This window comes from Andrographis paniculata, unplaced genomic scaffold, assembly GCF_009805555.1.
Source record: "Andrographis paniculata isolate CXL003 unplaced genomic scaffold, ASM980555v1 Contig74END, whole genome shotgun sequence".
Taxonomy (NCBI): Eukaryota; Viridiplantae; Streptophyta; class Magnoliopsida; order Lamiales; family Acanthaceae; genus Andrographis; species Andrographis paniculata.
Genome location: NW_026137611.1, coordinates 2296278 through 2357740, shown reverse-complemented (window position 1 = coordinate 2357740; position 61463 = coordinate 2296278). Strand labels below are relative to the sequence as shown.

Sequence of the window (61463 nt, the reverse complement as noted above, 5' to 3'; positions counted from 1 at the left end):
AAATCATACCATCTTTTTCTTTTTACTATTTTTATTTTTATTTATTATAAAAGACAATAAGTACACATAATATTAAAATTCGTACTAAATCAAATAAGTTTATTATTAAATTATGGATGGAGTAAGATATATATATATAACACGAAGAAAACTCAACGAATAAAACTAAACTAAAGAAACAAAGGGAATTAAATGCAAATAAAGGATAACGAACATAAGGAAGAACAGAAAAAGAAAGAAAGCAAAAAAAAAAAAAAAAGTCTAGTAGTTTGATTTTTATTTTGACTTAATTTATTTGTTTTAACTGTCAAATAGAATAATTCTTGAGTTACTAGATTAGTTATATATTCATGTTCATAATCAAATAATTTTAATTCAATCTGAATTCAAACAATTTTGACTGTGTATTATACTAGTCTGATTGTTCGTATTTTTCAATAGTATGTTGATATACATATTATAAGGTATATGTCAAGCAATTGATCCTTCCAGGATTGGTGACACTCCTCCTCATTTTCAAAAGCTGATGAAGAACATAAAGGTGATATAGCCATGAAGAAGAAGATAGCTCCAACAAGCTAATGTATTTCCGTTTCTTTTGTGTCTATCTTTTATGGGCTTTAATGTATTCTTTTTATTTAAATTAATAGCTCATAAGCCCAATAATTAGTTGGTTGTATTTGTTGTTCTGTTCTATTTTTTTGTATATATATTCAGTTGTATCATCTTCTTCAGTGTGAATCAATACGATATTTTTCCCTAGTCTCTACATAGTATCAGAGCTAGCTTCCAATATTACTAGTTTTCTTATTACTTGAATTCATTTCTTCCTCTTGTGAACAACAAGATCACTACCTAGGGGACTTCACTACTTGGTACTCTAAGCTCTAGTTCAGCTAAAACTGTTGCATCATCGATGGCTCATCTAGAGCTCCACCCTTCTGATCAACCAGGTATGAGTCTGATCACTATGCAACTGACCGATAACAACTGCTTACTTTGGAGCAAAGGCATTATGCGAGCCTTAACTGCTAAGGGTAGGGAAGGATTCATCACTGGTGAAACTCCCAAACTTATTGATGGAGCATCAACCATCATTTGGAGGAAGACTGATAATATAATCCTTCAATGGATTCTCAACTCAATCACCCCTCATTTTTTTGATGCATTTGGTTATGTTAATACTAGCCGTGAGCTGTGGGATATGTTGAAAGAGAGGTACGGCCAGTGTAATGGGCCTCTCATCTACCAACTTCGTAAGGAGATTTCTGATTTATCTCAATGAGGGTTGAGCATGGCCAACTACTTTACAAAAATGAAGAAGTTAAAAGATGAACTTAGATGCTTGGCTCCTATACCTGAGGACAAGAGTCAAGTGGAAGAATATCTCAATAGGCAAAATATCATTGATTACTTGATGGGCTTAAGTGATTCCTATGATTATGTTAGAAGCCAAATCCTGATGATGGACCCTCTTTCATCTCTTAACAAGTTGTATGCTATGCTTTCAAGTGTGGAGAAGCAACAAGAGATACATGGTTTGGATCATGACGCACAACCTACTATGCTAATGAATTCCCACAAGGCTACTTTCAAAGGCACTGACAAAACGAAGATTGACAAAAGAACTCTGGTTTTTTAGCATTGCAACAAAATAGGGCACAACAAGGAAACTTGTTTTAAACTTCATGGAATACCCGAGTGGTACAAGCCTATGCAAGACAAGAAGAAAGCTAAAGTAGGTTACCAAGGTGCAAGGCAAATATTTGCTTTGCAGATCAGATGAAAAAGGCTTTTCTACTTTCAATCCAGTCTAGACACCTAATTCCCTTTCTGAACTTATTCAGAGGGAAATATAGAAAGTCCTTGAGAATGGTAGAACTCCTTTTGATCACTTGAACATGCTTGAAATTGAGCATTCTGGTAAGGAATTTGTTAACCTTTACACCTTCTATGATGACTGCATGTGGATATTAGGCTGAGGTGCCACTTTTCATGTGAGCAATGACCTTTCTCATTTTAAGCACCTAAAAATCTTGAAGGAACTGGCTAAGCTCCACTTTCCTAATGGGACAATGTAGATTGCTAGTCACACAGGAACTATTGAATTTTTAAATCAGTTGTTCACTCTTTATGATGCTTACTACATACCAGGCTTTAAGTATTGTTTGATCTCTGTGCATAAGATGTGTCTTGACTCTAGCTTATGTGTGAATTTTATGGCTGATTCATGCTCTATTCAGGACCCGATAAGCAGATGTGAGATTGGAAAAGAAAAGCTAAAGGGGTATCTTTACTACCTAAGTCTGAATCTCCCACAGAAGGTTATGGTTGCTGGTGATGAAGTTCCTTGGCACTCTAGGCTTGAACATTCATCCAATAAAGTGTTAACACACTTGTCTAAACCTATTTTAGTTGATATTCCTTGTGATGCCTTCCACTATGGAAAACAAAGGAAACTTTCATTGAATAATAGTCCTTCTCACACTAATTCTTTCTTTGATCTAATTCACATTGATATATGGGGTCCCTACAGCTTGCCATCATCAAATGGTAATAAATATTTTTTGACAATTGTTGATGATCACAACATAAGCATTTGGACTTATTTATTGAGATTAAAATTATAGGTTATCCTTGTATTCTATGTTTTTATTAAAATGGTGAAGCTCAATATGGAACCAAGATCAAAATTGCCAGAACAGATAATGGATCTGAGTTCTTGAGTCATACCTTCCAAAATTTATTCATGAAAATGGAATCTCCCACCAAAGGATATGTGTTTATCAACCGCAACATAATGGAAGAGTTGAGCGGAAACATCAGCACATCTTGGCAATGATGAGATCTTTGTTGTTTCATGCACACTTACCAGATAACATGTGGGGAGAGGCTCTTCTTACAGAAACTTACATCATCAACTTACTCCCCACTTCTGTGATAAACTGGAAATCACCTTACCAGGTACAGCATGGTTCTAATCCCAACCTTGAACACTTACGGGTGTTTGGATGCTTGTGTTATGCTTCCAATACAAATCCTTCAATGACAAAATTAGGAAAAAAAAGGGTTGGTAAGGGAATTTTTGTAAGATATGAATCTGGTACAAAAGGTTACAAGGTGCTTAACCTTGAAACAAAGAAGATACTAATCAGTAGAGATGTCATCTTTTATGAACATCTGTTTCCAGGCTTGATTCAGAACTCTACCTCTCATCCTAATTCATATCAGAGAGAGCTTTTGCCAATGTCAAAAGTGCTACTTGAAGAAGATCAAAGCAGAAATACTTCTTTGCCAAAATCTGCAATTCCAGCTTTTATTTCAAGTACTGAGGAGGGGGCAACAGATGGTGATGATTATCTTTCTATGCCAGAATTTGCAATTCCAACTTCCACTCCAAGTACTGGGGGGGCAACATATGGTGATGCTGACCTTCCTACTGAATGTTTAAGCTCATCCAATGATATCATCTCAAAAGATGTTGCAAATGATGGTAAAAACATCTCTGTTACTCTTGATGAGCTGCTAAGTAGAGCTCACAGAACAATTAAAATGTCACGCTGGATGAAATATTATGTTTGTGCTTGTGCCACCATTGAAGATGGAGTAGAAGAGCCTCTTACTTATTCAGAAGCAGTAAAGAAAAGAGAATTGATAGAAGCTATTAATGAAGAAATTAAGGCTTTGGAAACTAATGACACTTGGGAACTATCCTATCTACCCAAAGGAATGAAGGCAATAGGAAGCAAATGGGTTTACAGGATAATGCGGAACAAAGATGGATTCATAAGTAGATTCAAAGTTAGATTGGTTGCAAAGGGTTATCTACAAGTGCGTGGAGATCGATTATGATGAGTGTTTTGCACCCGTGATCAAGAGTGTGACAGTAAGACTTGTGCTTTCAATAGATGCTTCAAAATGTTGGAATATCCAACAGGTGGATATTAATAATGCTTTTCTACATGGCACATTAGAAGAAGAATTGTATCTTAAACCACCGACGGGTTATCACATTAAACCAGAGCATGTATGTAAACTAAAGAAATCCCTTTATGGACTCAAACAAGAACCTCGTGTGTGGTATAAAACTCTTACTGAGAAAGTGGTTCAATTTGGATTCAACCAATCAACTCATGATCATTGCCTCTTCATAAAGCATGTTGGGGGAGGTCTTTTGATTTTGATAGTCTATGTCGATGACATTCTTTTGACAGGCTCATCTACCGGTCTAATTCATGAAGCCAAGATGTTCTTGCATGATGCTTTCACTATCAAAGGCTTGGGAAAGGCAAGTTACTTTTTTGGGATAGAACTTACACAACTAAAGAATGGACTAGCTCTCTCACAAAGGCAATACATATTTGACATATTTGAGGATATGAAGATGTTGGATACAAAATCAGTTTTCATTCCTTTACCGGCAGACTTAAAGTTATCTGCTCTTGATGATGATAAACTTTCATATCCTTCTCCATATAGAAGGCTCATTGGCAGATTATTGTACTCGAATTTTTTCAGGCCTGATATTGCTTTCGCAACTCAACAGTTAAGCCAATTCATGGACAGGCCCTCATCCTCACATTGGAAAGCAACCCTCCATCTGCTTCGATATCTCAGAGGGACTATGAATTATAGACTCATATTTGATTCCAGCTCAGCATTGCAACTAGAAGCATTCTGTGATGCTGATTGGATCACCTGCCCTGACTCCCGGAAGTCTATAACCGGTTATTGTATATATATTTGGTCTAATCTCATCTCATGGAAAGCTAAGAAACAAGCAACCGTGAGCACTTCCTCTACTGAAGCCGAATACAGAAGTATGTGCACTACAATGTGTGAATTGCTTTGGATCTCTTACCTACTTGATGCTTTGAAGGTGCCTATTCTATTGCCTATCCCGCTTCATTGTGACAATCAGTCTGCACTTCATATTGCAAGAAATCTAGTCTTTCATGAGAGAACGAAGCACATCGAAATAGCATGCCATCTGGTACGACATTACTATCTGCATGGATTCATCTCTTTGGTTCACATGAGGATCAAGCTTCAAACTGCGGATACTTTCATTAAGCTCCATGTGGACCGGCTTTTAAAAATATTCGGACCGGACTTTGTATGAACACACTGGGTCCGAGGGGAGGGTGTCAAGCAATTGATCCTCCCAGGATTGGTGACAGCTCCTCCTCACTTTCAAAAGCTGATGAAGAACGTAAAGGTGATATAGCCACGAAGAAGAAGATAGGTCCAGCAGGCTATTGTATTTCCCTTTCTTTTGGGCCTATCCTTTATGGGCCATAGTGTATTCCTTTTATTTAAATTAATAGCTCAGAAGTCCAATAATTAGTAGGTTGTATTCGTTGTTTTGTTCTATTTTTATGTATATATATATTTAGTTGTATCATCTTCTTCAGTGTGAATCAATACAATATTTTTCCCTAATCTCTACAGTATAAAGACTATATATATATAATCACATTCTAATATTTTATTATAGAACAAAATTGGAAGTCAGCAGGTTATTTTGAAAATTTGTCACTCGATTATGTCATATATAATCACATTAGAATATTCTATTATAGAACAAAATTGGAAGTCAACGGGTTATTTTGAAAATTTGTCACTGGATTATGTCATATTTTATGATTTTATTTATTTTGTGTGATAAGATTATAATGCATATTATTATTTTAATAGATTATATAATCACATGATAAAATAATTTAATATTTATTTTAATTGATTATTGTCTAATTTTGTTTAAAATATTTTTAATTCTATAATAAAATTAATAATAAGTTGGCTATACAATGACCAAAATAATCTTTTTAAATTAATATTACCTTCGTGTTACTTAATTTCATCTATAATAAAGGGAGTAAAAATTCTTAATTATTCAATTAATTACTTTAATTTATTTTAGACTATACCGTTGAATTCAGGATCATCCTGAATCAATTATAGCCATAGGATTTGAAAATGGATAAACGGTCAAGATTATGTGTAGGAGTGGATAAGTAATTAACCTTATATGATAAATAAGACCATCATAAATCTATGCATAAATCAAGATGTAAATATAGATGTAATATTCCTTTATTATTGGGGTTATCATAATCCAAATTTCGATCATTTACACACCAAAAAATACAAAAAAAAAAAAAATTATATGCTATCCGCCGACATGGATCAACCCGATAAAATATACTAGTGAACTTGGATGAAAATGATGGGCATACCCGTGGGTATCAACACTTTGTGGTCGAAGATAAAATTCAAGAAAGTCATGAATGCAATAAGTTTTTATTATTAGTATTTGATTTATCACGAAAGTAACGTAGGGCGGATTTATTTTACATCATATTTGTATTCATTGAACATCATATTATACATACAAATACAACATAAACTTATTGGTTATCCAGCAAGTCGGTGGTCGTATTAGATGATATTGAATCATAGTTGTTGATGTATTTTTTCAACAAACAAAAAGTAAAATCCGAAAATAAGAAATTATCTTCGAACTTGATTAATTAGTGTTTGGGATTAGGAATCTGTAAACACTGAAAAGTACATACATAAAACTGGAAATTTAAAAACTACAGACTGGAAATTTAAAGTGGTAATCCCCGAATCTGACTTTGCTTTTGTTAAAGTTGATTGAAGATGATCTGTCAGTTGTTGACCCAAATCCTTAAATATTCCTCAGAAGAGACGTTTCGGAACCGCCGCCAGCAACCGCCGTCAACCGCCCACAACGAAACGTTTTGAAACGTCATTTGGTCGGTTACGGCAACCGTCTCGCCAACCGCATAACCCATCCGACCAAATCAGAGACTAACTGGTCGCTAGACCAAACGACTCCTTGGTCGCCTCATCAAGCGACCACCCTCTGGTCTTTCCAAACGATTCAATGGTCGCCCCAACCAAGCGACTGAACTACTGTTCACTTAATTAGGCGACTGATTAACAGACCTTCGCTTGGTCCAGACTCCGCATTGGCCGACTCAACCGATGGCGGACCAACCGACTGTGAACCAACTGACTACAAACCATCCGACTTATTGATCCGACCTGCTGACTATCCGACCTGCGGACCTTCCGACCTGCGGGCAGTCTGACCTGTAGACCGACCGACCGGACCAACCGACCGAGGACCAACCGACCTTCCTATTCGACCACAGACCTTCCGACCTGCCGATCCGACCGAGGACCAACCGACCTGAGCGCAAATTTTTCTCCTTTTCCACCCGACTTCGTGTCTAACTTCCTTCAATATCCTACTATCCTTATTTTTATTATTATTATTATTATTTTTGTACGTAACAATAGTCAAAATCAATAGAAGATACGGATATTCAATAGTATGTTACGAAGTTTTAATTCAACATTATTTATCAAATTCAATAGTTATGAGCATAATTTGTGGAAAGAAAACCAAAAAAAAAAAATCAAAATTATTTTATTGGTCAATTTTAGATTTTATTGTGTATGAAAATAAATATTACATATATAATGTCTTAAAAATAAATGTCATATTTAAAAAAACGGTGTGATTAATAATTTTCAAAATAATTTTATTAATTGATTTAGATTTGATGCATGAATGTATATTGTGAAGCAAAAAATCAACTTACTCAAAACAGTAAATATTTCATTTCATATGTAGAGAATACTGCATCATATTCTCATTTATTGAACAACACCGAAAAAAATATATTCTGAGTTTAGTTTATTATAAAACATCACATTAGTACTATGATGATATCAAACTTGACAATACTATATATCATTACGTTTTTTTATCGGTAAACTATTACTTAGAAACTTAAAATCACGATTATCGGTGGTTTTAGAAATCTAAATCTAAATCGATTTTATTATATTAGGTAACAGACACCACATCATATCAAAATTTATAAGTATTGATTTATTGAAAAAATTCAATTTTATTTCCCTTATATTAGAGATAATATCCAAAAAAGAATTGGAGAGTTGCTACGGCCTTTAAATCAAACCAAATCCAACTATTTCATCCATTATTTTAACATTAGATAATCGTATATAATAAATATCCCTTTATACGTTGGGTAAAAGAACATTTAGTATTTACCTATACAATGTTTACGTTTAATTGACATCATAACTTTGTAGTACATATCAATTCATGATTATGTGTATCATAATTTATAACGTTGTGTATCATTTGCTTCTCCATGCAATGATTACGCACATAGTCGGGGATTTTCTGAGTGAAAAAAAATGCAAAAAGAAATTCAAAAACGGATCCCCAACAAGTGCAATACATCCACTTTTTTTGCAATAAAGAGGGGTATAAAAAAGGAAGTACGATTGATCCACTAATAAACATCACTGTTTAGAGGATATTTAAGCTTCATTTATACATCCGTGTTGAGGAGATACGAGATGCATATTGGATGTAGCAAGAGTAATATATTATGTTTATATACATCTTAAATATTTGTAATATACATTATGCACAAAGTAATACAAAAAAATTATTTGTTAACATACCATTCATATAGCATACATGTATATGTTCGCTATCATCTAGCATATTTTAATACATTATATTAGTATAAGCAAAAAATTATCAAGTATATCAATATAAATTCAAATTGCACATGAAAATGATATCTTAATCATATGATTCTAAGAGATCCACCATATCTATTTAAGATATTCATCATACATAGAAACATTTCTTGGAAAACAACCATTGTCACATCTAACATTCATGTAGCATACGCATGTGCGATCGACATTATCTAGCATAATTTGATACATCATATTAATATAAGAAAAAATCATCAAGTATACGAATAAAAATTTAAGTTGTACATGAGAATGATATCTCCATCATATAATTTTAAAGCATCCATCATATTTATTTGATATATGCATCATATATAGGGACATTTGCAAAAAAAATAACAATTGTCTCATCTAACATAGCCCATCATTTAGCCCTGATGAGTATAACAAGTATACATAATGCAAAAATGAACACGACAAGTTTAATCATTAATATACTATTCACATAGCATACATATTTTTGATAGACACCATCTACACTATTTCTACACACCATAATCATATAAGATAAGAATCAAACAACAATATTGATATAAATTCAAGTTATGCATAAAAATGGTAATTCCATCTATCAAAAACCAACGCAGACAGTTTTTCATCAAGCATCTAAACACAAAACACCTACGGTCGACATCCCAATAACATATTAACTTTAAAATTGAATATACACACATAGGCATCGGATTATAAAAAAAAAAAAAAAAAAAAAAAAAAAAAAAAAACCCTAAAGCATATTCTTTTAATGAAATCCTTAGGGAGTCGCCGCTAGGCTGAAATAGCTTGTCGTTATTGAAATCGGCAACCTTCCTTGGGACTTGTATGTACATAGTTTTATTTGGCTTGGGCTTCACCGAGAGCTCTGGAAATAAATTCTTTATCTTGTCCATTGACGGCGGCGGTGGCTGTGTGGTCGAGGAGGAGATTGGAACGACTGCGGAGGGATGGTTGGGAATCGCAAAGGACGGTTTCAGTCCGATGGAATTAGGGCTCGGGTTATTTTGGTGGACGATGGGAGGCAAACGACGGCGGTGGTATGTGGGTGATTGCGGGAGGGGACGACGACGGCGGCGTGGCTAGGAGATTCGCAACGGGGGTGATTTCGCACGGGGGGTACACGTAGGGCTGGGTGAATTTTTGGGGAATGGAGGTTATTTCATCTAGTAAATAGTTGTATATTATTAGTTATGGAAAAGAAATTATTTAAGGAATATTCTAAAATTAATACATAATAAAAAAAAGAAATCAGTGTGAGATTATGATGTTAATTTTCAAAAATAATTTCGTTAAATTAGGTTAAATTTGATTTGTGATTAGGTTTGAAATTTTTAAAAATATAGAAGTCAAACTTACTCAATATAGTGAATATTTCACTTGTTGAAAATATTACATTATATTACAAATTTGTGAGCATCAAAATAATATAGTACATATTACCTCTATTTTACATGATGTCTATTTTACATTAAACATCATGCTAGCGATATTATGACATCATGTGTGAAATGTATGTACATAATTACTTTTTCAAATGTTTTATATTTGGAAAGAACGTAATTGCATATGCTTCTAATTTATGTAGGTAAATATTTTCAATTATAACGCAACTAATTAACATATTTAACTATTTCTTAATTAATTGACATTTAATTAGTTTCTTCCAATATTTCTAAAGTAGCCTCAATGAATAACATCATAGAAATTTTGATCGGACAACTGAAACAGGTTCAGGATGGTCCTGGATCTTATATAGGGTCAGGAGTATAATAGCAACCCAAACTATAATAACATATAATAAACAGTAATTAGGTTGTATAAAATAATATTATTCACTACAATTAGGGAGCATAACTGCGGTAAGTTGGATAGAAATGGGGGGTTGGGGCTCCAATCCAATCCCAAATTCCCCTTTATTTTTGCAGTTTGGTACAGTGGTATTTTGTGTATTTTTGTCATTTTGGAGTGTATTGTGTGAATTTATTTTTTTAAAAAATGATATATAATTTAATATTTTAAAAGTTTATATGTAATTTTATTTTTAAAAAAAGTGATATATGATTTTATCTTTTAAAATTTTATATGTAATTTTATTTTTCAAAAAAGTGATATATAATTTTATGTTTTAGAAAGTAATATGTAATTTTATTTTTAAAATAATGTGTAATTTTATTCTTTTAAAAAATGTAAGTTTGTTCTTTTTTATTTTTTCTCCCACACATTTTTTTCAAAAATATTAATATATTACACACATTTATTATTTTTGTATTTTCTATCCAATTTCTTATACTCACATAAAAAATACCCCTTTAAACTATTTTCACAAAACAAACACACCCACTACTATAATTTTAGTTTTTGGAAAGTGATATAATTTTATTTTTTTAAAACTAATATGTAATTGTATTTTGTAAAAAGTGATGTGTAATTTTTTTTTATTTTGAAAATAATTACTTTATAAATTATAAAATATACTTCATCCGTTCAAAAACTAATGTATGTAAATTTACTCTTTTTTTTATTGCCCCCTTTCTTTCTTTTTTTTTTTTATACACAAAATTTACTCTTTTACTCTTTATTTATTTACTCTTTCATTTTTTATAGACAAGATAAAGAGCAAATTTGTAAATCATAACAAAAAACTAGTTGCCTAAAATGTATGTAAATTATCAATTAGGACAATAAAAAATGGTAGAAAATGGACTGGGAGAGTATATTTTTAGATGATAATATAAAAATAAATTAAATTTGTGGTGTAATTTATAAATATGGAAAGTTATATAAAATAGGAATATATAGAAAATATATTTTTTAGAGTAAAAATTGAAGTTTATATTTGAAATAAAAATTACTGTAATCAATAACATTTTTACTGTAACCGCGTTGTTATTTTCATTCCCGCATTTTATTTTCATTCCTTTGGTTTCAATGATTATTAGATTCAACACACTATTGAATACATCCCAAGCCAATTGGATTCTAAAGTAGGCCAAGAATCTAAATTAATTTAGTAGATAAAATTGTCAATTTGTCACTAATATTAATAATTATGACATTAATTTTATCATTAATTAACTTAAATTAAGCAATACAAATATTAAAGATATATAAGTATACAAATTATTTCTCATTCGGTATGAGAATCATTTCACACAAATAAAATTAGTTTTTCTCTCGAAATCACTCAATCAAGTATAATAACGTTCAAAAATTGAAATTGTGCAACGCTATAAATCGACTTGAAGAAAAACCAACATAGTTCAAAATGTGGAGAATAAGAATTACATTCAGAAAACTTTGAATCCTGTAAGTTTTTGTTTCCAATATAAATATTTTGGCATTTTTCTACCGCATCATATATTTATTCAATAAACAACATTTTACTAAGCATAACAAAGCATTTCCATAATAGATGTTGAGTATATCATTACTTGTATTTTTTGAGAACAAAGATATTGTTTTTCAATCATGACTATCTTTAAAATACATAATACATTGCAAGATTTCATTCTTATATTTGTTTCTCATCCTTAAATACTTCTTAATTGTCAGGTTTAAAACATAAAAAATTGGATGGACATCATTTTTAGAAAGCTTTTATATATTTTTTAAATTTTAATAAAATTTGCCTACTAAATTAAATTTACAAAAATCATAAAATTCTATTTTGATATTTTAAGAAAATTATAATTTAGTAATAAGCTATATTGTGTAACAAACCGTGTAATTTACTCGTGTAGATTATTATGACTGGGCGACTGCAAATTTTTCAAAATCCTAATGATATATACAAATCTTATTGTCAATATGCTCATATGCTATGGTTGCTGTTCGGATTCAAATACAAAAAAGGTTAAAAATGGATATTGTAACATATTCATATGTTTTCGAATATAATGATATACATTATGTTTTCGAATAGAGACAACATTTCATTAAATATGTATAAATGTTGAACATATTTTTTATACTCATAGGACAGTTCGTAAACCCTTACTAAACCATTATAAAAAAATAAAATAATCACGATTTACATCTTAATAACTCAATTGTCTAAGAATGGTATCAAGACTCATAGTTATTGGGTTAAAAAAACAATAAACCCTTAAAACAAGTGTCCCTAATAAAATACTTTTAAGAATTCCCACTTGACATGAAAAGGTTTTGGTTGGTCAAGTCGACCACCTTCTTGAGCACATGGGAAAATTGTATGAAATTGGTTCTCTTGCCCTTGTGCTTCATCGATGTCTTGGGGTCTTTCTTGATTTTAGTCATTTCTATCTTGAACGATGCAATGCCAAAAGATGTCAAGATTGGACGGGGTAACAAGCACGAAACATCATGGAAAGGAATAAGGTGAATGTCAACTTCACGGGGGGTGTGAGACTGAAATGAACTATGGCATGGGTGGCTCGGAGGCACGGGGTCAAAGATGAAAATCACGGTAGGTTGCATGGGATTGATTTAGGTGGATGTAGGTTAATTTAATTTTATTGAGGGTGTATTTAGGAAGGGCTTTTCATATAAACTATGCATATAATTTAATTTTATATTAATTATTAAAAATATAATTAAAAAATTTATATATAAAAAAAGCCATAATCTTTAAGACACTAAATTAAAATTAAAAATGAAAAAATCTAAGTTGATTCCTCTATAAAGCAAAAATTGGAAGATGGATGGGCTTGCATGCACTTGCTTGGAAAATTTGAAAAAATAAATTATTATACTTTAAATTTAATTTAATAAAAAAATAAAAATTGCAAAACTCGGGTACAAACTTGAAAGAAAGAAAAAAGTAGAAAGTGAAACAAAAATTAGAAGAAAATACAAAAAACAAATTACAAGTAGAAACCGTAGAAGAAATGGAGAAGATTAAACATATATTAGGATGAATGAAACTTGGAAGAAAAATCAAATCAAATTTTTTTTTAAATGAAATTGAGACTTGACACAAATAAATTAAAGAAAAATTTCCCATTATGCAAGAAAGAAAAAGATTCAAAATTTAGAAGAGATTGAGAAGTTAAAGTACGGTAGTGAAAGAATAAAAGAAAATTAAATAATATAAAAATCATTCCAGATTTTGTATTGTAAAATAGGCTATTTTTATTTTTTTAAAATGAATCCTTAAAAGTAAAAGCAAACAGTTACATACATATATATATATATATTATACATTAAACTTAAAAAATAGGCCATTTTAATTTTGGGCCTTGGACAAGAGCCTTTTCGCTCTAGTCCAGGGCGGCCCTAAGCATTACTCAATAAGGCATTGCCATCAAGTAAATTTACAATAATTAAAATACCTCGAGATAATTTTACTTACCTTATATAACTCTTTGACCTAGATTCTATTGAAAATGTACATTGTTCCTATATAATGACCACCGTATCATATATTTTTTGTCATTTTCATCTTCGTCTTCGTCTTTGTCGTCAGTTTCTTCTTAAGAAAAGGAAAATAGAAAACCCTAACTTTCCGCCCATCAATGGATTCTCAAATTAATAAACCAATTCCTTCGGACACAATATCAAACACTAATTCCATCAATCCCTTCAATCAAATACCCATTGAAACAATCATCGAAATCCTCTCTAGACTCCCCATCAAATCCCTAATCCAGTTTACCTTCACCTGCAAAACCTTGAATCCTCTTTCCACCGATCCTCACCTTATTACTCTCCACCTCTCTCGATCCGATGAATCATATATCATAATTCATTCCAATCGCCCCTTCAAAAACCAACTCTATTTCCTCAATTTTTCTGACCAAAAAGTTTGCAAATTTGAAATCCCCTTTGCTCTTTTCAATTCGGATTTCAACATCATAGCTTCAAGCAATGGTTTACTTTGTCTCATCGATCCATTTTTTCCTACGCATGTTTCTCTATACAATCCCTTCACAGGGGGATACGCTGAGCTCCCACCTAAGATCGATTTCCATGAAACAATTATTATCCATGGATATGGGTTCGATCCTATTTCCCATGATTATAAAGTCGTCCAAATCGTGTACGATAAAGATCTTTATTCTCCTTATGCTATCAGGGAAAATCAAGGATCAATTGAGTCATTTTCATCCAATGTTGATGTGTATAGTCTACGTAGCAATGTGTGGATGAATAAAGGGGTTGCTCCCTATTTATTAGAGAAATGGTCATCTCCCGGAGTTTTAGTGAACCACAAGCTCCATTGGGTAAGTATATGGGGAAGGAATCCCACTGGTCGTGTGATTGTTTCATACAACTTGGTTGATGATACATTCACTGAGATTGCCTTCCCAAGCTTTGAATCTTTCAGTAGAAGGATTAAGAGTCAACTCTTGGCATTAAATGGATGTCTTTGTGCTTCTATGCCCCGCTCTTCAGGGTGTTGGACATTTGACATATGGGTTATGAGAGAGTATGGGGTGAATGAATCGTGGGTAAAAGAGTATTCAATAGGCATATACTACCCAAATTTGACGATTAGCAACAATTCAGAGCGATTGCCAAACATGTCGGCGAAGAAAATAGTGAAGGTGTTGTGTGCCTTGAAGAGTGGAGAATTAGTTATGCAATATAGAAGAGATGGTTTGGTTTTGTATGATCCTCGTAGCAAAAGATTTAAGGAATTGGAGTACAAGGGAATGCCAAAAATTAATCAAGCAATCGTTCATGTCGGAAGTCTGGTGTCTCCACATTTGGTATACTCTATGCTCGATACTATTATTTTAAAATGGGATAGTATGATAACTTGTGAAAATCAAAGACTTAATACAAATTTTGTGATAAATATTAGTCTTCTTAGATACACACCATCATCTTAATCTATAAAATAGCATGCTCAATGTGTGATTGTCACTACCACTTTCCCTTTGTTATGGTTTACATCATTGAGAATTATTTGTTATGGTTTACATCATTGAGAAATATAGGAATCTTATATTGCTTTGAAATTGATAGATGAAATGTAACAATATATCATGTGTGCTATTTGTGTAGGGTTGAATCAAGTTCAAGCAACAATGACCAAAGTATGAGATACTTAGCCTCATTAAAGTGGATTAAAGGTGTTATGGAATTGTAGACAAACTCTACAAAGCGATATGGGTATCATTTTTAAAATTACTACATACTAAATATGCTAAATCTTATATTATTATTAGTGGATTCTTGATAACAATGCCTACCTTGTTTACATAAATAATTTTATGAATCGTTTTATTATTTATGTTTTCTATTATTACATTGTAGTTGTCTATTGTATAGCTTCGCTCTTTTCAATGTTGCATAGATGTATAATATTGTGTTGGTGAAGTTATTCACATCCTATAAAAGTAAATTATATAACAGATCATTTTTTGAAAGACACTTGTTTGTAGTTTCATTCTTTTGAAGGTACAAATTGTTGAGAATTTATGAAACTGATTAATCGATGAGTGAAAATATGATAGGTCGTTGAACCAAATTAATTAGATTAAATTGGATTAACTATGTATTTTATAAATATATATATTTAGATATGGTGCTTGTTTAATATTTGGCTATTTTTGTCTATTTCAAGACAAACCAAATTGTGAAGCCCAAAATTAAACCCGGACATTTGGCCCAAGTTGTAGACTATCTGGTGGATAGATATATTATAACCTCAATTGGAAGTTTGGAATTAGCATAAAGTATGATCATCTTAAATCGAAAATTTGATATTATCATAAATTACGATCATTCCAAATGAAAGATTTGAAATTAGCGTAAATTACGACCATCTCAAACAGAAAATTTGAAACTAATGTATTATGAATCAATTACATTAGTAATGCCATTTTAATTTTAGTGGAGACACTTATATAAATGGTCTTCCCTTTTATTCTCAAAATACACCAACGACTTGAGCTCTCTCCTTTCCTCATCTCCTCTACTCCTCTCTTAGAATTTTCGGCAAATTTTACGGCCATATTCCGAAAAGTCATCCTAAGCTTTCGGAAAAGCTTAGTTATTTCCTCGTTCTTGTTCGCCAGAGCTCTGACTTATTGAGGTGTTACCTAAGCCGGAGACGAAAGTCGTTTTACCTTTTAAGACAAATCGTCATCTTCAGAGGCACTACCGGGATGTAATTTTCCTTGCGAGCAGAGGGTCTCCTCGATTCGGATTCATTTCCAATCAACATCACTCTACCCGGATGTATTGTATTATTTATTATTATTTAATTTATTATCTTGCATAACAATAGTAATATTATTTTCTAACAATCGCAAGACAAATTATTTTATCTTTGTCTAATATTGTATTGAGAGATAGCGCATGATCAAATTATCAACATTGTTGATACTCTCTAAAAATCTCACTATTGTCTCCATTGATGCCAATGGAGTGACCAGAACTCATGCTCTCCTGATGATGCGTTAATTTTGGTAATAATCTTATTATATCGTATAATGTGTATTATTAAATTAAAGGACTAGGTTGTGCCTTTAAAAGTTAAATTGAAGTCCGAGTATGTCGGGTTTAAAAAAAAAATTGACCCTCTTGTAGACAATGGTGTGATAGAGGGTGGTTCGTTCATTGAACATATGGAAGAATTTCATCATTTTGTCCACTATGTCTTCGATGAATACAATGCTACCGGAATCATCATCCCTTATATGATGATCGATAAGTTGCCCCAAAAGTGGAGCAAGTTCAAGCCTAGGCTGAAGCATGAGCGGAAGCAGATAGGGCTCTATGATCTATTTGTTCGAATCTCTGTCAATTAGAATAACATAAAAGAAAACAAGGTCAAAGGCAGAAAAATTTTCAAAGCTAATTTGGTTAGAGAGCCTTCCAAGAAGTGTCCTTGACATACCAAATTATGGAAAACTATTTTCACTATGAAAAAATAGGACACTTGGGGAAGTACTGTTGTCGTATAAGAAGAAGAAAAATTAAAGTTCCCACTTTGTCGAGATATACCATAAAAAGTGATTGTGACCTCGGAAATTGTGATCTGGTCATCATAAAATATGAGACTAATCATATTGAAAGTCTAAATACACAGTTCATTGATATTGGAGCCATATGTCATGTCTATTTCAATAAGACAAATTTTTCAACACAAAGTAAGATCGAAGGAAGAAAGTTATACATGGAAAATCACGTGACTTCCGAGGTCAAGGTGCAGGGAATTTAGTGCTAAAGATGACCTTCAGCAAAGATCTGACATTAAATTATGTTTTGCATGTATTTGACATCTAGAAAAATCCCTTACCTGGTTTGCTAGTTGTAAAGCATGGCTTTAAACTAGTCTTTATAATTGATATATTTATTTTATCAAAAAATGAGATTTTATTAGCTAGAGGTTATCTTAATAATGGCTTATTAAAGCTAGATGTAACGTTTGGGTGTCAGGCACCTATTGTGAATAATAAAAATTATTCTTCTTCGTATTTAATTTAGTGTTCTAACTTATGGTATTGTATATTGGGTCATGTGAACTTTAATTCTATAAAAATATTAGTAAATATAAATTTCATAAACATCAAATAAGGAACATACAAATAAACGTGACGTTTGAGTGGAGGCTAAAGTGACTAAGTTACCATTATCTTATTTTGAAATGAATACTAAGCAATTTGAATTAATTTACACTAATGTGTGTGACTTCAAATTTGTGCAAACTAGATGTAGGAAGAAATATTATATCACTTTTATTGACAAATGCACAAGATATTGATAGTTTACCTATTAATGGAAAAGAGCGAGCAATTGAAGCCTTCGTAAACTTAAAAATTGAGGCAGAAAATCAACTTGATTGTTTGAAGGGATAGAGATGGAGATTATGTGGCACCATTTGAAGGATTATGTAACTAAAGTGGCATAATTCATGAGTCAATGGCTTCATACTCACCTCAATCAAACAGTGTTGTTGAACACAAAAATTGAATACTTCAAGAAATAATTAATACTTTGTTGATAAGTTCAAGATTACTCTAAAACTTGTGGGGGAGGCAGTATTAACTCTGAATTACATCTTGAACAAAATTTCACTTAAAGATAAGGATGTTACTTCTTACATATAAATATTTGAAAGTGTGTAGTGCTTCAGTTCTATCTTCTAAATAAGTTGCTATCAACCCGAAGACGGTAGATTGCATTTTTATTGGATATGTTCTAAATAGTAGTGCATATCATTTTATAGTTCACAAATAAAACATCCCTAAGATGATGGAAAGAACTACGATAGAATCAAGTAATGCAGTATTCGTTGAGAGCATCTACCTTATAAGAAAAAGATTCAGTTCAGCCGAAAACTCGTTAGTCAAGAACTACATCGTGGAAAAAGGCAAAGGGCTAATAGTTTTGATCGAGAGATTTCAAAACCTAGACATAGAAAATGAACAAGAGTTGAGAAAAAATTTTCTCCGTACGTTGGATAATGATTCAACATCAATCAAGTAAGCGTTGTCGAGTCTTAATGCTCCTTTCTGGAAAAAAAAAAGTAGTAGATAGTGAAATAGAATTAATTGTGCAGAATGACACTTAGGTATTATGTGATCTACTCGAAGGTTGTAAACCTTTGGGATGCAAATATGTCTTGAAAAATGAATTCAAGACTGATAGGTCTATTGATAAATATAAAGTCCGTCTTATAGGGGAAGTCTACAAACAAACCGAAGGATTTGATTTTTTTGACACCCATTCACCAGTGATCAGAATAATATTCATTCGAGTGCTTCTCTCGATTGCATCTTTGAACAATCTTGAGATTCACCAAATGAATGTAAAGACTATATTTTTGAATGGTGAATTAGAAGAAGAAGTGTATATGGAACAACCGAAATAATTTGTTGTTCAAGGCCAAGAAAAAAAGGTGTGTAAACCGAAAAAATCCTTGTACATATTAAAATAAGAACGTTTGCAATGAAATTTGAAATTTGATAATGTTATATTATCAAATAGTTTCAAAATCAATGGCTAGAGATAATAGCTTGATTGATGAGGTCAAGCGCAGTTGGAATTTCAACATGAAAGACATGGGAGTAGCCGTTTTATTCTCAGAATTATAATTTTAAGATGTGACAATAACATTGTTTTAACTTAGTCCCACTACGCATGAAAAGTACTGAGAAAATTTAATGTATCTGATAATACTCCTACAAAAACTCCAATGTACCTCAGTTTGCACTTGAGCAAGAATAAAAAAGACTCTATAGTTCAAGAATAGTATATCAAAATAATTGGAAGTCTGATATACTTAACAAATTTTATAAGGCCTAACCTAGTTTGCTTTATAAACAAGCTAAGTTGATACACTAATAATCCTAATTATGAACGCTAGTGGGAGTTTTGAGTTATTTGAAGTTTAATAATGACTTTGGCATATATTATATGAGATGTCCTCAAGTATTTGAAGATTACTGTGGTGCTAATTGAATATCTCTGATACAAAAGACTCGTTGTCTAGGAGCGGATATGTATTCACTATTAAAGGTGGAATTTTTTGCAGAAATTCACAAAATAGGCATGTATTGCACAATCCACTATAGAATCGAAATTCATCGTTTTGGATAAAATTGGTGAAGAAGCTGAATGGTTTAAGAACTTCTTAGATGACATTCCAAATTGGACCAAACTAGTACCTCCAGTGATAATTCACTATGATAGCCTAAGTTGCGATAGCAAAGGCTAAAAATAAAATTTACAATGGTGAATCCCGATAGACATAACATTGTGAAATATTTGATCACAAGTGGGTTTTGAACGTTGATTATTTGAAGTCAACAGAAAATCTAGCGAATCGGCTAACCAAATGGTTACAAATGGATCAAATATACAGATTGTTAAAGGAGATTAATTGAAATTTACAAGTTAGAGACTATTACAGTGGTACCCAATCAAATCATTTGAAGATATAAGTCTTGTTTCAATGGAAAAACTAAGCTATAAAGGTTTGGCATGAACACTCGATCTCTATTCCATGAAAAGAAACGAATTTTAAGAAGTGCAAAAGCGGTGAGGTTAAGTCAATGACTCTTAATAATCCTAGAAATATTAGTTAGATATTTAAGATATGATTACATATATAACTGTGAAGTGTGGGCCTCTTCAAAAGAAACACTTATGAATTCAAAGACGTGATCCATGGCAGAAAAGAATTACAATTTGATAACAAAATAAAGTTGAAATAGCAACACATCAACATTATCAACTTAATGTATGCTGAGGTTGAACAGTTCAATGCATCATGTCAACTGGACCACCACTGGTACACTCTGTAATGTTGACTATGGAAGATTTAAAGTAACAAACTATATGCCTTGATGTGTTGATATCTCTCTAAAAATGATTTGTGCATTGTCTTTTTTATGGACATTTCTACTCATGTAAGGGATTTTTGGATAATTGGTTATTATTTACCAATTAATCAATGAGTGAACATGTGATAGACCGGTGAACCAAATTAATTCGATTAATTTGAATTAAATATATATTTTGGATATGGAACTTGGGTAATATTTGGCTATTTGTGTTTGTTTCAAGACAAACTGAATTGTGAATTAAATATATATTTTGGATATGGAACTTGGGTAATATTTGGCTATTTGTGTTTGATTCAAGACAAACTGAATTGTGAAGCTAAAAGTTAAATCCAGGTATATGGCCTAAGTCTCAGGATTATCCAGTGGACAAATCTATTATAACTTCAATCGGAATGTTTGAAATTACTATAAATTACAATCATCTCAAGCGTAAGGTTTTAAATTATCATAACTTATTACTGTCTCAAACGGAAGATTTAAAACTAACATAAATTACGACACCAATTACGTTAGTAATTAAGGCCATAATTATGATAGTAATTAATCATCTGTCATTTTTGTTTAATGGAGACGTCTATATATAGGGTCTCCCCCTTCATTTTTAAAACACACCAACCACTTGAGCTATTTCCTCTCCCCTTCTCTTCTACTCCTCTCTTAGTATTTCCAGCAAGTTTTTCCTGTCATATTTCAGCAATTCATTCTAGCATTTCAGCAAAGCTTGGTTCCTTCATCGTTCTTGTTCATCAGAGCTCCGACTTATTGAGGTGTCACCTAAGCCGGAGACGAAAGTTATTTTACCTTTAGGGGCAAATCGTCATCACCGAAGGCACTACCGAGACGTAATTTATCTTGCAGGCAGAGGGTGTCCTCGACTTGACTTCATTTCTAGTCAGCATTACTCTATCCTATTTTTGATTTATTTATTATGTAATTTATTATCTCCCGCAACAATATTAATATTATTTTCAATAAAACATACATTTAAAACAAGATAATGTAATAACTACATTATTACATTCCGATGATTTTTTAACAACTTATATACAATCTCATAATGTAATAACTACATTATTACATTCTGATGATTTCTTAACAACATACAATCTCAACCGAATACTTAATAAGTTAAGTACTATTTTTAGATTCTTTGATGGGTCAACGATGCATCAATTTCGACCAAAAGGAATTTAAACCTATAATTATTTTTATAACATTGTATCAATAAAAGTACAAAATGCCTTCACAAACTAAAACATCCATCTATTATGATTATAATAATAATCCCTTCTCCGTCCGATTAAAATAGCTCTATTGGATCCGACACGGGGATTAAAAATAAATAAATATTTTATTAAAAAAATAAAAAAGTAAAAAAGTTTAATTTAGCTCATAATTTAAAAATAAAAATGAAGAGAGAAATATATAAATTAGTGATATATGTTGTAAATAAATATTAAATTGAGGATAATAGTTAAATATTTATTTTTTATTTTTTCAAATATAATAATAAGATAAATTTAACGGACAAGAAAAAAAAAAGTAAAGCGAAGGAAGTACTAAACTTTGCAAATTAAAAAAAAGGGCAATTGACCACGTTTTGAAAATAAAGGAGGAGACCATTTATATGTATTCTATATATATATATATATTGAGTAAATTTAACCCGCCTTAAAGTATACCTCGTAATTACTTATTTTTTACGAGTAAATGTATGTTTTCTGTTTTGTCATGAAATAAATAGAAATAACAATTCTCCCCATTTGACCTACCATAAAGTATACATTTTGTTATTTTTGTTTATCTCGTGACAAGGCATATATTTTCTTTTTTAGTAAATTTGACCATATTTTATACTTCCTCTATTCCAATACAAAAGTCTTGTTTACCATTTTTGTCCGTCCCAAAACAATAGTCTTATTTACATAAATAACCATATTATCATAAAACTACTCCTATTTTTTTATTTTTATTACACAATTACCACTATTTTTTACACTAATACACTCACAAAGACAAAAAAGTTTTTTATCTATACTTTTTACCAACTATAAATATAATATCAATATTCCTTAAATTTCGTGTCCAACACAATTAAGACTATAATTTTGGGACGGATGGAGTATTATAAATACTCTCAAATTTACACTTTTTCTTATTTTAAATTTTAAATTTATAATTTATAATTATTTTAATTTTAATTAAACTAATTAGTTATTTTAATTTTAATTTAAAATTATTTTTATTATATGATAATTATTTTTACTAATTATCATATAATACCCCTTATAAATTTTCGTGTTTACCGGATGATCGTTTAGTATTCACATGAAAAATTAATATATATATATATATATATTTGGCAACAAACAGAATGAGTATTATAAATCTAATAAAGTACTAAATAGTAATATAAAATAGTAAATGAGATTAATTAAAAGTAAATAGCAAAGAAAATTAGAAGCAATTTCATCTAAAAATATATCAAAAACTCATGAAACTCTGAGAGGTGTACCAGCCGACGACAATTGGTAGGTGGCATGGCATACAAAGAAAACTCTATTATTACTGTATTTTCAAAAAAAACAAATTTATCATGTTATATAAGTAAGATTATCAATAAGTTCTCTTTCCAAACCATAATTGTTACATCTACTGAAAAATATCTCATATAAAATGTAAGGATTTGTTTTTTTTTTTTTTATCATTATTCAAATAATGATTTGATTTAATATTAAAAAAAAATGTAGTTTATTTTTATTTAAAAATATAATATCAAAAAAAAATTAAATAACGAAACATGCCGTAATTTTTCATCAACATATGTATAATTTGCAACAAGGTCTACATGTTATATATCCCATCATCAAATAATATTCAATTTAAATGTGTATTTGAGGTTTGAATTGAATTTGAAAATTAAATTTTTTTTATTTAAATAATACTCCTCCGTCCTACATACCGTGTCTGCTACACACGATATTTTAGGAATGGTGTAATTAGTAGATAATTAAGAATGTATTAGTGAAAATAATTATCAGATAATATAAATAATTATAAATTATAATTAAGATAACTAATTAGTTTAATTAAAATTAAAAAAAATAAATTAAAAAGTTTAAAATGAGATTAAAGTGTGTAATATTTTTTTTAAAAAAAAGAAAGTAATATGGAATGTGGGACGGACAGAAACGGCAACGTGGACATGGTATGTGGGACGGAGGGAGCACTTTTTCTTAATATAATATCAAGTTCTAGCATAACTCCTAATGAAATATTGCAGGTGTGTTAGTGATTCGTTTTCAATTTAAGTGTTGATTTTTAGATTTTATATAACAAAACAATATATGTTTGTTGAAATATATATTCAAAAAAAAAATCACCAAAAGAAATAGAATCTGCATCTATACTGTTTAAGAGGATATTTGGCATAGCAAATGATAAAATAAATTTATTTTTTTTTATTTGTGTTTGTCCTTAATTAAAGATTGAAAGATATTTTATTTTTATATAAAAGAAATGAAATAATTAAATTTGTAAAAAAAAAAAAAAAACATTACATTTTTTTTTTTCATGCCGTAGTCTCGCCCTACATCATCACAATTGGACTTTACATAGTTTATTTTTAAATTAGTACTATCTTTGTTCGGCTCTAAGGTCTCATTTACTTTTTACGTGTTAATCTTTGAATATTAATTATTATATCAAAACTTAGTACAAATTAAGAAAAATTTACAAAATTACTTTCGTTAGTGTCTTATAACACTAATAGAAGGACATTCGTAAAAAAAAATATATACAAATATAAGGATATTTTTAATGTTAATACAATGAAGCAAAAAGTAAATGTGACCTCTAGAAGCAGACGGGGAGAATAATATGTATGCATATGGGAATGGTTACGAAAAAATCAACATCATGCTAATTTTTTACATCAGCACACATTCGATATATTGTGTTTTTAATAATAACAAATATGTTATATACAAGTATATCATGTGTTGAAATCAACTATCGTGTGTGTTATATGACTATAACATGTGCTCTTAATTCATGTGTTGTATTTGTATTACATTAACCTATACAATGTGTTATCTGTGTTAATACTGTATATTGTGTGTAGTAATATTTTGTATCTATAATATGTATTTTTTGTTCATGTATATATACAATATGTTGTAGTAATAGCAAAATTTAACACTGCAGCCGTCGCAGTATATATATAACAAATAGAATAAATAGTTTTGTTTTGTTATGTAACTACAAAACGCGGCAAGTACTATCTAATATATATTTTTATAACACAATAAGTTAAGGTATCAAACTAAGGGTGTGTTTGTTTGGGGGATTGAATTATTCATCCAATTTTTTTCCCCCAAAAATATCAAATTAAACACTTATTTTTTATTTTTTATATTATATTAAAAACCAATTTTACATTCAAAACATCACATCAACACCTATTTATATCACATCATACAACTCTTCAAATTCAAAATTTTTACTATTCAAATCCCGATTCAAAATCCAAACCCCCAAACAAACACACCCTAACAAGAAACATTTAACACGTTTTCAAATCATTTTACCCCAATAATAAAAATAAATTTTTAAATATCCTTTTTCTCATCAAATACAACATTATGAATTCAAAATCTATTTTAAAAAAGTAAAATCCATACGATCCAAGCCACTGCTTAATAGTAGTCATACATTTTTAATCACAACAAAAGGGGTATTTTTATAAAACCCGAAAACTCAAAGATCCACCCCTCCTCCCTAAATTCAGCCGAAGACTATTTCAAACTCACCATAGAACTGGTTTCTTCCAACCGAGTTTGGACAGATACACAGATTCTGTAATGCTAAGAAACAGCTACAGCATTTTCTTCACCTGATTCTTCTACGCCCCTCGGCTTCTTTTTATGCTTTCGTCTTTTTTGTTTCTTCATCAGTCTTTTTAAATCCTTGACGCTCTTTTCCCATTGTTTTCGGTTCTTCTGATACAGCATCATTGCTGCCCGGGCATCTTCTATCTGAAAATTGGCTAAAATGTTAACAACTCACTAGGGAAACGACCAGTGTATTCACCCAACATCAAATTTTCTATACGATTCTTGATGAATATTGTAACATAATCCAATACATACACACACCACATATATATATATATGTAAAGAAGACTTATCACCTCAAAAAAAAAAAAAGGTAGGAGTCTGTTTCGATGTGTTTTCAATCTCATATTTAGCACTATGTAATCTACATTCAAATACTTATTTTTGTTCAAAATAATTCAAATTCAATATTTCCATAATATAATTCACTTATATCAACAGTATCTGCCACTGATTTTTCAACAAATAAAATTGAAAATGTTGGTGAATTTAAATTAGTTATGAAATCACAATCTCCCTCTGTTTATGATCTTGTTCATAAATATTTCACTAGTATTTTCTTCACACACAATTCCTCAAAAATATTACCTAAAGAATACAATAAATACACATAATAATTCGAAGTCAACAAAAACAGGCAAAATATGATTTCCTATAATACCTTTACGATTCTCTCTGTACCTCACAATAAAATCATCTAAAACTATAAACATTAAATAAACATGCTCAAATCAGTGCTTAAATTAAGCAAATGGGGGTACAGTCAAAAGTCTGTAAGCACATCAAAACAGGAAAATCAGAGGGAAAGAACCAACCGGGCAGTGTTCGCCATTTTGAATTTCAACATTGAGAAACTCGGCAGCAAGTTTCTTGAGGGAGCGGCTTCGTCCGTCCCTGATTTATGAAGCAATTATATAAGTATTGAGTTCAAAGTGTTTTGATTCATGTAAGAAAAAACATGCGCTCTGTTACAGACATACTTTAGATAAGGTGCATATTCTGCTGTGTCTCGTATATCCGTCTTTGGATGTGACAACAACAATGCCTGAAGATAATCAATTTATAAGATTAATAACTAAATGTAAGATGTAGATCTTCAGACTAGAATTTTGTATCTACAGAAATCCACTTTTAGATCATTCCGCAAGGCATGTCCAACGATGATCCTGCCCTTGATAACCTCAGCCACTTTCTTCTGAGCAACATTGAAATTCTTGGCTGCAAGAAGTCAGAGTAATAGTAAAGAAAATATATCCAAAGAGAGTCTGAGGAATGTACACTGGCGGCTTCCTCCAGTATCCCTCATACCTTATTCAACAGAAAAAAATGGAAGGAAACAGATGGAAAAAAAAAAAAAAAACAAATAAACCAGGGTGTTCAAGGTGCTCAAAGAAAGTCTTTATCATTGTTGTTTTAGTTAATTTTATACTACAAATCAGTACCTTATTAATTTTAAAAATAAAAAAAATCATACAGACAACTACAATAAAATTTCCTCTAATCTTTAAAAATTGCACAGCATAGGGCGTAGAGGGGATTTTTCGTGACATTTGAAGTGGTTCTTGATGTTTTGTATTTCACAAGAAGGGCATTTGCAATGTACTCTTCAGTTATTAACTTCTTTATGGACAAAAAGTCACTCCCTTCGTCTCCCAAAATCATAACAGTATTCCTTTATTTTACTGTTAGTTAAACTTATGCATATTCTATTTATCATAAAGCACCTAATGAACCTATAACTTTATTACCCTTATTTTAACAAATAATAACAATTTTGCCATTATTTTTTTCTACTTACCCCACCATCTTTTATCTACTCATTAATAAATTTCTTATAATACCTTCATTTTATGTTTTACCTACCTCAACTTAATATTATAATATCATTATTTCTTAGCCTCTGTGCCCAACCAAAGTTATATAATTTTTACAGACGAAGTAATAAATAGCACTGACCTTTCCTCAAGTCATGTGGTCGAATTCCACTTATTTGTGTACGGAAGTCAACAACATACTCCACTGGGCGAACATACTCATCATATATAACGTTTCCCCACTTGTTTACCTGCCATGTGCTAAAGTTGATTTAATAGCTAAAAAAAATTTAGGTTCATATCTACCCTATCCAGAGATAAACTAAGTTCAAACTCTGACCCGAAACAACAAGCTACACAGACCGGGAGGTTGTAGCTCAAGAGCTTGAGCACTCCTTGGCATCCTTAAAGTTGGGGGGTTAAATCCCCGTGGTGTGCGTGTGTGGGGTAAAAAAAAAAAACTACAAGCTACACAGCAGTGCATGTTCAAAGGACAGTGTTGGAGGAAGTCAATATAACACAGTATAAAAGTGAGAAGCAGGTCCTGCGTTCAAATCCTAATTGTCACCCATTTATAAAAAAAAAATGCAATACATCAAGCTACTAATTCTAAATAGGTAAGGTTGTGGCTCAAAACATCGCATTATTAGTTGCATTTGAATAAACAATGCAACACATCAAGCTACTAATTCTAAATATGTTAATGGTGGTAATCAGGGCCAAAACAAGTTGAGGACTGCAAAAGCAACTGTGGTTTCCTGCTAAATCCATCAATTCCAGCTGATTTCAAAGCTCAATATAATTAAACATTGTACAGTTAAAAATACGACAGCAGCATACGGTGAAAGACAAAATTACCAGGGTAACTCTCCCAAGTGCACTCTTGTTGCCCTGTGAACTGACACCAACCATTTCACAATCCATTGCCACCACATCTGTGACACTGTCTCACCAATTAGGAACACGAAAAATCATGGGAAAAAATAAAAAATAATAATAAAAAACAATAGAAAATGATATAAGCCAGATGAAATGGGGAAGGATGAGGCTTCACAATTTATGGGGAATCGCAAGAGCTATGGAACTTTTCCTGTATAAATTTAATGCTCAGTCCATTCAAAGCATTTTCTACCACATTTCAGAACAGAACATTTTAGCGAGCCTTTGTTGTCATCCCGTGAATATATTCACGAGAACACCCAATACCAAACACCAACAGGTACTCTTTTGTATATTATTATTTGGCCAAGTAGATTATTCATATTAAATTAAGCTGCTTTCTTCCCATGCATCCCTCCCTTTTCTATTCCCAAAAGATTTGATGCCAAAAAGAAATAATAATGAAAAACTATTAACCAGTAACCACTTTGTCAAAGACTAACATCAGGATTTATTCTCTTAACAATTGAAACTTAATAAAACAATGAAAGTTAAGGGTACAGATTGTACTACTATTCCTGTTATGTTTAGTTCCGAATAAATAAAAATTCTCCGCTGCTAATGAATCAAGCATAATACGATCATTATTGCCAAACGTGAGTGTTAGAGCAGAGAATCAAGTCTTCAGTAAATTTCTACTTGTATGCATTGTTTACAGTATGACAAATTAGCTGATTTTGCTGCCTTACTCTCTGATTTATAACTTCAAAATTCCAAAATTGAAAAGGAAAATATATACATATATAAGTGGAATGTCATCTCTGAGAAACCTCAACAATCCATCAATCTCCTGCCAAATACGATTAAGAAAAAAAAAAAAGTTCATCTAGAAAGACACCTGCAGTCAGACGAAGTAGGAATCAATGGATTAGGCTTTCCCGCAACCGAATCCTCATCTGATCTCTCCTGGCGTTGGCGTTTCCCTGCGAATCCCCCAATTCAGGATCAATTACGTCAAAACTATCATTATATGCAGCAGAATCCAATTAAACGAATGATCTGGGACGAGGACGAAAGGAAGAAACACTGCAGTACCTAATATACTTCTCTGAGTTTCCTCATTCGATCTGCGCGAATGCTTGGAGCCACTGGTTTTCAGCTTCTGCAACAAATACATATACAAATTAAGGCATAAAAAAATCGAACTACACAACATATCCATCACTCCTATTCATATTCGAGGAATGGAACGAATCATTGAAAATACCTCGAGGAGCTGCGCCCAATTAGGGTTCAGGCTTTTGCTAAGGCTTTTTAATTTACTCGCCATTGTCAAATTCTTCTCTACTTCAGCTTCAGTTTTGTGCGAGAAGCCAAAGCCCTAATGTTGTATTTTGTGCCGCGCGATTTTAAGCATACCTACTAGCGATTTTTAGGGTTTTTTAAATAAACGTGCTAAGTCAATAATTTTTTTCAAAAAATAAATTTTAAATAGTTCTCAAAATTATTTAATTTTAACAAATTGAGAAGTTCCCCGAACTCCTTGAATGTAAATTTAAGGAGTTTTGAGAACTCATTTTTGTAGTAAATTAATAATTTCTAACAATATTTTAATGAATTCTCAGAACTCTTTAAGAACTTCTTTTTAATTATGGGTGTGTTTGTTTGGTAGTTTGATTTTTGAGTTATATTTGAATAGTAAATATTTTGAATCGAAATAATTTTGTGATGTTATATAAATATAGTATTGATGTAATATTTTAAAAATAAATTTAATTTGTAGTATAATATAAAAAAAATTAAAAAATGTGTTTACTTTGCTATTTTTGGAAAAAAAAATTAAATAAATAGTAAATTATGAGTATAATCTCATAACCGAACACATCCTATATATATTAATTTATTTTTCTTCTTATTTTTTAATAAAAAATTTCTTTTGTTCTCCATGTTCTCACTTGTTAAGATAATTTTTTTTCTTTTCTTTTTTTCTTAATCTAAAATATAATTTTATATTTGTTGGGTATTTTATTGTTAGTTTTATAAAATATTAATTTTATATTTGTTGGGTATTTTATTGTTAGTTTATAAAATATTAATAATTATTTGGTTTATATATATATATATATATAATTTTTCATGAATATAATATTAATAATTATTTGGTTTTTATATTTTTTTTTTATTTTTAATACTATTTTCGTCCACTAATAAATTGACATTTATTTTTTGTATGTTCATATTTATATATTAATTATTTTATAAAAAATAGTATAAATCAAGAGAAAAAAAAATTTTTATAATACAAATATAATGATATTTGTATAAATATAAAAATATTTTTAATATTAAGTACACTGACATAAAAGATAAATATAAATTTATTAAAGGGACGAATGGAATAATTTTTATTTAAAAGTAACTCATAATAAAAATTATTAGTAAAATTATATTTTATCTTACATTATTTTTAGTAATAAAAAAATATAAAAAAGTTATAATTTTATCTATACACATATCATATTAGTATATATATAAAAGATATATGATCTGCAATATTATTACTATTATATTTTAATTTTTCTTTTTTAAATTTTGAATTTTTTCTGTTTAGTTTAAAACTCTTTATATGTATGATAAATTTATATTTATATATTTTATTGTTAAAAATAATATGAGATAAACTATAATTTTGTAAATTTTTTTATTATGATTTACTTTTATAAAATTTATTAAAAATAAATAAATAAATATCAAATAATAATTAATATTACATTAATCAAAGAACACACAAATTTCTTAAAATAAAAAAATTTATAAAATCTAGTATATAAAACTATCAATATCATCCAAAAATTAAAAAACAAATTCAAAATGGTTATAAATGTGTATGAAATATTTTTTAATATTTATTAAAACTAGAAATTAAATATCCAATAAATATAAAATTATGTTTTAGATTAAAAAAATAAAAAAAAAATATCTTAAAATACATTAGGAAGAAGATAATGAACAAAAGAAAAATTATAGTACAACAGTCCGACTCTAAAACTCCCCTTTACTTTTTGCGTGTTGATATTTGAATATTAATTATTATATTAAAACGTAGTATAAATTAAGAAAAAATTGCAAAATACTTCCGTTAATGTCTTATAATACTAATAAAATGACATTTGTACAAAAAAAAAAAATTATACAAATATAAATATATTTTTAATATTAAGTACAATAGTGCAAAAGGTAAATACGATCCTTAGAAGCAGACGAATGGATTATTAAAAGTTAAGAAAGAAAGAAAATACATTAATATATATATAGTTAAAAGAAATTCTCAAAACTCTAATTCAATTAGATAAGAGTCAAATATATCTATTCATTAGTATTACAAATAATGTTAACAAAAAAATTAACGTGGAAACAAAAATATTATAATATATGTCATATGAATATTTGACGGTGAAATATCCACTTTATTGATAAATGAATAAAGAGATAGGTTTGAACACTTAAAATATATCACTCTTCCGAAAGTTCTATATGATTGGCTTAATTTACGTTTGTAAAATTGTAAAACTTATAGAATATAACTCTGATATTCATCAAATTACATCTCAATTAAAACTATGAAAAGACAATGTAACTAAGAATGATAAATAATAAAAGACAATCTCTACATTTTATACTTCTAATGTTGTATTGCAACAAAAGTATCGTGAGAAAAACTTTTAAAAATACTCATAGTTCATTGCATATTTTTTATTAGTTAAGTAGAATAATAAGTTGATGAAAAATCATCAGTCCTAGCCCACTAGTTTCAGTCCGTTCCCAAAAGCGAACGTGATATTTTCTGAACGAGGTCGTGGATGTGGTCGCAGTCATAAGAATCAACACAATCGATATACCCCATACAATCATCACAGTTTTGATATTAATAGGAAATAGAGAAAACTCCAATATGGGATGTAGTTGAAAAGGCTAAATAGGAAAAGAGGCAAATCAACATTTGTTATTGGTATGGCATTAAAGGTCATTAGGCTAATACCTGCAGAACAATCAAACACCTAAATGATCTGTATCAAGTCTCATTGCATAAAGAAGGGGAAGAATGTCGAGACTAATCATGTCGACAATGAGGACGTCTCGATGATGATCTTCTGGATTATGACACAACACGTCTTGATATAACGGATTTCGTCATAGATTCAACAAACCTCCAGTGACAGACTAATTATGTCATTTTAAATTATATTATTTTATATTTTGTAATATTAAAATTAGTGTTTGTATCTTTTTGTACTATATTTTGTAATTTTTATATTTTCTTTTATTAATACTGCATTTATCTATATTTGAATGGTAAAGAGATGTCAATCAAAATGATGCTAATATGTGTTTCATTGACAATGCAACAACACATACTATATTGAAACACAAAATATTTTTCTCATTTGAAAAGAAAAAATATGAATGTCAATACAATAAGCGACAGTACGAAATTAATTGAAGGCTTTAGAGAAACCATTATATATTTTCCAGCGGGGACGAAAATTATGATACAGTATACACTGTTGGCCACTAAAGCTCGAATAAATTTACTAAGCTTCCATGACATTTGGAAAAATGGTTATCATATTGAAACTATGAGTGATACCAATTGTAAATTTTTATTGATCACCAATATCATTGATAAAATGAAATTCATCATTGAGATATTACTCCAACTCTCTACTTGTTTATATTATGAAAATTAAGTGTTATTGAAACACACCTCACGATAGATCAAAAGACTACAGATTTTCAAATATGACATGATCGCTTTGGGTATCTTGAAAGTATAATGATGAGGCGAATAATTGAGAATTTGAATGACCATTTATTAAAAGGTCAAAAAGTATTAAACTCAAATAAGTTAACATGTGTTGTCCGCACTCAAGAAAAATTAATAACCAGGTTATCACCAGTTAAAGTAAGTATTGAATCATCTATATCTTTGGAAAGAATACACAAGAATATATGTGAACCAATGGACCCTACCACGTAGCCCATTTAAATATTTTATTATCCTTATTGATGCATCTACCAGATGATCTCATGTTTGTTTATTATCTACTCGCAATATGATATTTACGAGATTGTTTGTCAAATCATTACATTACAGACATAGTTTCTCAATAATCCAATTAAAATTATATGTCTAGATAATGCTAGTGAATATTTATCAAATACATTTGATTATTATTGCATATCAATTAGAATCAATGTAGAGCACCCACTTCATCATGTTCATACACAAAATGACCTGACAGAATCACTTATTAAAATAATGCAATTGATTTCTAGATTATTACTGATGAGGTTTATGTTGCACGTTTCAGCTTGGGGGCATACAATTTTACATATAAGAACTCTTATAAGAATAAAACCGACAAACCATCGTAGCTATTAGGGGTGGAAATAGGTCAAGCTAGACCAGACTTGACTTTGGCTAAATAGGTCTGACATGTTTTAAAAACATGTAATTTAAGTCTGGCCTATAAACCTAAAAAATATATATATATATTTTAAAAGCCTAAGTCTAAATATGACATTTTTAAAAGTTTGGTCTGGCCTACAAGTCTATTTTAAAAACTATATAATAATTTAGTTTTTTTTAAAAAAAAATTAGTACTAGAAATAAAAAATAAAATAGATACAATTTTTTAATATATATATAAAGTTAAAAAATTATATTTTCTATAATAAATTTATAATTAAAATTATTTAATAATATTATTATTAGATACATTATAAAATTATTCTTAATAAATAATAATAAAAAAAAGATTTTATAAAAATAAAAATAATAATAAATAGGTCGGTTAATTAAAAAGATTTTTTTTTTATAAACCTAAGTCTACTCTATTTGAATAAAAAGACTATAAAATTTTTTTTTACCTGACCTTTTTAATAAATAAATTAGGCTATGTCAGACTTAATCTATTCTCATCCCTAATAGTTATTCTCCTTTGTAGTTAGTATTTTGTTATGAACTGAATATATCTCATCACATATTTTTGAATGTATTGTTTATGTTCCTATTTTACCTCCCAAATATACAAAATGAGTCCTCAACATAGATTAAACATATATATGGTATAAATCATTGTCACTTATAAGATATCTTGAACCTATGACAGGTGATTTATTTATTGCAAGATTTCTACATTGTCATTTTGACGAATCATATTTTCCAATATTAGGGGAGACATAAATGAACCGAAAAATGATATTAATTGAAAAATCTCATTGAATTTTTGCGATCCTCATACAAAGAAGTATGCACTAAAAAGTTCAACATATTATACATTTGCAAAATATTACAAATCAGTTATTGGATGTTTTCAATAACTCGAGTAAAGTCACTCGATCATAGGGGCAGATGTACATATAAATCAATGGTGGTACGTACCACTAGTGATTTTATTCCACCAAAAGAAAATTTTAATAATTTAATAATTGTGATACCACTAAAAAAATTTAATGCCCCATTTAAATTTTAAAATGGCGTCCTTATCTAAAAAAAATTAGCAGTTGTTTAAAATTTAAAATTTAAAATGTCACATATACCAAATAATTAAAATTCAATCAAATTAAAATAATTAAATTATATTTTCAAAATATAAATATATAAAAAATATTATTATTATTAAATATATTTTATTTTTAAACTATTGTGCTATCAGTAAAAAAATTTCTAGATCTGCCTCGACTCGATCATATATCCAAGCTAATAATACTCCGACTAAAATAATTGTCCCTAATTGACAAATTGCAAATACTAATAAATCAGCAATACGCTTAAAGCGTGGTAGACCATTTAATTTCAAAGACAAACATTTTGGAAAGAAAAAATAAATGAATGATGATAATAATGAAAATATCAGGGTTGACATTGATACATCTCAATCTAATGAGGAAGTCAACTGTAACACCCCCAGTTGGCTCGTACTGGAAATGCTACCGACCCGCAAGCGCACGCTTAATTCTAGAGATCTTTCAGCAGGGCTTCCGAAAATGAAAGTCCACATTGTTAACATGAGTAGTCTATTCAATCCATTTAACCTATATTCAACCTTAGGTGGCATGGCCCCGACTCATCCACGGGAGTTGGCTTAGCACCGGCCCAACTCTGGGGTATTACATCATCCTTCACTTAAGAATGCAACATCCCCGTTGCACCCCAATGATCTCTTAACTACTAGGCCCGTCCCCACTCTAGTCAACGACTGCGGGCAGTTGTAGGTCGGCTCTGATACCAACTGTATCAACTTGTAACACCCTCAGTTGGCTCACAGTGAAAATGCTACCGCTACACTACACCATGAGGTCCTCATCTCCTACTTCGGACCCCACAACACAATGTTAAGGCTAAGATTAACTATAAAAGCGCATTGACATATAACACAATCTGATTTATGAATATTTACATAACACACTCCTAAACAAGAGGTTTCTCTGGTTAAAAATTTACATATAATACAATAGATGTAAGATCACTCACTCAGCCCGTCTTTCTATATCCCGAGACGTCCCTTGCCCCGGAGGTGCCATGCATATCTGAACTAAATATTTTTCTTAAAAGCAGTCTAGAATTAAATCCATTTTAATAAATAACATGAAATATGTCATATCATACCTTTCAAAATAAAGTCTAATCTCCGTCATTCATAAAATACATGTCATGTCATGCCAATAGTGAAATGATGCAACAAAGATATCAAACTCGACAACTATGCACATCCACATATATATATACATCCGTCGAATTGAGGAACCAGAATAACCTCGGATGCATAATAATAGGCTCACTGCATCCGTCTAAGTAAGCAGCCGGAATAACCTCGGCTCCATAACAACAAGCTCACTAGACCATCATCAATAAATAGCCGGAAAATCCTCGGCTCAATGAAGGACATGATAAACTCATAATAATATAACGGTTATCCGGTCACTTCTATATATCCACCATACGACTCCCACAATCAATACATGGATAGCCGAATGTTGTCGCCATTAACCACAAGACACCCCATAGTCTGTGATAGCGAATATAGGACCCCCACTAACTAGTCATATAACTACTAATAACTACCTATTTTCTAAAAGGTTTTAGAATAAAAATAGCCAAAAATTGGCTAAAAAGTAGTGCAGGAATTTAATTAAGGGAGCTGGGAGAGTGTAGTAAATGCAGGAGCTGAGGGTGCAGGAGACATAAATGCAGCGGAATTCTGTGCATGAATTATTGTGATGGCGCAGTAAATGCACCGCTGACCAGCGGCAATAAATGCAGCGAGAATTAATGCAGGAGCTGGGGGTGCAGAGCAGTAAATACAGGCAATGATTGCAACGAGAATTAATGCAGCCGCCATTCATGGAGTCCGCGTCAGCCGCCGCTCAAATTCCGCACCAGCCGCCGCTTCGCTCACTTCCACGCATGGCCTTCCGCTCCGCTCACATTTCCGTGCCAAGCGCCATCGCTTCGCTTACTTCAACGCCAAAGTTTCCGTGCAGCCGTCGCTTGTTTCCGTGCAGCCGGCATCGCTTCGCTCATTTCAACGCCAAAGTTTCCGTGCAGCCGTCGCTTGCCTTTCGCACTCATAAATACAGCCGCCGCTCGCCTTCCGCGCTCGCTTGCCTTCCGCGTTTGCGCACTCCTATGCAGCCGCCGCTTGCCTTCCGCGCTTATAAATACAGTCGCCGCTCGCCTTTCGCGCTCGCTTGCCTTCCGCGCTTGCGCACTTTCGTGTCAGCCGTCGCTTGTCTTCCGCGCGGTTGTCGCTTGTCTTACGCGCTCGGTTGACATTGACTTTCTAGCATTGACCGTTGACTTTTGTTGACTTTCACGCCGGTGATTTTTTGCTTCTGAAGCCATTTTTTCACTTTTAAGGCCAGTTTTGGACTCCCATATCAGTTTTCAAGCATTATTTCACCTATATAAATAACGAACATCTTATAAATATTTATTTAAATAAATAATACTTATTAAATAAAATTAATTTAGTTAAAATTAAATACTTAAATAGCACATAAATAATGCAAAAAAAATAATTCAAGAAACACATCAATTAATTTAATTTATACACCAAAATAATTATAAATTACACTTAAAAACTAATAATTTAATATTATACAAACAAGATGAAATGAATACAATTATTAGAATAAATTAACATAAATAATACCAAAACTCGACATAAATAAATAATTAATTAAATAAATATAAGCTATAAAATATGACAAAATCAAGAGTTATCACTAGCCATATCCCGTGTAATGTAGTAGAATAAGTGCAACATGGAATCACCCAAGGGAAACCCGAAAACTCTATTCCTTCAGCCTTAACACTGTGTTATGGGGCCCGAAGTAGGAGGTGACGACCTAATGATGCAGTGTGGCAGTAGTATTTCCAGTATGAGCCAACTGGGGGTGTTACATCAACTCTGAAATAATTTCTCAAGAAGAGCACAATCTTGAATAATATGATGAGATTATTGAAAACTCAATTAATTATGTTCCTTCAAGGAAATATTGGAACCTCAAAAGGCAATTATTGATAATATCTTTGCATACAGTTTAACACTTGATATAATAGAAGAAAATGAGGATCCAGAACAAAAATTAGTTCATGAATATTGGAAAAAAAATGGTCTTTGAACCAATTGTTCAAATACTAGTGGAATACAAATGGGCATTTGTACGAAAAAAAAAAAAATAGATTAATGAAATTGTAAGATGTAAAACTCGTCTTGGGGCTCAAGGATTTGTACAAAGACCTGAAGTAAATTTTGATGAAACATAACTCTTCAGTTGTCGATGGAATAATATTTAGATATCTTGTAAGCCTAACAGTGCGAAAAAAGCTCAACATGCATCTCTTAAATTTAGTTACTGCATATCTTTATGGCTCCTTGGATATTGATATTTATATGAAAGTTTTTGAGAGATTCAAAATTTCTGAAGTATACAAATCAAACTCAAAGGAATCATATTCCATCAAATTGAAAAAGTCATTGTATGAACTTAAACAATCAGGGAGAATGTGGTATAACCGTCTCAGCGAATGTGGTATAACCGTCTCAGTGAATGTTTAATAAAATAATGTTATACTAATAATCTAATATGCTCATGCGTCTTTATAATAAAAATTTTTTGTCATTATTGCAATATATGTTGATGATCTTAATTTAATTAACACTCGTGAAGAAATCCAAATTACAATTGAATATCTAAAGAAAGAATTTGAGATCAAAGATTTTGGAAAAATAAAATATTGTCTGGAATTACATGCAGATCATATAAATAATGAGATATTTATTCATCAATCCACATATACTCAAAATGTATTAAAATAATTTTATATGGATAAATTTCACTCTCTAAGTACACCAATGGTGGTCAGATCCTTTGATCCCAGTAAATATCCATTTAGGTCAAGAGAAAAAAAAAATTAAAAGATATTTAGTCAGAGGTATCGTATCTCAGTGCTATTGGTGCACTAATGTTTCTTGCGAATTGTACCAGACCAAATATATCTTTTTCAGTAAATTTACTGGTCATGTTTAGCACATCCTCATAAAGCGTCATTGAAATGGTATCAAGCACATTTTTCTACCTTCAGGGGACTCATGACATCGGTCTATTTTATTTGAGTGAATCTCAAAATGAATTAATTGGTTAGATTGATGCTGGTTATCTGTCTGATCCACACAAAACAAAATCTCAAATTAGGTATTTATTTACTTGTGGTGGAATTGCAATCTCTTAGAGATATGCTAAACAGGCGATAACAACTACTTCTTCAAACCATATTGAGATTCTAGCAATTCACAAAGCCAATCATGAATGCGTTTGGTTGAGGTCAATGATTCACCATATTCAGAAAATTTGTGACTTAATTTCCGATGATATATTACCTCTTACAATATTATTTGAATATAATGCAGCTTGTATAGCCAGTTCAAATGAAGATATATAAAAGACGATCGGATAAAGCACATATCTTCAAAAAAAAAATTTTACTCACGGTCTTCAAAAGAGTGGTGAAATTAATGTGCAACAAATTCGATCATCTAATAATTTTGTAGATTTATTTACCAAGACACTACAGACTGCAATATTCAACAAATTGGCATAATAAATTGTAATACGTTGGTTGAAAGATATAAACTAAAATACAAAACAAGGGAGTGTATTTATATAAGAATGTTGTACTTTTTTTTCTTAGCTAAAATTTTTTCTACATGATTTTTTCCTAATTAGGTTTTAATGAGACAGATACTATGTACAAAACATTTAAAGAGAAGTATTATATACATAATGTATACATAGTATGCACTTCAAACAAATATCTATGTTATGTGAATGTTTGATAGTAGACACTATGTATAGATGTGTATATTACGTGAATGTTTGATTGGTATAATTTCTAACTATCAATTTACTCAATCATTTGCCTATAAATAGATTATTGTTGTACCCAATATTGAATACAAGATTACTCAATTAAGATCACCTCATCTTAATTTTCTTTGTATTTCTTTATAAACTTCTTTTACTATCTAAGATAGTATATATTTGGAGGCGAAAGTGCTCCGCCACGTCCTTTCTCTATTTTTTTTTTTTTTTGTTTTTTTTTTTAAAAAATTTCCTCCCCACTATTTTAAAATAATAATAAAAATAAAGAGAAAAAAAAAATGGGAAGAGGAGATAGACAATTGCATATATTATATTTATATATAATTTTATAAATATAATTTATTATTATATAAATGATGTATTTATTGGTAGAATTTTGATTTTGTATTTTAATTTTGATATATTATGAGGATTAATAATTTTATGTCAAATTTAATTAAAAAGATAAAAAAAAATAAAATATATTTTTGGTGTTTAGAATTAACTAATAGGTAATAACTTGTTCTATTAGAAAGATAAATATATTGAGAATATGATGAATCAAATTTTGGATAGTAATATTTAAATTAGTTGATATAAATATATATTGTTCAATATAGGATAAACAAATAGATTATACAATTTTTTTACTTTCTTCGTCAGGATCCGGACAAGAAAACTAAGAAATAAGGTAACAAAATTGTGGGTGAATAATTTTTTATTATAAATGAATTACGCATAAGTTAATTGATAAAAATACGGCATAATTGTCCCGAATGAAAAAATTAATTTATAATTTAGTTATATTAAAATGAAAGTGACAAGTTAATAAAATTTGACTTTAGCTCTGTTTAAATATTTTAAATTTTCTATCTACACAATTTTCAACTAAATTATAATTTTAAAAGGTGCTTATAAAAATATAAATAAACACCAATAATATTGTATATAAACATTATTTTTGCAATATTTATATTTAATCGATATAATTCATCAGTCTCCAATATTTAAAATATTAAAAATTAATCGTATAAAATATTTTAATTCATTCAATAATTCTCATATTAAAATATTATATATATTTAATAACAATAATTAATTTTTCACAATTCAATAAAATTTATATCTACTCTGTACAAAACATGGCTTCCCTCTAGTGTGTATATATATATATATATATGCATCGTACTCACACATGCATATTTACATATGTACATTAAACGAGCACACACAATATATATATACATATATATTATATAAGTTATTATTTATATAACAATTACGTCACTTTCTTTATTACTTTTATTACTATCTTTTTACTTTTTATTATAAAAATTAATTATATTTCTCGTTACATTTGATGAGAAATATTACTATTTATTATATTTTTTAAGAATTAGTTATCTTTAACAAAAATTAAATAAATAATAATAATAATTAAATATTATTCAAACAATTTTAAGATTTTAAATTGAATAGAAATTATCAATATACATATACATATTGATTTATTTCGAATAATTTTAATTTTTAAAATAGTAAATTATAGTATTAAAATTGTTGAGATTAATATTTAAAAATTAAAATATAAATAGGGACATATTTCTTTCATTTTTATTTTGGATTGTGAACACAAAAAATACATAACAACTAATTAAACAAGGCCAAACGCAACCTAAATTTATACATTCGGTGCCTACTGCCTACGGCTGGACTCTTCCTATTTTTAGCATGCACATTCGAGTTCCACGACACGTGTCAAGCCCATCTTCCACGTGGCATTTAATTAAATAAAAAAATACATGCATTTTTTCTATATAACACATTCGCCATCGGCAAAATACAAATTCAAAATTAAAAACTAAAAATTTAAATTTAAAAAAAAAAAAAAATGCGACCTTCAGTTCTATTATTCTTCTCTATGCTTCCCATTATAATTATGCACTTCCCGGCGACGATTTCCGGCGACGACGGCAACCCTCCCGGCGGCGACTCAAGCATCTTAGCGCCTCCGGCGACCGCCTGTGCAACCTGCCACGGCCAGCCGCCGCCGCCGCCGAATATAGAGCAGGGTAAGTGCCCGCCGGCGGCTCCGGTGATATGCTGCGGCGGCGGGGGTGGAGGCGTTGGCCAAGCTTATGGACCGCCGCCGCCGCCGTTTTATTATCCCTACAATGACAATTCGGCTAGAGGCGTCGGCTCGGATAGTCGAGCCGGCTTCCGGAGTGTCCACGCGGCGGGCATTGTTTGGTTGTGTTATGTTATGGTGCTGATCAAGTAGAAGCGGTGCATTAGTCCTGTTGCGGTTTGGGCCAATGGAAAATGTCGTAATGTGTATATATATATATATATATATGTAAAATTTTTAATTATTATTATTACGGATTATAGGAATAATGGTATGTTACTTTTATTTCTTACCATGATTGGTAGTTTTTTGTTTTTTTTTTTTTTGTTTTATATTTTATTTTTATCTTATTATTATTATTGTTATTTTACATAATAAAACAATTTGTCCTACTCAACCTCACTTGCATATATGTTTGTTTTCTCTCTCTTGTTTTAGGTAGTGAGTTTTTTTTTTTTATTAATTATTTTGAGATTATGAAAAAATTTCGGAGAAGTGTGGTGTAATTTAAATAAAGTAATTTTTATTATTTTTGTTTAAATATTTGATAAAAAAAAAAAATTATATGTTTTTTTTAATAAAAAAACGGTGAGTAATTTTTTCTATTATATGATGAGCATAATTTATAAAAGAATAAACTATATACTACTTACATTTTTATATTTTATATTTTTATTTGTTCAAACCCAGTTTTAATTTATATTTTAATAAATTTGATCATATTAACTTTATCATACAATCTAATCGGTGTTTGTCTATCGAGTCAATATTAAATCCGATCTTCCGTGGATATGTCGGTATCAATATTAAATCGGATCTTTCGTCCTATTTAAATAATTTTTGGAATGTTTAGAAAATAAAGTGGTGATCTTCGACGTGGGTCGGTCGAGTGTGAATATGTCGGTGTCATTGCAGGATCTTTCGTCCTATTTAAGAAAAATGTTTGAATTTCTCTCACGATCGATAATAGGAATGCAGTATATATGGAGTCGAAATATTGAGAATTAGATGAAAGTGATAAACTCAATTAAAATTCAAATTGATTAGATAAAATAATTGTAAATTTAAAATTATGAAAAAAATAAAGTGGTGATTTCCAATAAATTTAGTAAAAAATTTGTGTAATTGAATATGGAAATTGGTTTGGTTTAAATCGGATGTTATAGGAGATTTATGGAGCTCAGTTGGAATAAATTATTGCACGGCAAGGATTCTATGCTGATATATCATAATTCAGTAGGGTGCTGAATATATAAAATTATCTTTAATTAATATAATTAATATAAATACATATAATTAATTTACAAGTATTCAGCATGGTGCTGATGATCTTGTCGCATAGTAGGTAAGTTTAAGATGGTATAATTGTCAATTGAAAATATGTTTATAATTGGTTAAAACATTACTTTTGAAACCATCTGCCTATTTGAGCTGGTTCAAAATTAAAATGGATTCTTCTTGAGCTGATTATTAAGTTGTCAATTTTAACCAATTAGTTATTTATTTAACCTTCGGTGGAATATGGAGTTGTTAATTTCAACCAATCAGTTATCTATTTAAATTTTTGTGGAATCGGTTAGAGTTGTATGCAGCCTATGTCCAACAACAACCATTGTCGTAAAAAATCGTCACAGACGGTTTAATTGAAAAAGTCTGTCGGAATTGATTTGTTCGAAGGGTTCCCGGACCTCCTCAAGAAATGATCATGTCTATCTCGCGATAAACGAATAATTAAAATGAAAAGAAAGCAAAATAAGGCTGATAAACAAGAAAAGAAGCTAGAAAATAAATTGGAATTAATGGGATTTTTTTTAAAAAAATCTGAAAATAATACGGAAAGTAATGCAGATAAAAAATAAAAAGAAAGAAGAAGATGATTGATGTGAATGACGCTTTTTTTCTGCTCTCTTGGATCTTCTTTAAATCTTCTTAATTTTGAATCTTATTTGAATAAAAAAACTTTATCCCTAAATTTCCTCTAAAAACCTCTTTATCCTAACATATTCGTTCTCCCGACCTTCCCAACAAGTTACTTCCTAGACTGGGTTATTTGGGTCAGCGGGTTGGTTGGACATATAGGCCGACTTGCTGATCAGGGCCGCACGCTGGTCTGCGAACCTCCATTATGAGTTGCGTTTGTACTGGGTCAGCCCAATTAATTATTTGGGTGTGTACAAATACCCCCCATAAAATTTATTTGGATACAATCAACTTGTGGTCTGGATAATTTTGTTAAAACTCCCCTGTGTTTGAATCGACTGGTGCGTGCGAGTTTTAAATTTTTTATCATAGCCAACTCATCCGTGTCGGATCATGTCCAGCACCAAGGTCATTCTCACCTCCAAAATCTCATTTTCGCTGCTATATCCACCTTCTGGTTATCCACTGATAGCCAACATCCAAGATCTGCATTCGGGAAGGTCGATTTTTGCTTATTCGGCCTGTTCAACATGTTTTTGCCTTTCGTAAGGTTGTAGTCAACCACAATCTGATTGTACTTTCCTTTCAGCTTCTAAAGAGAAATATGGAACTTTTTAAAATATTTTTCATTAATAAACATCTTCAGTTCCTCCCCTTCGGGCTCCATCAATTTATATGCGCCGTTAGATGACTTGGCCGATATAATAAACGGCCTTTCCCATGCGGGGGACCACTTTCCAAGCTTCGCATCTTTGAGGCTTTCTGAGAGGACGGTCTTCAAGCCCATGTCACATTCCTGGAAGGTATGAGGCCTCACGTGTTTTCGGAAGGTCGATTCAGCCTTCATTTTTTTTATGTTGAATGCGTTCAAGAGCTTGCAGTCTCTCTTCGGGCAAAGCGTCGAGCTCCTGGAGAAAGTCTGGTCCTGCTCTTCCATCGGCAGCTGGTTCATCTTCCAAAATTTGGAGAGAAGACACTATAATCTCTAACGGAAGCACATCGTCATGGCCGTAGGTCAGCCTGTAAGGGATGCTGCCGATTATAAAGGATTTAACATTCCTATATGTCCATAGTGCCTCCTCCAAAGTATCGTGCCAACCTCTCGGATTGTCCTCCAACGCCCTCTTGATAATAGAAATCAAAACTTTGTTTGTCATTTTGGCTTTTCCGTTAGCCTGAAGATAATAAGGGGAGAAGTGAAGTAGTTGGATCCCATACTGAGCCGTAAAGGCCCTGACCTTCGCACTTGTAAATGTGGTTTCTTGATCGGTGGTTATCATCTTTGGAATACCAAACTTGTAAATTTAGTAAAACGTATAATGTGATTATGTTGTACCTTGGCCAATGGAACAACTTCCACTCATTTCGTAAAGTAGTCGGTGGCCACGAGGATGAAGGAATGTCCCTTGGAAAATGAAGGATGAATCTTACTGATAATATCCATTGCCCATCCACGGAAAGGTCAAGGTTTGATAATTAAGTGAAGTTCTTCCACGGGGACATGTCGAAGTGGTCCATGACGCTGACATGCTGGACATCCTCGAGCATATAATCCACTCAATCTTGCGAGATTTGTGACCAAAAATAGCCATAGTAGAAAATTGTCCACTTCATAGCGGGTCCAGCCTTATGAGCACCTCCAACACCTTCTTGGACCTCGACCATGACCTTCATAGCATCCTCGTGACCCTGGCAATGTGCTAAAGTCCCATCGGATCTCCGTCGATACAACTCCCATCGATTTGAGTGTATTTTAAAAGCTAATGGCGCACTACTTTTGAAGCAACCTTCCCTGGGTTTGTTAGGCCTTCCAGCAGTGGGATTCGCCAATCTAGGTCATGGTCAATTTGCAAACATTCGTATCTTGGTTGTATTCTTTTTCTCTTAAACCCGAAAGCCCATTACGCCAAGTCGTTTGCCTCTAAATTCTCTTTCCAAGGTATGTCCTCCAACGTCACCTCCGTGAGTTGCTGAAGAAGGTCGTGGGTTTCTCGAAGAAGGTCCTAAAGTCGTTATTCTTTACACTTAAATTCTTTGAGGGCCTGTCAAATAACCAACTGAAAATCCCCTCAAATAACAACCTTCTTAGCGTTCTTTTTGACCAAAAATCGCAATGCTAATAGCAACATCTCGTACTCGGCTTGGTTATTCGTGACACCTTGCGAAAGTTGGTGGACAAAGTGCCATACTTCTCCTTTTGGACAGAAGATCGCCACGCCTGCTCCGGCTGCTCCTGAGGTGCTAGACCCATCAAAGGTCACCAACCAAGTTGTCACGGTCTTAAGGGGCTGGTACGTTAATGTGAACGATGCTAGTTTCAGCGCCCATTTAACTAAACGGCCTCTGAGGACTGGCCTTCATCATCGTCTTGGGCGATGTACAGCCCGTCGTGTCGTTTGTCGCGGCTGTGTACAGCTTCAGCTCCTTTCCTCTGATTAACGGCATTAACAGCGGAGGAGATGCCAACACCTGCTTAATCTGGTCCAAGGCTTCTTGTTGGGTTGTTCCCCACTCGAACACGTCTTTATTCCCACACAACAGCACCGAGAAGGCCCTCGTTCTCCTTGCAGCGTTGGCGATGAATCTCTTCAAGAAATTGGCATTCCTCATCAAGCTCCGCAATTCCTTAATGTTGCGTGGGGGCCCAAGGTCCTAGACAGCCTTGGCCTTATTTTTATCAACTTAAATTCCCTTTTGATGGACAATAAAGCCTAAGAAATTCCTTGCTTGTACTCCAAAAGCGTACTTTGTTGGGTTCATCTTGAGGTCATGTTGTCTTATCTGCATAAAGGCTTTCCGAAGGTCCAACAGGTGGTGATCGAATGCTATGGACTTCACGATCACGTCATCTATGTATACCTTCATGCAAACACCGATCAGGTCGTGGAAAATTGTGTCCATCGCCTTTGGTAGGTCGCTCCGGCATTCTTGAGCCCAAAGGGCATTACTATCCACTCGAGATTTCGATTGCTCCGAGACATCGGAAAGCTGTCTTATGAGCGTCATCCTCAACCAAGTATATTTTATTATAGACAGAGTAACCATCCATAAAAGAGAGGATCTTGTCTCTAGCCATAGAATCCACGAGCATGTAGGCGATGGGCATCACGTATTTATCTTTCGGCTTTGCCAAATTGAGATTTTGGAAGTCAATTCAAATCCGGATATTTCCATTCCTCTTCACAACTAGAACAATTTTAGAAATCCACTCGGTGTACCTGAATATTCGAATAAAGTTAGCTTTAAGGAAATTTTTTACCTTCTCTTTCATTTTCGGCAATAATTCCGGGTTGAAACACCTAGAGAGTTGTTTGTGCGGCCGAAACTAAGCTTTAGTAGGTAATTGATGCTCCACTAAGCTCCTTGGTAGCCCCTGGAATCTCATCGTAATCCTATGCGAAATAATCTTTGAATTCTCGAATCAAAGCAATCATTTGCTTGTTCTTCTCGACATCTAGCAAGGCGCCGATCCTTGTCGTCCAAGGGGCTGTCTCATCCCCCAAGTTGAACTCCTCCAATGGATCTTGCGCTTCGAAAGGCGGAGCAGCTTTTTCAATCGATGAGTGGATATCCTCTTCGTCTTTATCACAAATCGGCGGTTGGGAGAATGTCCCCTCCTGCCCGTCAAGAGGCTGAGCGGCATGAGTTCCAACCAGTATAAATGGACATCTAGACCTGCCTACTCTTGCCTCCAAATCTTGTAAAATCAGGATGTCAGACATAATAAATACCTGAATTATTAGGCCGTGCGTTGGCCTCGACTTTGATTTCGAACCTTTTCATGGTTAGGTTACATTCTTTCCACATTTCAGCGTCCTCCAACATCATGGACAACGAGTATACCTTAGGGGAATAATAAACGGCCTCTGCGGAGTGCATCTTCATGGCTGGATCAGTCTCGGCCTCCACCATCTTGACCTGGTCTTTGTTCTAAAACATAACTTTTTGGTGCAAAGTTGAAGGGACACACTGAGTAGTGTGGATCCAGTCCCTCCCGATGATGGCCGAATAAGTTGGCTTCCCTTCAATGATGAAGAAATTCATCTGGTCCGTCCTTGTTCCAACTGTCAATTACGCCACCAATGCGCCTACTGCCGTATGCGTATTTCTAGTAAAGTCGGTCATTCGCATAGTGGTCGGGACGAGATGGTTTCTATTTTTCCCGATCTTCCTTAGGGTAGATAAAGTCATGACATTGACGGAAGCTCCCCCGTCGACTAGGACCTTGTTGACCGTCCGCCCGTCAAGATGTACGGTGGGAAACAAAGGCTTCAAATAACGCGTACTTTTGTCCATTAATTTCTGAAAGATTACTGGTTTTGGACCTTCTTTCGGAATGTCGGAATCTTGCTCCACCCAATATAATGGACCAGCTCTTTCCAACATCACATCCCCCTAAAGATAATCGGACTGGACCTGAGAGGCTTCAAATTTCCGAGGTAACACCTCTATTTTATTGACCTTGAGATCTCCCTCACGATACAAAGCTCGTTCGAGGTCCTGGTCGGAGACATTAATGTCCAAACTACCCTCCGACGTCTCATCGTAATCAAGAGTACCGATCATCGGCTCACTTTCAAAAATCCAATCCTCCCCTAGTGTCACAATAAAGTGAGGTTCGGTAGGGTATTCAACCCTTGCAAAAACTCCTTTTGGTGTCCATTTCTTTTGGGCCTGAAGTTGGTGACGAAGGTCCTCGCGACCAAACTTCGGTCGTCCAGCAACAACTTTTTTTGAGTCCTGGGGCTACTGCCCCCTGACCTAATCTTCGTGGTCATCAGTCTGCTGCCCCCCAGCCTGGTACTCTTGGAAAAAGAGAGCGACGAAGCGTTGTCGCTGCATTATCCTCTTTTGAGTCATAGTAGGAGGTCGCATCATCTGCTCATTTCAGTTCCTTGTCCAGATTCCGTCGTCTGGAGCCTTCCCAGGAAGACGAGTCTGATGGGGTGTGATTACCACTTGATCCACGGAGGTCACTCGCCAAACCTCACCTCCATTTTCGAAACTTACTTCCGCAACCGTGTTTGTGGGGCAAAGTCTATCCCACACCGAACTCCTCTTCGAAGGTTTGATCGACCTTCCAAGCCTTTCAAACACTGGCTTTTGAAGGTCTGTTCCTCTGCCATTTGCACCAAGCCCTAAGTTTGACTTTTTGGACCTGGATAGACGCATTCCAACAATGTTTATTGGCGTAGGGAAAGACTCTGTGTCTACTCTCATATAAGGCTTTTCGGCTAGCTTGAGGCAGCCTTCTTTGATGATTTCTCTCTGGGATTTAGCCAGAAAAGTCTCATTCGATTCATCCTCGGCTTCGGCAACTTCTCCCTTGGAATGAGTAAGGTGGTTTCCGCTCTGAAAATTATGATTCCAGGCTGCTTAAGCCTCTTTTATGAGTTGTTCGGCCTTCGCAGCTTTGGACATCGACTACCGAAAGCGTGACACTCCTGGAGAGTCAACCTATCGTGTAGTTGGTGCGTCGTGTTATTTATCGTCACATTCACCACCTGGTCCTCTTGTACACGAACATGGCATCTAGAATCTGCCCTCCTGAATTGTTCCAAGAACTACTCGACCGACTCCTTGTTTTGACGATCATCATACATCGTATGAATCACATCTTCGATTACCTGTGAATTTATGATGGGATGTGGCAGCGACACCATCTTTGCCTGCCCCCCTGGCTGTTCGGAAGCTGCTTGAACGGACAATGGATTGTGTAACACCGGCTGTGGGAAAACTTGATAAGTAGATCCCTATTATGGGAAACGAACTCGGTGGTCTTCCATAGGTTCTCCAAGGACTGGCGCCTGCTGCAATGGTGTATTTTCGGGGGATGGTGTATTAAAATAAATTTAATATTTATAATTACAAAAAAAATAGAATGTGAATTTAAATATTTTAAAGATTATATCGATATAAAAAAAATTATATGCATTATGAATATTATTTTATAAAGAATATTTTTTTTATAATACAATAAAAAAATATTTATATATATATTTAACATAAATTAATTTTTTTTAAAAAAAGTGAAGTTTTAAATATAGATAATAAAAAACAAAGGAATTTTGAGTGAGTTCTTATGTAAAATGTTATATGTTATGTACTTAATTAAGTTGATTTATAATTATTAAGTATATTTTAATTTAGTGAATTTAATCAGAAATAAAAAAATATCAATTATTAAAGTAAAATAAAAATTTAAAAAAAATGTCTTGAAATGGAAAGGAGTATTATTTAGATTTTAACTCAAATCTAAAAAAATAGACCCAAAACAAATACTCCTTTCGTCCCAAATCATAGGGGCATTTTGAGTTTTTTTTTTTTTTTTAATAAATTAAAAAATAATAATATTTTATTAGTTAATAGAAGTATGTAAGAATTTTTTATAAATTTTTGTCTTGACTATATATATAAAATATTTGTTTGTGTAATATTATGTTGAAATTTGAATAAAAATTAAAATTTTTTTGTTATTAACATATGATTATTTTTTTGTAAAATAGAAAATGAATAATTTAAAATGAGACAACCAAATTGATAAAAATAATATTTTGAATTATAACGAATAAAGTAAATACTCTAAATTATATTATAATGATATAGGGTTTGTGTTTTTTTGAGTGTTTTAGTTTAAAATTTCTTATATAAGATACGAAAAATTATGTCATTAATATAAAAATACTAATATTTTTTTATGAAATATTAATTTTTTTATAAAAAAATAAAATATACTATTTATACTGAAAATGAAAATTGTATAAAAAATTTTAAAAAATTAAGTCATATTTCTTTTTTAAAAAGTTAATATTATGTATTTGTTTTGTGAGATTGTTAAAAAAAAAATTGTGAGGTAAAAGAAATAATTGTATAGTAAATATATATACGAGAATTCAGATAAAGTATGATTAGTAGGTAATTAAAAAATGTATTAGTAAAAATAATTATAGATTAAGATTAAGAGAAGTAAATAGTTTAATTAAGATTAAAAAAATTATAAAATTTAAAATTTAAAATGCGATTAAAATGGATAATCAAATTTCTAAAAAATAATAATAAATTATGTAAAATAGACAAAAATAAAAAATACGAACAAATTATATGGGACGGAATAAAAAAATATTTACAGTATATTAATTGTTTTTTTTTTAATCGTGCAGGAAATAATAGGAGAATGAACAAAGCCAATGTTAAATTGTTTTCTGGCGTTACAGTCGAGGCAACAGGCGTAATGACGTAAATAGCCTTGCTTGAAGAATGGCCAAGCGACACAACCCGGGGGCACCCACGAGAATTGGAGCCCAAGTCGAGGGCATAAATGATATTTCACAAAATTGACTTGTAGCAGTTTAACGGTAGAAATATAAATAGGCACGAGGAAATAAAGAAAAGGCATTACACAGAGCGATACGGCAAAATATAGATATATATATATATTCACAGGTGATTTCTCCATCAAAGCTTTCTTTTTGTCTGTTGAATTGCGGAGAATTCGTCTCCCTTCGTTTCTGATACGGATCCCTCATCCATTCTCCTCAGTTCGTCCTTCAATTTGGTTGTAATATTTGGATATTTATGATCGCGTTTTGATTTGCCGTTTCGTATTTTGTTTTTGGACTTTTTTAAAAAAATTAATTTTGGTGTTCGTGTTTTTGCGCTCGAATTCGTATGGGAAATTGATACATTCCTCATTTTTGGATAGTGTCTAGCTCGAATTGCTGTTTCGTGATGGTTTCGGGGATGATTGATCAGTTTTTTATGAATGCCTCAATGTTAGGGTTTTTGCCCCCTTTTTGTTGATTTTATTTTTTAATTTCCATTTTTGCAGGAGCTACGAGTAATTTAATTTATTTAATTTCTGGAGAGAATTGAGGGTTGAGAATTGAGAAATTTGGGGGCTTTTCATGGTAAAAAGGTTAGCCTTTTTTTTGGTTCCAGCTTTGATGACTCTTTTGATTCTCTTCATTATGCATTTCCTGCCTGGCCATGATTCAATGAAGAATATTAATGGTTTTGGGTGGGTGGGTTTTTCTTATTTCCCTGGTTGATTTCTGGTCGAGGAAGAATGTAAACTTGCATTGTATACAGAAGATATATGTATATTTGTGTGTGTGTACTGTGTGTATATATATATTTGTATGATTGAGGTACAAGTTTTGAATGCAGAGAATTGTTGCATCAGGTAATTTTGATAACATTTTAAACATTTGTTATAAATATTGATTGATCATTATTTTCTGAATCAGGTTGTTTTTCCGTTTTGGATGCAGCATTTTTTTTGCTTTATTTTTTCTGTAAGGATTGTTTGGGTAGTTCTCATCTAGTTGCAACTACATTATTCTGGGCTTACTGAAGTTGTTTCCGCCGTTGTGTAGTATATAACTTAGTTTCTTTATATGACTCTAGATCTATATGGTTAAAAGTCCAATCTACGAGAAGCTTTGGGACCCACATTTTCGAAAAAGTTTTACCTACTTTCTGTTTAACTTCGAGACATCTGGCAATTCCGTATTCGGTTACTTTTGATTTTGTTAACTCTTTGGCATAAAGTGGTAATGGCCAAAAATGTGATTTTGGAAAGTACTCTATCATTGTCATAAATCATGTCCTTTGCCTTTTATCTTCTACTTGTCTGATATTTTGAATTCGTATGTCGGTGTTGTTAGAAGAAAATTTGTGATCTGAAGGTGCTGTTCCATCAAATTGTACTTTACATCAACAAAGTTTTCTCCTCAATTTTGCATAAATTTTTATCTCTTTTACATTTTTGAACTGGGAAATTTGGCGTATTGAAGTACCCACCCAATTGTCCTGTAGGTGAGAACCTTATTGTGGTGGTTTTTTGAAACATTTATAGGATTTTGACTCAGCCTAGCCATATATGTTGGGACATTTATTTTCTAGTCTACTTTTACTCTCGGATGGCTTTTTCTTCTTTTCTTATGGAGAATGAACCATTGATCTCTCAAATAGTCTGTGTTAAGGGAAATGGTATGTCTTTGCGATTATATTAATCGTTGAGAGTTCAAAAACTGAAATTGTTAGAAACACAAAATATTAAGCGATTTGCAATTGTCAATGTCTAGAAGAATGTCTCTCAAGTAATGCTTAGCTCTAATGATAATATAATCTCAATTCTAGTTTACTTATAATTAATAACACAAATATATTATCGTTAGAAGTAAGCATAGCCTATGTGTAAAATTCATTTGTCTTTGCGATATATTGTGTTCATTGTTAATTTGTTACGGAATCAAATAAGGTCAAAGTCTATACTAGAAGGGAGAGGAAGGACCGTACTCACCTAGGATTGATCGTGGCACTTCGTCATTAATAATTATTTTATTTTTTTATTATTTATCTTATTATTTTTATTTCCTATTTAGTTCTTGAATTATGACTCTTGAGATTGATCCATGAGCCCGCCTATAGATAGGGTGCGTCTAGATCAGGTTAGGGGAGGTCGTTATTATTTTGGTTTTGGTTAATCTAGATGCGCCATATATATAAGCGGGCTCATGGACTAATCCCAAGCCTCATAATTCAAGAACTAAATAGAAAATAAAATAATAAGAGAAATAATAAAAAATAAAATAATAATTAATGACAAAGTGCCTCTTTTCAATTAACCCTAAGTTATAACAGTCATTCGCATTTTTATTTTAGCTGTTGGGTTGCCTGAGGGGAGAAGCTATGTTGCATCAATCCTATCATCCCTTTGGAATTCGCTTCCTTCTCACTAATGAGCGATAGTTCCAAATGTAATAGGTTTAGGACAGTTTTTCAGTGCAATATTTGGGTGTTTGTACATATATTATTAATTTTGGTTCAATTAAGTCTCGAATATGTGATGCACAGGTATCTCATTCGAAATGGGGCACCGAAACATTCAGTTCCTTGGTCATGTGATTGACTCAGAGACGGATCAGCAAGGCCGTCACCATGTACAGACCGATCCATGCGTCTTTTACGGGAGTGTGGCAAACCATCCCCAGCATCACTCCATAGTTCCTGTACCTGCAATCCAGTGTAATTTTAACCTTCATCCGGTGCCAGGACACAACGACGGTGCATTAGTTTATGGTATACCACCTTACAATGGCATGCAACCTCAGCACCCGCCGGCAAACCTAGATTTAGCTGTTGCTGCATCATCTCGACATTACAATCCATATATGGGACCCCTGACAGGTATTAGATTTTCTTTGTTTTTTTCTCTTTCATGTTTATATCAGTTGTGAAGCACATGACCTGATATCCCTTTCTATCACTTGCTAAATTGCTTGTATTTCGGTAGAAGGTTACTTCCAAAACGCGAGCCACATGGAAGATTTCAGGTTATTCAAAAGGAAACTTGCCGAGGGGGCTTCTTCAAATCACCAGTATCAAAATGCTTCAGCAGGCCCTAGTTTTTCTGTCGCTCCTGTGTGCGAACCAGACATTTCTCAGATGGATTCCGCTTCTTTTCCTCCTCCGGAATATCTTGGGACCGATCCATCATCAGCTACTGAAAATGGATCGTGGAGGGGTGCTAGGAACAGAGATGCTTTGATTCGATCTGAACCTGCCCTCTCACATATTGCAAGTACCATTATTCACGGAAATTATGTTTCTCCTCCTGTACACTTTCCCGGAAACCCTTGGTTGAATATGCATTTCAGTGCAACGAATGGTGATATTGGCACTTTCGGATGGACAGCACAGCCTCCTAATTTTTCATATGTGCACGGTAACTATCTACAAATATAACTTCTGCACCAGATTGGATCAGTATTTGCCTTGAATCTGAACTTTTTTCGTATCAGGTGGTGTAAATGGAGCTTGTGTCGAAGCTGGGAATATCGGCCTGCAAGGTTATCAATCAACAGCTATCAACAGAACTGCTGCTGGTTTTCTGCACCCTCCTGTTGCTCGGGCCCATTCTAGTCCTACTCATCCAACCCCGCCTATGCAAGCGTTCAGAGGTAACTACAGTAACTACCTGTCACAGGTGGCTACGTCTTCACACAGGACTTCAACATTGAATTCTTTGAATGCTGGCGTTGGTCCTTTCCGCGAAGGTGTGGATGGTGTGCCCACATTTTTAGCTCCCATTCCACCGACAGTCTTCCGGCTCCATCAGCCTCAGCAAAGGGAAATCATAATGGATCCTAATGCAAGACAACGCAATCATCCGCACTTGAGAGTTTTGCCTGAAGATGTAATTACTCACTACTTTTCAATTTTATTTCATTATCAAGTTATATTGATCTCACCGCAACACATTTTTCTTTTTCGCAAAACTTTAATGTTTCATACGGTTTCTCTTTTCTAGGAAGTTGCTATACTTGAGTTTCATGATTATCGTGAAGCAGAAGCTTCTGTTGATCAACACAGGGATATGAGATTGGATATCGATCACATGTCATATGAGGTAGTCAGGGAAATTTAAGTCTGCTCTTTTTTACCCTCTATTAAATATGTTTCGCCATTATGTTGTTCTAAGCAGTTATGTAGAGGTAGAGCTGATAGCCAAGCTGAACTTACATTTTGAATACAACTTGAAGAGTAAAATTTTGAAAAATTCTATTGAAATGGACAATTATTTAACTGAATATTATAAATTTACCAATTTCACTGAGCCCCATTGACTTGTGCCTATTTGGTTCAGTTAGTTGTGTGCATTTGGTTTATTAGGGTGTGTTATGGTGTTTGGTTAGTGTGGTTGGTTTCAAGTTGGAAGTTTGGTCGGTTTTAATTAATATTTAATTTACGCTGTATATGATTAATATATTTTAATATTTATATTTAAATAAAAATATATACAATATAGATATTATTATAGAGTTTTATATAATACAAATCAATCAAAAATAAAAAGTATTTATCTATAATTAACTTAAATTCATTTTATAAGAAGTTTGAAAATTTTGAATATATATAAATATATTTATTTATTGAAGAGTGATAGAAATAAAAATTTTGAGTACATCCTATACAATGTAATATTTTGAAAAAAAAGTTGACAATATGATGCCAACTAAAGTATTTTGGGGGCAATTAATAAATTTTAGAGTTTTTCAGGCTCAAGGTCACTAGAATGATATGATTAACGCAGTTAAGTAGAGAACCAAGTTGTCGAGCAACTTGATTGAAAAAAAAAAAAAAAAGAAGTGTTTCTTTGTGAACAAGAACTTAGACAGCTTCACTTGGAACTCAATGCTCTGTATCTGTAAGTGTTCGATTTAAATTTTGATTGTGAGATTATGTGACAGGAACTTCTTGAATTGGGAGAACACATCGGGAGTGTTGGCACGGGGTTAACTGAGGAATTCATTCAAAATAATATGAAAGCAAGAATTTTTACCACCCCAAATGCTTGTGTCGAAACTGAACATGCGAATGCAAATTGCCACGACCAGGGAAAGATCAATTTTTGCGTCGTGTGCCAGGTCTGTGCACGTATAGTACATATATATACATATATATATATGCCCAGCTTCCTATACGATGGAACTATGTTTTGATATTATTTACTCGTTTTCCATTCTCTACTTGAATTCTGTCTCGCTGATCTTAAAATTATTAACTGTTAATGCCTGAAGTATAACTTTACAAATTAGTTGGGATGGATATGCGAGTCTTCTGTCGAAGAAACAAAAAGTAAGGTGTAGGGCCGTAATCTACATATTATCGGCTCAATTAATACAATAGGGTGATTGGTTTCATCATGTCTTTCTACGAATATATTCGATTTTATAGCATAGTTGGTCTTGAAAAGTGCGGACGACTCGATTAAATAGAATCCCATTGTAATCTTTACCAAAACTTCAAGAGTAGCTGGTCGAGTAAAACCTCTTAATATTACATCCGCTGAAAAATTATCCCTGGCTATGAACTAACCGACCTATGATTCTACGCAGACTGATTATGAAAGTGGAGCAACAATTGGAACCCTCGACTGCAGCCACGAATATCACCGGGAGTGCATAACAAAATGGTTGGTCCTAAAGAATACTTGTCCCATATGCAAATCCACGGCCTTGAACAGCAAGGCGAAGCGATTGTAAGTTGGTCTCCCCCAACCCACCCCACCCCACCCCCCTGGTTCTCTTACAGAACTATATATATATATCATATGCATATCGGGATATCGAACATGTAATATATATATGTGTATGTATGTATAGACAAGCAGATGTGCGTGTATGATCTTGTGTTTGAACTTGCACTGCATCTGTCTCTCAACTGTACAGACTGGTTTCTTTGTTGTTTTTGTTATATATTTGCTTGAATGCCGACATTTCGGACTTGTCGATGATGCAGGCGATTTGCCGGAAACTTTGTAGAATTGTACTTAGGGTTGTATGTGTCTATGGATGTGTATATAGGTGCATAATTGGTTGGTGATTTTGTGTTTTGAAGTCTTTTTGGATTTAGAGGTTTTTAGTACTTAGACCTGCCCAAACGAATAAAGACAGGCCTAATTAGAGCAGTTCAAATGTATATATTTATTTTTTTATTAGATTAAAGAATAATATTTTCTTTGTCCACTTAAATAGTTATCTTTTTATTTTGTTTTTTTTAGTATATTAAAAAAATAATAGTATTATATTGATGATAGATTAACGTAAGATATAATTATCACTAGTAATCTTGAGTTTATGTATATTGTGAGATGGTATTTTGGTAAATAGTGATAAAAATGAGGAGAATTGTTAATTGGGAGGGGATATATGTTAGAAATTGAAAGTATTAATTAGTTGCTTCAATTCTAAATGAAAAATGTCTACTTTGGCAAGGCAAAAAGTATTTTATTGGTTACTGTGGTACGAATGTTTTGACAAATTTGTATTATATAATAACATAAAATTTTGTTTGTATTAATATTTAAATATTGATCATCTGTTTGTAATTTATATAAAAATTAAAAATATTTTGGCATTAATTTTTATTATAATTTTTGTCCAAGTTAAAAGTATTTATTTTACAATTTTTGTTTGTCTAAATCGAAGTTATTTGTTTTATTTTTTTTAGTAAAAGTATCTCTCAATTAAATATAAAAATATTTTTTATTTTATTGTTTATATTTTTCTAATTTCATTAATGCCAAAAATAAAATAAATTTTACATTATTTTATTACACTACATATTTATTAAATATTAATATATTTAAATATGCTTCGGAGTGAGGCAGTAATAGAATTATATATATATATTTTTGTGAGATTGATGAAAAATGATAGATATTTACTTTTATTTATATTTTGTATTTTAAATTATTTTGAAAGTGTTTTTCCCAATTTCAATTAAATTCTTAGGAGCATCAACAATTCACCTCCAAAGAGATATAAGATCACACTCTATGCACACAATGATAACTCAGAGAATAGAAAAGACAAGCAAATATTAATTCAATTCGGCTACACCAACCTACATTTAGAATTTCAATCAATTCGAGATTTATTATAAAAATATTCGAAGAAATACAATCAAAGCTCCATTGAATAAATCAATGCTCCCAAATTTCTTGAAGATTCCCAATTCTAAAACACATCTTATTTCATCCTCACATGCTCTAGGATATCAAGTGCACTTCTGATGCTACCTAAGAGACATTTTCATTATCTACAGAATTAGGATATCCTATATTGGAAACATTAAAAGTTTTATGTCTCTTTATATGAATATCGATCACATTTATGAAGTTATGATAAATGACAAAATTAGTTTGGGCTAGAGCTAGTTTGGGCGTGGGCTTATTTATGCTTGGGCTTTGGCTAAATTAATTGTCAAAGATAGGGCCTTAGATAAAGATGGAGAAGAGGCGGAATGAATTCGCCACTTTTTCGAGGACATTTCAGAGTGAGACAAACCTATCTCTGCCATAACTCTTTAATGCGATAGTAAATCTGCTATTAACGTAGCAGAGAGTATAATATGCAATAGAAAGAGTCGATACATTCGTCGTCGACATAATTCCATAAGGCAACTGATCAAAACTAAGGTTATTTCGATAGATCATATTGCGTCAAAAGATAACCTAACGGATCCGCTAACCAGAGAGTTAAACCGTGATGCAGTTTACAAATTGACTAGAGAAATGTGGCTCAAGCCTGGTGAAATATAAGTCTTATAAAAGAAAACCCAACCTATAAAGATTGAAGATCCTAAGAACTAGGTTCAATAGGCAATCTCCCTGTAAGACTTATGTGCGTCACCATTCCTGTCAGCAAACGATGACAGAGTAAGAAGAATAGCAAATGATTGCTTTAATGATCACTAAATAAGAGTTATATTACCCGAAAACTTAGAAAGATCACATATATGAGAGAGAAGTGAGGTCGCTTCAAAAGAGAACTGTTCAGACTTAGTTCTTTAGAAACTCTTGTAGAACCAGGACGAGCTCCATGGCCAAAACGAACCAAACTATGAGAACCGAACTAGATACATGAATTCTGTATCAGTATATAACTCACTTACTAAAATACTAAATAGTTCAAGGACAACTTGTCCATTAGACAGTTGGTAAAGACTACATACTGCTAAAATGAAAGTTGAAAAGAAAACTTACTTATCCCATGTAGAATTCATCTTTTTTCATCGAGTCATCGTCTTTCCTCTTTCATGTGGGGAATTGTTGGGTATTTAAAATATGAAAGAGGAAAATGAAAAGGCTATCCCACATTAAAAACATGAAAAATTTTATGTCTCTTTATATGAATATCAATCCCACTTATGATAAATGACAAAATTGGTTTGGACTAGAGCTTGCTTGGGCTTGGGCTTATTTAAGCTTCGACTTTGGCTAAATTAATAGTCAAAGATAGGGCCTTGGGGCTCGTGGGCCACACGAGTTGAGCCCAATAACAATAAAATTAATTTTGTATTTTATTATTTTATCTTATTAATTTAATTTGACTTAGAAAATCAAATAATCAGATAAAATATTATTGTTGCAATTGAATTGCAACGTGCAAAAGTGGGTGCGAGATTGACATTTTTCTCTTCACGTGATTAAAACAAAAATAATCCCAAAAACATGATTTTAATTTATTTTTCTCCTATTTAAAAACTCACGATTAAAACATCTGAGAAAAATAACTCTTTTCTATGAAAAATACTCTCATCTGAAAAAATTCTCCCTAAAAATTTAATTTCTCTCTACCTTTTTTCTCTCCAAAAAAGCTTTCTACTTCGGTTCGCAGAATCTGTTATTCCGTAAAGAATTTGTTCTATCCTGGGAGGCAATCGGTAGAGAGACCGAATTCGCTTCACAGAAATCGTGTGCTACGCGAGGCTCAAATTTATTTAAATATGATATTCGATCTCGTTATCAAATTTGGTGATCTGATTTGTCACATCTCGGATTCTCTATTGATTTCTCCAATAATCTTGAAGCGAATTCGCGTGGTGAAATCTGAGATGACTGACAAAATTCCCCAGATCCACAATCAAATTGTTGTTGCATTGCGGCTGCCCAGATCGTACTTGAAGATGAAACAATGATCAACGCGATGAACGATCCTTACAGAAATCTGAATGATCAGAATGATGACGTTTAGAATGGTGCAGACGGAGACAAGAATGAGGAGGTGAATTCCAGCGAGTCTCACACTCCCGCTTCTACGGTTTCATTATCTCAACCATCCCGCACAACCGGTGAAGCCGCTGAAATCGCTACTGCCAGGCGTGAAGCACGCGAGGCGTCCAGGAGGGCTTCTACGGAAAAAGATGCAAAGACAAAGTACGAACAGACCTTCAAGGCCACGACGGATGGGGCGCAGCCTGTTGCTGCTATCTTCAACCAGCTTGTTGCTGGACTGCAGAAACGGCATCCTGTTGATGCTCGACTGAAACAGTCTGTTGTTGTTCTGCTTCGTCCGCAGCGTATGGCTATAGGACTTACGCAAGGTCTCGTTGCATCTACCGGACAGCAACTAGACGAGTTGGGGGGTATACATCTTGTTTCTGTTACGGACCATATAATGCAGCCTGTTGCTGTGGCAGCCGATAAGCCAGAAAAATTCAACGGGCAGAATTTTAAAACATGGTAGGAAAAGATGTTGTTTTATCTGACGACACTGAATCTGGAAAATTGGCTGACAGATGATGCACCTGTTGTGCCTGAAGGATTTCCGGAAGAACAGAAAGCACAAATTCTGAAAGCCTCGAACCGTTCAGACTTTATGTGCAAAAATTATATACTGAACGGCTTGAGCGACTCCCTGTACGGTGTCTACCGGAATGCGCTAACGGTTAATCAGCTATGGGAGACGCTGGAGAAAAAGTATATAACCGAAGATGCTTGTGCAAAGAAATTTATCGTCGGACGGTTTCTGGATTTCAAAATGGTCGATGGAAAAAGCATTACGAAACAGTTTGATGCGTTTTAGCTGAATCTGCATGAGATCCAGGTTGAGGGAATGGAGCTAAGTGAAGCCTTTCAAGTGGCGACGATAATTGAAAAATTGCTACCTAGTCGAGGTGATTTCAAGATTTATTTGAAACACGAACGAAAGGAAAT

The 61463-nt window shown here is 32.3% G+C and overlaps 4 protein-coding genes across 10 annotated transcripts; 2 read left to right on the top strand and 2 right to left on the bottom strand.

Annotated features, from left to right (window-relative positions):
* Positions 1-14058: 14058 nt before the first annotated feature.
* On the top strand, positions 14059-15780 carry LOC127266081 (F-box protein At3g07870). The gene is made up of 2 exons (XM_051296196.1): positions 14059-15299; positions 15598-15780. Exons 1-2 carry the CDS (start codon positions 14103-14105, stop codon positions 15601-15603), a joined length of 1203 nt encoding a protein of 400 aa, XP_051152153.1. The 5' UTR covers positions 14059-14102; the 3' UTR covers positions 15604-15780.
* Positions 15781-25467: 9687 nt separating this feature from the next.
* On the bottom strand, positions 25468-29876 carry LOC127265793 (RNA exonuclease 4). The gene is made up of 9 exons (XM_051295783.1): positions 29747-29876; positions 29575-29641; positions 29378-29462; positions 28459-28543; positions 27743-27851; positions 26916-27004; positions 26767-26831; positions 26602-26680; positions 25468-25927 (listed from the first exon to the last, which is right to left on the bottom strand). The coding sequence occupies exons 1-9, from the start codon at positions 29807-29809 to the stop codon at positions 25757-25759; spliced, it is 813 nt and encodes a 270-aa protein (XP_051151740.1). The 5' UTR covers positions 29810-29876; the 3' UTR covers positions 25468-25756.
* A 14917-nt stretch (positions 29877-44793) lies between these two features.
* Positions 44794-45237, bottom strand: LOC127265874 (uncharacterized). Its single transcript, XM_051295890.1, has one exon. It carries the CDS (start codon positions 45235-45237, stop codon positions 44794-44796), a length of 444 nt encoding a protein of 147 aa, XP_051151847.1.
* Positions 45238-51355: 6118 nt separating this feature from the next.
* Positions 51356-57257, top strand: LOC127266072 (probable E3 ubiquitin-protein ligase ZFP1). Of its 7 annotated transcripts, none has more exons than XM_051296182.1 (8): positions 51356-51400; positions 51786-51872; positions 53816-54148; positions 54255-54686; positions 54763-55157; positions 55272-55370; positions 56212-56388; positions 56860-57257. In XM_051296182.1, the coding sequence occupies exons 3-8, from the start codon at positions 53830-53832 to the stop codon at positions 57004-57006; spliced, it is 1569 nt and encodes a 522-aa protein (XP_051152139.1). In that variant the 5' UTR covers positions 51356-51400; positions 51786-51872; positions 53816-53829; the 3' UTR covers positions 57007-57257. The 7 variants fall into 7 exon arrangements, with proteins under 7 accessions (XP_051152139.1, XP_051152138.1, XP_051152140.1 ...); XM_051296181.1 differs by having other exon boundaries at positions 51370-51512; XM_051296183.1 differs by having other exon boundaries at positions 51390-51495.
* Positions 57258-61463: the final 4206 nt, after the last annotated feature.

Excerpts from the sequence above, each read along its gene's own strand:
- LOC127265874 (XM_051295890.1), bottom strand. The coding sequence starts at position 45,237 with ATGATAACCACCGATCAAGAAACCACATTTACAAGTGCGAAGGTCAGG.
- LOC127266072 (XM_051296178.1), top strand. The coding sequence starts at position 52,118 with ATGCAGAGAATTGTTGCATCAG. Across the intron at positions 54,149-54,254 it reads ATATATGGGACCCCTGACAG|AAGGTTACTTCCAAAACGCG; the intron begins GTATTAGATTTT and ends GTATTTCGGTAG. Across the intron at positions 55,158-55,271 it reads TGAGAGTTTTGCCTGAAGAT|GAAGTTGCTATACTTGAGTT; the intron begins GTAATTACTCAC and ends TCTCTTTTCTAG.
- LOC127265793 (XM_051295783.1), bottom strand. The coding sequence starts at position 29,809 with ATGGCGAGTAAATTAAAAAGCCTTAGCAAAAGCCTGAACCCTAATTGG. Across the intron at positions 29,463-29,574 it reads AACTCAGAGAAGTATATTAG|GGAAACGCCAACGCCAGGAG; the intron begins GTACTGCAGTGT and ends GGGGATTCGCAG. Across the intron at positions 25,928-26,601 it reads AAAATGGCGAACACTGCCCG|ATAGAAGATGCCCGGGCAGC; the intron begins GTTGGTTCTTTC and ends GCCAATTTTCAG.
- LOC127266081 (XM_051296196.1), top strand. The coding sequence starts at position 14,103 with ATGGATTCTCAAATTAATAAACCAATTCCTTCGGACACAATATCAAAC.